Here is a 72089-nt window from a genome sequence, read left to right on the forward strand (position 1 = left end):
AGTGGCATCGATATTTGATTACATGTAAGACCACGTCTAGGATGTTGGCAATGGACGAGTTTTTTGAGTTATCCGCATATCCTATTTGATTCCACACAGTTCAACAGGCATTCCAAGAAACAAATGACTATGTGAATGAGTATCCAATTCAGGTACGTTTGAAATGTATATCATGTTTGAGAATGAAAGGTAAATATATGTACATTTGTGGACATATGTTATATGTGAATGAATTATGATCAAATGAACTATAGAATAAATATGGATATATGATTATATTTTTCCATGAGCTACATGAATGAATTGGTTTAGAATTGTGTTATGTGATAAGTTTATTTGTATATGGCTTACTAAGCTTTTGAAAGCTTACTTTGCATGTTTTTCAATTGTTTTATAGATTATTGAAGCTATCAGAAGCTCGGGGATCATCGAGGATCATCACCACACTATCGAACTCTATTTTGGTACCTTTTGAAAATGTGTATATTGATGTATGGCATGTATAGCTAGAAGTTTTTGAATATGATTTGTGAAGTGTATATCATGCCATGTGATATGGCTAGATTAAAGTTGCAATTTGGTTTGGTTTTTGGTATATAAGTTGTGTTAAGAAATGGTATGTTTTGAAGTGCATAATTGGCCTAGTGGGAAATGGTCAATTTGGTAAGTTAGTTATTTGAATTAGTTATGGAAATGGTATGATTTTGATATGAAAAATGAATGTGAAAAATTGGGATAATGACATGTATGAATGATTGAATTTGGTATGTGATTTTGGTATGTTTTGGTTTGGATGATAAGGATAATATTGGTTGGTGATTATATGACATGAAGGATGTATGTTTTGTGATTGAAATTGTTTGAAATTATGGTGCAATTGTGCTTTGATTTTGGACTTGTAGGGATGACCATTAAGGGTGGAAAATTGGCTTTGGAAATAGCCTATTTTTTTCCACACGGGTAGAGACACGGGCATGTGTCTCAGCCGTGTGCTACACACGGTCATGTTACATGGCCGTGTGTCCCCTAGGGTAGTCCTACAATTAAAAGTCAGTCTTGAGCACGGCCTAGACACACGAGCGTGTCTACTGGCTGTGTGAGTGGCACATGGGCTGGCACATGGGCTTGTTGTTGGTCGTGTGGCCAAGTCAGTAGCCTCCCTAATTTTCACACCGCCTAGCACACGGGCGTGTGTTGTGGCCGTGTGGATAAGTCAGTATGTGTGCCCTGTTTTGCCATGGTCTAGACATACGGGCATGTCTAATGCCGTGTGAGGCACACGGTCTGTTCACGGGCGTGTGACCGCTGTAACTTTGAAAAATTTGTTAAGTTTTGGAAAAATTTTGTATGTGCTCAGTTCAGTGCTGACCCCTCTTAAAGCATGTTTAAGGTCTTCTTGACCTAAGAAAGGGACTTTATGATGATGTTTGACTATGATGCTATGATGTGTGGATAATATATGTGAAGTGATCATAAAATGTTTCGATACATTCGGTAATACCTCTTAACCCTAATTCGGTGACAAATACTGGTTAGGGGTGTTAGAATATCTCCTCACTATCTTAGTTTGGCAAGCATTCCATGGAAAACACCGCATGTTTAACAACTCTTCGATCTTATCTTTTGTGGATGCTTCCATAAATTTTAAATTACTTCATGGCTCTAACTCTGTCCATCCTGTGAATCGTATTGGTGAACCTCAATTACCAGTTTATTAGTGACTTTTATCCCTTCCGCTTCGCACTCTAATCCATAATCCTTTCTCCAAGCTTCTATATTTGGCGGATGCTCCAAGATAAGAACCACTTAACTTAACAATCATTTTATTCCTGGAGAAATGCCTGGAGATCTCTAAGCTCATTCGCATGCTAACCTTACTCACCAGATGGGTCAATTATTTCTCATCACAAGGCAACTAAGCTCGCCTATGACTCGCCTTTTATTATGATCTCAACAAAGTGTCAGAACGACTACTCTGACTTCAAAATCCAACGAGATTCTAATCGGCTGAGCTTTCCAATAATCTACAAAGACAGAGGAAACGATTACGTAAGCATTTAATGCTCAGTAAATTCTTGTAACCAAAACTTAAACTTACCAAACATATTAAATCGAACAACCAAACCTACTCCTATCATGTCATATGACAAACTTCCTTCCCTATACACATCACCTCTTAAGGTTAGTAAATATATCATTACATATAAATCTCAAGTAACTCATGGCATGTACATGATAAACATTTAGGCTTTATCCATAATCCATTACCCATACATATATCCTTTACACATACTTTCCATTGAAATCATATGCTTAATAGATAGTAAGTAAACAATACTATAACACCCCAAACCTGGCCTAGACATTATGGCTGAATCTGTAATGTCACATTGGAGTGTTTTCCAAAACAATTATTGATGAAAGATCCGTTCTTGATAAACACTTCTTTAGATTTGTAAAAGAAAGGTTAGGAGGCCTAGCTCATTTGAAAACTCAAGTTGTTTAGGTAAAATGTTATATAAACCAGTTTATTACTAACTTTAAAACAGTGTTTGTTAAGGAAGCTTTTAAAACGTGTTGCGTAAGCGTGATGTTTTCAAAGAAACATTGGTTTATATTTTCACAGAAATCAACGTCCTATTACTAACAGGTGTAATTAAATCTCCCAAATTAAGTAAAAGTTAAAGCGGCCTTATTACAAATAAAACCCAATATAAAATCTCAATTATAGGAAAAGAAATAACTAGGTCGAGTGACCACCTTTGAGTCCTTCGTCCCCTTGGTCCATCTAAGCTTGGGGATTTTCTGCACAGATGACAAATGGGTGAGTTTGCAAAAAATCAGTGTGCGAAAACCCAAAATAAGAAAAAATCAGAGTAATGCAAACTGAGCCTAAGCCCTTTTAATTTCAGTTAGAAGCATTAACCCCCTTTTCGGTAACAGTAGTAGTCTGGGCCTTAGCCCATTTCAGTGATAGAAGCAGTCTGGGCCATAGCCCATATCAGTACAGTATGCAGACAAGGAATCCTACCCAATCCATCCGCAACACACCAACTCCGTACTAGCCCTACACACCATATGGGGACAAAGTCGACCAACCCAAATTTCTATACACCAAAACGCATCAGTATTCTAGATTAAGCAAGATTTTGCAGAGCTACAGTAATAGGCTTATAGCCTTTCAGTACACTTATTCTAAAACATATATCCCACCCCATGTAATGCAACATAATTACATACGTGTATACAGAAGTATCATGCTCAAACAGTCATATATAATATAGGGGTATTTCAGTCAATTTACCTCATAAGGGTATAATGGTCAATTCATCAGTTTGAGGTCTAAGTGTACTTACCGCCCCTACAGTAGGTCCACAGTTGTCTTGAGCCACCCGTGCAACTTTTATTAGTCAATTAGTGCTAATGGGCCTTTAGCCCATATTACGGGCCCACACTCTCGTATGGCCCATATAGCCCAAAAATGGCCACATTCGTGCAGTTCACACCACCTGGCCCAAAATTTACCATATTTTACGAAATTTCACCACGTGGGCCTACGGGCCCATTGGGCCCCACATGGCCCAATTCGTCCGAGAATGGCCCAATCTCGCTTTGGGCCATAAAAATGCTCATGGCTATTCCGTCGACATTGCAGCCTCGTTTTACTACTAGGCCTGCCACATGGGCGGCCATACGCTCGAGTGGTGCCGACAGCCCACTTTTCGGCTTTAGCTATTATGCATCTAATGATAGTGTTCACACACACCTGTTACGAAGTTGTAGCTGAAATGCCTCCGAGATACAGAACCTATGGTCAACCACAACCTCTCATTAGTTTCAAACCCTTGATAATCCAATACCATAAAATTGAAACTGCCTTAACCAAGTTTTGCACTTACCAATCAATAATCTCAACCTTCCCTTGTTCTAACTCCACATACTCCTTTCAATGCTTTACCTTCACAAGTACAGTTAACCAACTCATAAACATTTATAATTCTATACAAATATAACTAAAACTTGAACCCTTACCAATAAAGAAATGATCACTTGTAAAGTAGAAGTAATCAGCCCAACCTTTAATTATTGAAATCGAGGCTCTAGCAACATTCGGTAAAATCACTATGTTACAAGTCAATCCTTTAGGTGAAAAAGAGAATGAATGAGAAGAGTACATTAGGCCCACAGAGGAAGAAGTCATCATTTCCTGAGAAGAAAACTTAGTCATCATTTCCTGAGAAGAAAACTTACCAGAACTTATCCAAGACCTTCAAGCCTAGAAGTCGTCTGAATAGTAAAGGGATATTCGGCCAAGAACACATAAGCCAAGAGCAGAAAGAAGATATTCGGCTTTGAAGAAAAAAGATCCTTAGATTCGACTAACACAGAACAAAGGAAAAAAAGGTCGAAGGAAAGAGGAGAAAACAAGCGGTCAAGAAAACATGAACTAAACCCGAAAGTTGAGAAGGAAAGGTAAAGAAAACGGTTGATCAAAAACACTTGTTTGAAGAGAAAAAATGAAAATAGGCAAGTGCCTGAATGGTCAAAACAAGAAGTACCCTCAAGACCCTTAGCAGAAAACAGCTATTCAAAAAAAAGGGAAAAACTCCAAAACGCAAAATGAAAAACGAGAGTGCTAAACTGACCAAATGAGGTGTATGACCCCTAGGCTGAATTTAAGAGTGCCTAGGGTCCCCCATTCGGTCAACTTCCCAGAACTTCAAATCCCTTGATTCGCTCCTAAAAATTCTCCTCCTATCTCTTCTCAACTTCCTCCTGCCAACCCTTCATGACCGATTCAAACTCCCCTCCCCTTATTACTGTTTCAGTCAACCATTACTACCTCCCCAAAGCAAGCAGTAAAAATAATCTCCCTTATACACGAGCAGGGATTCGAACCTCAGACTCCTTGCACACTCCACACGCCACCTACCACTAGGCTAGCATGCTCACTTTGTCATAACCTACTCATGTTAATTTAAAAGTCTACTAGCAACCGACAAGGGTTTGTTCACATAAAACCAAAATTTTGCTCATAACAGGACTTGAACCCATAACTTCTTAGACACTCCCAGAGCATTAAATCACTAAGCCAGACATACCTTCACGTTGCAACCACACAAAGTAATTATAACAAGGTTTTCGGGATTTAGGGCGTTACAAATACATCTATAAAACATAACATATATTAAGAAATGGATTCCATGCATATTCTATCCAACACTCGATAAATTATCATCCATTTTCATTTTGCATATGCATATTCATCTTTCCATATCACATGAACATTAGTAACATTGAGGTATTATACATGTCTTTCCATTAACCTTTACTTACCTGTTGAACCGTATAGAATAACATTGGACACTCAAGAATGGTAATATGCCTTTTCATGTAATCGTAACCTTTCCTTTCCATTAGTGCTCACACGAGCTGTGAAATGGGTTTGTTCACACGAGCTGTGGGTCAGAATGTTAGCTCTACGATGCTCACACGAGCTGTGGAGTATCCGCAACAAATGTAGGACCTCAACCATCGGTAGGACATTCAAGACCAGCACCTGAAATTGCATAACCCTGATGACATGTCATTCGTATTCTAAGTATTTACAAGTTTCAAACTGGACTTTTACATCTCAAATCCTTTATTTCAATCACATTATAACATTTCTGTATACCATTATGAATTTTACATTTATAAATTACAGCTTTAAGTTAACTAACCTTCCAACAATATCCATAATATCAATTATCAAATTAAGATTATAATTCACATAATGATACATAGTAACTCATCCAAAACATCAAATGAAAATTTTAATCTCTATACAAACTTACCTGCACCAAAACGATGCCTTAACGTGATCTAACAACTAATCCGTTATTTTGGTTTTCCCACGATTAGTGTCCGTTTGATCCATTTCTTGATCTAGATAAACATTTTTATTCAATTTATCTCATTCTAGAATTTAAAATAATTAATTTAACATATAACCCTTCATAATGAAAACTTACAAAATTGCCCTCAAATTTTACCTTTTATGCAATTTAGTCCCTAAACCCAAAACTTGCAATTTCACCATTGTTAACCATAAATTATGCTAGTTGATTTTTACCCAATCTTATAACAGCCCATATTTATAAAAAATTTACAATATTTTCGTTAAATTTTACTATTTTCATAAATAAGTCTCTAAACCTTTAAATCATCAAAATTACTTAACAAAATATGTCCATTTAACAACCAAGCTTAAAAATCTATCATTAAACTTCAAAAACATATTAAATTTGTAACACCTCTAACCCATATCCGTCGCCAGAGCAGGGTTACAAAGCATTACCGAAGTTTACAGAACAAATACAGTTAATTTATGTTATTTACTATCCATATTCAAAACAATCATATTCAATCATATTGTCTCTTAATTGGATCCTCGAGGCCCAATTTATACATTAGAAACAAGTCAGGACTATATCGGGAATTCAGAAAATTTTTTGCGAAATTTTAAAAATTTCCTTATATGTAGGGGACACACGTCCGTGTCTTAGGCCATGTGGGCATTCAATGTGAGACACATAGCCATGTCCCAGCTTGCGCCCATACCCATGTAACTCTCTGAATTGAGTCATACGGCTAGCCATAAGCCCGTGTGCTAGACCGTGTGGACAATTAAATTTTAAAAAATTAGGTGCAGGATTTACATGGCTAAGACGCACGCCCGTGTACTAGACCGTGTGTCACACATGGCAGAGAGACGCACTCATGTGGCTAATTCTGAGCATTTTGTTTCTAAATTTTAAAGATACAGAGGACACACGGCCAAACCACACGCTCGTGCACATGGCCGTGTGTCACACACAGTTGGGACACATGCCCGTATGTCTACCCGTGTGGACAGAATATGGCTATTTCCAAGCCTTATTTCTCACCCAAATTTTGCCTTGTACCTACATTAACATTTTAATACATTTCCAAACCAATTCAAGTTATTTAAATCAAGCCAAATACAAGTATTATGTATAACATATTATCACATATGTTCAAGTGACTAAACTTAAAAATTTGCACTTATGTTTATATGAAAATTTTATCAATTATACTAAATCATATCCATTCATTATATGGTTTATATACCTTTCACCATAAAACCATTGTCAACACACATCAAACATAATAAGGCCTTATATAATTACATCAAAGCATGCTTAACACTAGCCATTCCAATGGCTATTTATAACCAAAATATTTTATCATTTAATCTATTTAACCTATACATGCCATTATATCAAAAGTTAGCTTGTTTCATATACCGAGAGGTCCAAAGGATAGTGTGATGTGACTCTGACCAAGTTCCAACCTTCACAAGCCTCTGAATACTTTAAAACAAAGGAAAATAAAACAAAGTAAGCATTTAATGCTTAGTAAGTTCACATAACAGAAATTTAACTTACCAAACATTTACATTTAAGGTATTTAACAGCTCAGTTTTAGCTAAACCAGAATAGTGGTTTCGAAACCATAAATTCAAGGTTGTAAAATTATTTTAATATTATTTTTTGTATTTACTGCATGTGATTATATATGTGTGAAAGTTTTGTGAGCTAATTTTATCGTTTAATAGCTTAATTTGAGAAAAAAGACTTAATCACATAAAATGCAAAAGTTGCATTCTACTTGTTGAAAGTGCTTAATTGCCATGGCTCATTAAATGAAAGGTCCTTATGTTGACATTAGACCATGGATAGTGGAATTTGACAAAAAAGGGCATTAAATGGATGTTTTAAATGGTTTTTATTTAAGGTTAAATATGTAATTTAGTAATTAAACATAAAATAAATAAAACAAAAGCCATTTTTCTCTTATTATCATCATCTAGCCGAATCTGAAGAAGAAAAAGGAAGGTTTCATGTTAACTTAGGGTTCGACACTTGTGAGCTTCAATTTGTAAGTGTTTTGAGCTCGGTTTTTGATGATTTCTACGTTTTTGTGATCGTTGCTCTAAGACTAACAAGCTGAGGGACTAATTTGCAAAACTGATTAATTTTTTGAAATTTTCAATTGATGAGTTCATGTGTTTTTTAATGTTTGATGATGAATTATGAAAGCTTGATGATAGATTTTAAAGTTTTATAAAGTGATTTTTGACAAAAATGTCAAAAAAAGATTAAATTGTGAAATATTCAAATTGAGTGGTTACAAGTGTGAATAAATTAAATTTTTGGGCTGATATAGGTCCCTATGAAATTTGATCAAGCTTGGGTTAAATTAAATTTCTTGAATTTTGTATTTTTATGAAATAAGGACTAAATTGGAAAAATGCAAAATTATAAGGGTTAATGTGTAAAATTCCCCAAATTGTGTGTTTTGGATGAAATTGAATGAATATGAATAAAAGAGTTAATTTTGAATTCATATAGATCCTGAAACAAAGAAATTAGATTTAGATCGAGGGAAATAAAAAATTGTCGAATAGTCGATCCAGTTCGTTTATTTCGACTACGAGGTAAGTTCATATGAAAATAAATGTCTTTAAATTGAATTATACATGTTTAATTGTCATTGAATTTCCATGAATGTTGAATGAACAAATACGAGTAAAAATCAACAGAGTTACGACATCTGAAAGTCTCGTACGAACCTTAGGAATAGTATAGAATACAAATGTCATGACATTAGGTTACCGAGATGTGATTACATGTAAGACCATGTCTAGCACATTGGCATTGTATTGTGATTACGTGTAAGACCATGTCTGGAACATTGGCATCGTTATTCGATTTCGTGTAAGACCCTTCCTAGACAGTGGTATCGATATGTGATAGCATGTAAGACCATATCTGGGATATGGTATTGTACGAGCTTTGTGTAATTTCTGAGTATCCTTAACGATTCCGAATGGTTCAACAGGAAAATTCAAGTCAAGAAAGAATATGTGAATGAGTTAAATGGCTCAAGTACGTACGAGATTCATACAAGTACTGAAAGGGAAGTATTTGATGAATTTAATTATGATATTGAATATGTGTACAATGAGAAAGGTTTGTGATCTTATAAATGTTTATCATGGTTGCTTATTGATGGACATGATATTGATTCATGTGATGACTTTATTCGTATATGGCTTACTAAGCTTTTAAAGCTTACTTTGTGTGTTCTTTCCTTGTTTTATAGATAATTGAAGCTAGCTCAAACTCGGGGATTATCGGGAATCGTCATCACACTATCGATCAACTTGTTTGTATTTTTAGATGCTTTGTAAATATGGTATATGGCATGTATAGGCTAGTGAGTTGATGATATGTTTTGAGATATGATATAGGCATGAGATTTGGCTTGTTTTTTATTTTAATGTTGGTGTGTATTTTGATTTGAGTTGGCTAGAGTATGAACTTGGTAAGTGATATGTGATGTATATATTGCCTTGTGTTTTGGAAAATTTGGTATGGTTGTTGTGATGGTTATATGGTTGCTCAATTAGCAAATTGTCAATTGGTGTACTATTGTTTGGAAAATGGAATGTTGTGAATTGGCTTGATTTTGAGATGATGAAATGGTATGTTTTGAAGCATGAAATAGATGATAAGATGATGAGGAAATGCATTTAGAAGTTATGTAAGTTTGATGATTTTGGCATATTGATTTGGTATGTTTGACTGTGAATTTGAGTAGTTAAGAGGATGGTTTAAAAATGGCATAGATTGTATATGAATTGGTATGTTTTGGCTACCTATAAATGTTTTGAAATGGTGCCATTTTGGTTGCCAGGTGTGCATGAGAAAAGGGTGGCAAATTGGCTTTGCAAATAGCCTATTTTTATCCACACAGGCAGAGACACGGGGGTGTGTCTTAGCCGTGTATGACACGCGGTTATGTTACACGGCTGTGTGTCCCCTGGGGTAGCCCTTCGAATTGAAGTCAGTATACCCTATAGGTTTCACACGGTTTAAATACACGGACATGTCTATTTACTGTGTGTGAGACATGGGCTAGCACATGGGCGTGTGGTCGCCCGTGTGACCCAAGTCAGTAACCCCTCCAGATTTCCTACGGATATGGCACATGAGCGTGTCCTCGGCCATGTGGTGCAAGTTAGTATGTATGCCCTATTTTCACATGGTCTGTGACACGGGTGTGTCTAGTGGCCGTGTGAGGCACTCGGCCTGTTCACACGGGAGTGTGACCCTTGGATGATTGAAAATTTTATGTGTTTCCTAAAGTTTACAAATGTTATTGGTTTAGTCCCGAACCTCGTTTAGGCATGTTTCAAGGTATCGTAGAGCCTTATAAGGGACAATATGATTATATCATATTAATATTTATGTGTAATTGAATCATGTATGAGAAATGTATTTTATATGCTGTGCTTTGATCGGTAATGCCTCATAACCCTATTCGGGCGACGGATACGGGTTAGGGGTGTTACAAGGTAAGTATATAAAAATGCATCCAAGCAATTTGGCTAATAGTCTAAAACACACAACTTCGTCAAACCTGTTAGTCATTATTCCATATAAATTTCAAGAATCAAAGGTGAACTCATCATATAGTAACTTTCATATACATATGCTTTCCATATCATACTTCCATATTACATGTACAATTTCATGACAAATCATTTCAAGTTCAATTTAGCCATGTCAGAACTTTACCCGTTGAATTTATTTGAAATATCGATGGATACACTCATGTAGTACACTTAAAGTGTACAAAACTGAAAATCTGTCAATTGATATCCAGGGGTACCCATTAGGGCACATAATCAGGAAGCACTCTCTCGAGCCATATAACAGGATGCTCATGTGATCCATGTAACAGGAAGCTTATCCAGGCTAAATCAAGAAACTTATAAGAGTTTAAAACAAGAAGCTCATTGCTTAATAGGTGACATCAAAGAGTTATTATCAAGGAGCTTTAGATAACCATATAACAGGAAGTTCAAGCGAGCCATATCAGGAAGCTCAAAAAGAGCCTATATCAGGACGCTTATAAAGAGCTGTGTTTGTGTCCGCAATATATGCAGGATCACAACTGATCACATAACAAGATACTGACAAAGAGCTTCGGTAATACGCAACATATGCAGGATCACTATTGGTCAAGATGCTCGCAGGAACCATATAATGGGAAACTCAAGATGGCTTATAACTGGATGCTCGTAAGAGCTATGGTATGTCCGTAACATATGCAGGACCATAACCAATACGGGAAAATCCTGTATCCATCGAATTTCTTTTATTCAAACGGGACTTAACACTTGTAAGACATTATCGGATATGTGATTTATGTTTATACATGGCAATCATACATTTCACAATCACAACATTTAATTCAAGCATATAAATATACACAATTTAGTTACACGAACTTACCTCGATACTTGTTCTTTTTAAGAATCTTCTTTCCGACACTTTTTGTTTTCCTCGATCCAACTCAGTACTAGGTCTTTCCAAATCTAATTATGCTTACTTGAAGTTCTGTCTTTTAGCTAGGGTTTCCATAAAAGTAATTTGGGGAAGATGATAAAGTAAGATGATATTAAGTTATTATCATCTTTATTTATTTCATATTCCAATTTAGTTCTTTTCTTTTTCTAATTTTCCATGAATGATTAATTATAAATATCTACTAACTCTATTTAATGGTCTAATTACCATATAAGGACCTCAAGTTTTGAATTCCATAGCTATTTGATACTTATAACTACTAGAACTCAACTTTTGTATTTTATGAAATTTGGTCCTTTCTATAATTAAACATGAAATCAGAAAAATTTTCTTATCGAAATTTTCATACGTCTTTCCTATTATGATGCAGACCATGTAATAATCTTAAAATAATTTTTCTTTCTGACTCGGATTTGTGGTCCCGAAACCACTATTTTGATTTCACTGAAATTGGGCTGTTACAATATTCATCAATAGAAACTTTATAAATTTTTAACAGTTTTGAAAACAGAGGTACGGGTTAACTAGATTAAGCTGCAACGATCTTAAAAACCTAAATATTATGAGAAAAAAAATTCAAATGGACTTACATACAAAAATTGAAGTTCGGTCGAACCTTTAAACTCAACATTGGAGTTTTCATGGCTTGGTTTCGGCTTGAAATAAAATTGAAGATGGCTTTTGTTTATTTATTTTATTTATCAAATTACCTTTTTACCCAAATTTGGGATGTGACAAGACAGGTGTTCTTTATTAGGGCGGCGAACTCAACCCAATCTATCGAGCTACTAAGTCACTATGAGTCCTTCCTTTAGTTGGACTCACCACTTGACCGTATCTCCGGTACTTCACCATACCAGTGAACTTATCCTACATTCATTCCACTTCCTATTTCTTAGGGTTTTTGTTGACCTTTATTTGACCTGGTCAATTATTGACTTCCCTTTATGAACCCCTTTTTGTATCTTTTTTTATTATTCGCCCGAGGATTCTTAGGACATACCTTCTTTGGTGGACTTGTTCGTACCAATCATTGGCAGACTCTTTCCATCCAAACCTTTGTCTCGAATGACTTGTTGACACTTCCATGTTGCTTTGACCTTTATCAGGCCTTGCTACTATGGCAAACACATTCTCATTTCATCCCTTACTTGGGAGCCCGTCTGTCTCGTACGTGGAGGTCGATCTATCTCATTGGACCAACAAGTTATCGCCCATATAACTATGCGATCTTGTCATCTCACCTACTCATTTACTCCCTTTGAAGCTATCATTTTTGTGGTTTACCTGCAATAGACTTTCCTCAATAAAGCATAGTCTTGACAGGCATACTGTCCAAGGCAATATCCTTATCTTGGGAGTGATCCTATCCCTTCCATGAGAGTTGTTTCTGGTTATAACTTTATTGAGCTCTCTTTGGTGGCTCTTCATTTTGGATCCTCACTTGCAATCCTTGGATATTTCCTTTCTTCATTTCCACGAACAGTTCAGCTCTCGCCTGTTCTATCTTTCTTTAATTCTCGTTGGGTCTTTGCCAATGCCTTATTGACTTTCATCACTTTTTCCAGATTCCTCAAGTTCCACTTACCTTGCGCTTTCCTTTAACTCTTTTTTCACCTACATCGATTCTCATACTTGGTGTACTGGTAACATGCCTTACCCTTAATGTCCCTACGGACCATCGGTATCCATGTCCCGATGGACTTTGTTGGCTGTCATAGCCGAGATATGATCTTATGTTCTTTTCATCCCATTTCCCTTGTCCTCACGGACTTACCTTATTTTTACTGTCCCAACAAACTTACCCTTGTTTACTGTCTCAGTGGATTGTCTGATCTATGTTTACTGTCCTAGCGGACTACTCTGTTCCGTGCTTACTGTCCCGGTGGACTTACTCTGCGGATTGTCTTCCACTTATCTGCCATATTGGTGTACTATCAGTTGATGCAATAGAGTTGTTAATCCATGGTCTTACTCATAATATATAGCTTCTATAGCATCTTTCATCTATAGTCTTATACCGATTACCTTATAATTTACCGCCATGGCATATTTCATCCATGGTCTTATGTCATATACCTTTACCATACTATAATAGTCTCTTTCATCTATGATCTTACGTCATATACCTTATACTAGACTGGTATAGCCTCTTTCATCTATAGTCTTATGCCATATACCTTATACCAGACTGGCATAGCCTCTTTCATCTATGGTCTTACACCATATACCGTTGTCATGGTGTCGCCTGAAGGACCAGACGATACCACCATTGTGGTAAATACCATTCCATAATTTCATTTCCTAAATCCTTCTCCCCTTACCTCATTTACACCACCTAACATTGATGCTCAAACACCGCAGTGTTCCCACAGCAAGTTTCAGAGCTTCGCTCAATGCAGTAACTAATGGGTTCTCTCCCCATTTCCCTTCTTAAACTTCATCTATCCCCTTGAGGTTTCCGATAGACATGCAATGCATGTTCATATCATCATATTTCATTCTTATGCAACCGTGTCATGCTTAAATGACATTAAATATAATAGTAGGTTTGGAGTTTTAGGAACTCACCTAAATCATTATCTTTTCCATAGCTTATTCCTTCTCTCGAGCACTAGAGCTTCCATTCTCCAAGTAGTAGCTTACAACTAAAAATCCACTGGTTAAACTTATGCTACACCTTAAAAGCTTAAGTTTTTCATAAGCATACAGAACTCTTAAAATGGTTCTGATATCCATAACTTTATTCTACGTACACAGGAAGGTTAAAAATGTAATGACCCAAATTTTGGGTCATTGGAAAAGTAAATTTTTGGGTCTTCGATTCTGAAAAATTAGATTCGTAAATATTTATTAGAAATATTTACGAAGTTAAGTTAGAGGTTAATTAGATTTTAATTAAGTAAATTTAGCTTAATTAAGGTTAATTTAGTGTAAGGATTAAATTGAATAAAGTGTGAAAGTTTAATTAGAAATTATAGAAACGTCAAAGGACTAAATTAGAAATAATACCATAAGGTGACAAGTGTGTGGAAAAATTAATTACATGTGTATAAAGTATAATACATACATGTGTAGTATAAATATATGTTTACTTATATTATAAGTAAATAATAGTAATAATTACTAAAATATAATAATAATATAATATTATAACATAATAAAAGAATAAAGAAATAAAATAGAAAAAGAAAGAAAGAACAGACAAAGTGGAACGAAATAGGAAAGAAAAAGAAATGAGAAAAGATAAAGGGAAAAATTGGGGTTTTGGAGTTTCAAGCTTGATTGGTAAGTCAATTTGACCCATTTTCTTGTAATTTTAGTGTCTATGAAATCCTAAGAAGGAATACTATTTGAGTTATGTTGAAATTTAGAAAGTTATTAAATTTTTAGATATTGATTAAGTTGAATAAATGGAAGAATTAAGTGTAAAGAAATTTAAGTTAGAAGTGGGAGAAGGATTGAATTGTAAAGATAGATATAAGTTTTGTTATAGTAGGGATTAAATTGTTTAAATTGTATAATTGAAGTTTAATATTGAATATTAAGAGTTGAAACTTGTTTAAAGTAGGTATAAAATGAAAACTATAAGGTTATTTGAAGAAAAAGAATGGTTATGGTGGAAGGACTAAATTGGAATTTATGTAAAAGTTATATGGAAAATTAAAGAGTGTGTTATTAAATAATATATATTGATAATTTTAAATGTTAAATTTTATGTAGCCAACGTAGCACCAGAAACGTCATCGAAAAAGGAAAAGGAGAAAGTGAACGAGGATATCGAATAAATCCGAGAATTTCAGTTTGTATTTCTATAAACTATGCTACCCGTGGCCTGCCCGTGGGTTACCTACCGGGTTTACACTTGGGGTTGTAGATTCAGATTCATTTACACACTATAAAATAGAATCAATTTTGGTAAATAAATCTGAATCTGCAACCCCAAGTGTAAACTCGGTAGGTAACCAACCACCGAATATTAGAAGGGATAATACAAAAATATTTAGAATGATTGCTGAAGCTCTTCAAAGAGCAGTAAGAAGTATGCCTGCTACTATTTCTACCCCCTCTACCCAAAGAGCCCCTATTAAGGAATTGTGAAAGTATGGAGCTACAGAATTTATGGGATCAAAGGGAACTGATTCAACAACAGCTGAAAATTGGTTAGAGACTACCAAGAGAATTTTGAAGCAATTAGAATGCACCCCACAGGAAAGTTTAATATGTATTGTTTCTCTGTTACAATAGGAGGCTTACATATGGTGGGAATCAGTGATTCAAAATATATCAGAAGAATAGGGAAACTGAGAATTCTTTTAACAGGAATTTCAGAAGAAGTATTTGGGAGAGACATATATGGAAGACCGGAAACAGGAGTTTTTGATGCTGAAACAGAGAGATATGTTCGTAGTGGATTATGAACGGGAATTTCTGAGACTGAGCAGATATGCAACTGAATTTGTACCGACTGAAGCTGACAGATGCAAGCGATTTCTAAGAGGACTGCGAGATGAATTCCAACTGCAATTGATGCCTCTACGGATTACAAAGTTTGCAAATTTAGTAGAAAGAGCTAAAATGATTAACAAGTACTGGGAAAGAGTAAAAAGTCTGAAACTGTCCGTTCAGCTAGAAAACGTCTTAAAACTGCTAGTTCAAGTCTGCAATTCAAACGATCGAGTGAATCTTTTGGTAGTGGAAGATTTAGTTCAAGATCAGAAAGAGGAGACAGAAGTCGAAAGAGACAAACTACTGTATCTACTCGCAGTATCAGAATCCCAGCTTAGAACACTGAAATCTCATAATGTGAGTATTGTGGAAACAGACATAGAGAAGAATGTAGAAAGTTAACTTGGGTTTGTTTCTAATGTGGATCCACTGATCATTTTGTTAATGCTTGTCCGAAGATTGGTAAGTCAGCACCAATGGTATCACAAAGATCTGAATCTGCTTCTAGAGGTCGAGGATCAGGCCGAAGTAGTCCAGTTGCTAGAGGAGGTACTAGAAGAACTAGTGAAAATGCTACCCAATAATCTGAAGTAAGAGCTCCGGCCCGAGCATATGTTGTAAGAACTCGAGACGAGGGGGATGCTCATGATGTAGTGACAGGTATTTTTTTATTACATTCAGAACCTGTATATGCTTTAATAGATCCAGGATTGTCACATTCCTATGTTAATACAAAATTAGTTGAGACAAGAAACTTAAAACCTAAACTGTCTAGAGTAACGATAGAAGTGTCTAGTCTATTGGGGCAAACTGTGTTAGTAAATCAAGTATGTCGAAGATGTCCGTTAATGATTCAGGATAGAATCTTTTCTGTTAATTTGTTGATTATGCCATTCGATGATTTTGACATTATACTGGGTATGGACTGGTTGTCCGAACATGGAGTAATTTGGACTGTTATAAAAAGAAATTTACTGTCCAAAATGAATATGGTAAATGGATTGAAGTTAATGGTATAAAGACTAGTGGTTCAACGTGAATCATTTTTACAGTTAAAGCTAGTAAACTTCTTTACCAAGGATGTGTTGCTTTCTTAGCATATGTTATTAACTCCGCTCCAATTGAGAGTCAGTGCAGTAAAATTCTAACTGTATGTGAATTTCCTGATGTGTTTCCTAAAGAATTTCCTGGATTACCTCCTGATCGGGAAGTTGAATTTGTGATTGAAGTATACCCGGGTACAGATCCAGTGTCAATACCTCAATATCGAATGTCACCTACTGAGTCGAAGGAGCTGAAGGTACAACTGCAAGACTTATTGGACCGAGGGCTTATACGACCTAGTACATCACCGTGGGGAGCCCTAGTGTTATTCGTTAAAAAGAAAGATGGTTCGATACGGTTGTGTATTGATTATCGACAGTTGAATAAGGTAATTGTCAAGAATAAATACCCGTTACCTCGCATTGATGATTTATTTGATCAACTAAAGGGAGCTTTTGTATTTTCAAAAATTGATTTGAGATCGAGATATTATCAGCTAAAGGTAAAGGAGAGTGATGTACCGAAGATAGCATTCCGTACACGGTATGGACATTATGAATTCTTGGTGATTCCATTTGGGTTAACAAATGCTCTAACTGTTTTTATGGATCTTATGAATCGAATTTTCCAATCGTACTTGGATCAATTCGTAGTGGTTTTTATTGATGATATTTTAGTATATTCGAAGTTTGAAACTAAACATGAACAGAATCGTCGAATTGTTTTGTAAATATTGCGAGAGAAGCAATTATATGGAAATTTGATAAGTGCGAGTTTTGGTTATCGGAAGTTGTATTTCTTGGTCATGTAGTATCAGCAGTTGGGATAAGAGTAGATCCAAAGAAGATTGAAGCCATACTTCAGTGGAAAGTTCCTAGAAATGTGTCAAAGGTACATAGTTTCCTTGGTTTGGCTGGATATTATCGAAGATTTGTGAATGAATTTTCAAAAATAGCTTTACCGATAACAAAGTTGCTGCAAAAGAATGTCCCGTTTGTTTGGAATGAGCAATGTCAGAATAGTTTTAAAATGTTGAAGCAAATGTTAACAGAAGCACCAGTATTGACTTTACCGGAGTCGGGAAAAGATTTTGTTGTGTACAGCGATGCTTCCTTAAATGATCTTAGTGTGTACTGATGCAAAGTGGAAAAGTAATTGCTTATGCTTCTCGACAATTGAAACCCCATGAACCTAATTATCCGACTCATGATCTGGAATTAGCAGCGGTGATTTTTGCTCTAAAGATTTGGAGACATTATCTGTATGGTGAGAAATGCTATATCTACACTGATCATAAAAGTCTCAAGTATCTTATGTCATAGAAAGAATTGAATTTGAGACAGCGTCGGTGGATAGAACTTTTAAAAGATTATGATTCTGTTATTGACTATCATCCGGGTAAAGCTAATGTGGTAGCCGACACATTAAGTAGAAAAGCTACAACTGAATTGAGAGTAATGTTTGCATGACTTAGCATTATTGATGATGGAAGTCTTTTAGCTGAATTGAGAGTAAAACCAGTAATGTTTGATCAAATTAGAACAGCACAGTTGAAGATGACAAAATAATGAAGAAAAGAGAGATGGTACAAAATGGTATAGCAGGGAAGTTTAGTATTGACGAAAATAATTGTTTAAAATTTCGGAATCGACTCTGTATTCCAACTACTTCAGAGTTGAAAGAGTTAATACTTCGAGAAGCACATGACAGTTATTTTACATTACATCCCGGAGGAACGAAGATGTACCGTGATTTACGGGAACTGTATTGGTGGCCAGGTATGAAAAGAGATATAGTAGAATATGTGGCTAAATATTTAACATGTCAGCGAGTTAAAGCTGAACATCAGTTTCCAACAGGGTTGCTTCAGCCTATTAGTATTCCTGAATAGAAATGGGATCGAATAACAATGGATTTTGTAACTGGGTTGCCACTGTCTATGAGTAAAAAGAATGCTATCTGGGTAATCGTTGATCGACTTACGAAATCAGCTCATTTTATAGCCGTCAGAACTGACTGGTTACTACAGAAACTTGCGGAGGTGTATATTCGAGAAATTGTAAGATTACATGGTATTCTTGTATCAATAATTTCTGATCGGGATCCACGGTTTACATCAAGGTTTTGTAAACAGTTACATGAGTCTCTCGGTACTCGACTTCATTTTAGTACAGCTTTTCATCCACAGACTGATGGACAGACCGAACGAGTTATTCAGATTTTAGAAGACATGCTTCGAGCTTGTATCATTGATTTTGAATTAGGTTAGGAATGTTATTTACCATTAGCTGAGTTTGTATATAATAATAGTTTCCAATCACGTATTCAAATGGCACCGTATGAAGCTTTGTATGGTCAGAGATATCGATCACTAGTGTGTTGGACGAAACTGAATGAAAGAAAAGTGGTTGGTCCAGAGTTAATTCAAGAAATGTAAAACACTGTTAAAAAGATTCGAGAACGATTGAAAACAGGTTTCGATAGGCAGAAATCGTACGCAGATCTAAAACAACGGGACATTGAGTACTCAGTTGGAGGCAAAGTATTTCTTAAAGTTTCTCCTTGGAAGAAAATTTTAAGATTCGGTTGGAAGGGTAAATTGAGTCCACGATACATTGGACCGTATGAGATTATAAAAAGAATTGGACCAGTGGCATATTGTTTAGCTCTGCCTCCTGAATTACAGAAGATTCATGATGTTTTCCATGTTTCTATGTTAAGAAGATAACGATCAGATCCATCTCATGTGATTTCAACTGAAGATATAGAGTCTCAATCAAATTTGTCATATGAAGAAGAACCGGTTAAGATACTGGCACGAGAAGTAAAGGAATTACGTAATAAACGAGTTCCCTTAGTAAAAGTGTTATGGAGAAGTCATAATATGGAAGAAGCGATGTGGGAACCGGAAGATACAATGAGATCACAATACCCCCATCTTTTCTCAGGTAAATTTCGAGGACGAAATTTATTAAAGGGGAGAGAAATGAAATGACCCAAATTTTGGGTCATCGGAAAATTAATTTTTTGGGTCTTCGATTCTGAAAAATTAGATTCGTAAATATTTATTAGAAATATTTACGAAGTTAAGTGAGAGGTTAATTAGATTTTAATTAAGTAAATTTAGCTTAATTAACGTTAATTTAGTGTAAGGATTAAATTGAATAAAGTGTGAAAGTTTAATTAGAAACTATAGAAACGTCAAGGGACTAAATTAGAAATAATACCATAAGGTGACAAGTGTGTGATAAAAATTAATTACATGTGTATAAAGTATAATACATACATGTGTAGTATAAATATATGTTTACTTATATTATAAGTAAATTATAATAATAATTAATAAAATATAATAATAATATAATATAATAAAAGAATAAAAGAATAAAGAAATAAAATAGAAAAAGAAAGAAAGAACAGACAAAGTGGAACGAAATAGGAAAGAAAAAGAAAGGAGAAAAGAAAAAGGGAAAAATCAGGGTTTTAGAGTTTCAAGCTTGATTGGTAAGTCAATTTGACTCATTTTCTTGTAATTTTAGTGTCTATGAAATGCTAAGAAGAAATACTATTTGAGTGATGTTGAAATTTAGAAAGTTATTGAGTTTTTAGATATTGATTAAGTTGAATAAATGGAAGAATTAAGTGTAATTTGATGAAAATTTAAGTTAGAAGTGGGAGAAGGATTGAATTGTAAAGTTAGATATAAGTTTTGTTATAGTAGGGATTAAATTATTTAAATTGTAGAATTGATGTTTTATATTGAATATTAAGAGTTGAAACTTGTTTAAAGTAGGTATAAAATGAAAACTATAAGGTTATTTGAAGAAAAAGAATAGTTATAGTGGAAGGACTGAATTGGAATTTATGGAAAAGTTATATGGAAAATTAAAGAGTGTGTTATTAAATAATATTTATTGATAATTTTAAATGTTAAATTTTATGTAGCCAACGTAGCACCGAAAACGTCATCGAAAAAGGAAAAGGAGAAAGTGAACGAGAATATCGAATAAACCCGAGAATTTCGGTTTGTATTTCTATAAACTATGCTTAATAATTTAATAATTGTAATTGTTATTTTTATATGGTTAGTATGTATGATAAATGATGTGATAGAAATTGTTACCATTTTTGTTCCAAAATGAAATGATCCAAATACCCTATTAACAGTGTCGGGCTAGTCGGATATAATTGGCATGCCATAGGATTGGAAGTGTTTAGGGATATTCCGACTGTGCGTCGATGAGACACTATATGTGCCGACTACTGTGACTGTTCTGGATTCGTTCCGAAGAGGTACTTTGTACCTGACTATGACTGTTACTATTATTGTTACTGTTACCCTACGGTGTATTCCGGTTTCGACCGATGAAACACTGTATATTATCCTCGGTGTGTGGGTTGGATCCGTGTATCCGTTTAGGTCCGAGTTATGTTAATAGGGTTTATGAAAGTAATCAAGACCGATCGCTATTGATTATGTGATTGTGGATCATATACAATTGTTGAAAGATATTGAATGATATGAAATGTATATAAAGAATTGTTTAATTACATTTAAGAGCTATAAGTTAAAGGTAAGTCATGAAGTTATTAAGATTATGAAAGTAAAAAGTTTAAGTTACAATGTATATACATAGCTTATTATTGTTTAAGTATTAGTTTATAGAAATACCACTGAGTGCATACTCAGCGTACGGTTTGTTTCCGTGCGCAGGACTAGATACGAAAGGAACTAAGGACTCAGCATCCAAGCCAATCCCGAGCTCAAAGTGGTGAAGTACCTTTCTTTTGGTAAAATGGCATGTACCTAGGCTGATAAGATTTTATTTTGTAAATGATAAGAATGAGCATGAAAGATGTTGAAACATTTAGTGTGAAATATGCATATTTTGGAAGTTAAACTTACATGAGTTTGATTAGGATGATAATGTAGTATAATTTTGATGAATTGTGGTGTATAATCCTTAAGAGGTGATGAAGTGAATGAATGAATATTTGCTAAGCTTGAATGACATAACAAATGATATTTGATTTAAGAACTATTAGTAAGTGTTTGGGTATGAATTAGATGTGTTTAGCATGTGAAAATAGCTTTAAAATGGTCAAAAATCATGTTTTCACACGGCCAAGTCACATGGGCGTGTGCTCAGGCCGTGTGGCTTTCTGTTTATGTCACACGGGTTGTTCCCACATTCGTGCGTACAAGTCAGATCTGCCCACGGCCTAGCCCCACGGCCATGGGAGCCACACGGGCGTGTGCCCCTATTTTCAAGGAAGAGTTTCCAAAGTTCCCGGTTTAGTCCCAAATCATTTCCTAAGCATATTTTGGGCCTCGTAGGTCCATATTAGGGACTTAAAGATGATATTTGAGACATTTTAAATTGAAATATAGATTTATGACTCGGTTTTGTTCGTTTATTAGTGTGTAATTTTGGTAATACCTCGTAACCCTGTTCCGGCGACAGGTTGGGGTTAAGGGGTGTTACAAAAAACCTTACTTGCTTGCTAGTTTCCATACTTTTCCAGCTCATTCCTTTTGAAATCTGCTCCATACAGAACCTTTTATGGCTACTTCTTCTTCAAGCTATCAAAGAAAATGATGAACAAGAGAAAACGAAGCAAAGTCGGAAAGAAAATCATCACTGGGAGCAATCTCCCAACTATATATAACCCTTATCGCGCTTCTTCCAACCTTAGAAGATTCGTCTATTGCTAATTATTATGTCTTCCACTAAGGAACGGACAGATTCCATCCTAATTGAACCAGAATTAGATCTTAACCATGTCCAATTTTGTTTCCAGCTTTCTCATTTCTTCTAATATAGATTGTCAACTTGTGGTTTCTTTCAATTTAGTCCTCCAATTATTTAAAATTTTCAAGTTATTGGAAATTCAGGTGTTAGAAGCAATCCGCTAGGAAAAAGAGAGGATTAGGATTTGAAACCTAAGAAGCCAATGTCAGTTAGCCAATGAACGACATGGGATCCCCCATCCAAGTTGGTGATGGGGGGGAAAAAAGAAACTTGGATAAGGTGTGTTCAGGTCTATATTCCTTGTGAACCTCTACCTCAGTGAAAATTTGTGTATGCTACAAATTAAAGAGTCAGTTAGCGATGGGCTTCAAGAAAAAGGGGAAGACAAAGGCTCTTTAATACAATCTATTAATGACGAAGGGTGACCAGAGAGTGGAAAAATATTTTTTTAGTGTTTTATTCTTTAAGTTTAAATTTCTTTATATAGCTATCATACAAAAACTCACTAAGTTCTATCAAACTTACCAACAGTCTACTTTATTGCATGAATAAGCTTTCACTTGGAAATTGCGCGGAGGACTAAGCCAGGCTTCGTCAACTTGAAGGAAAAGGGAGTGATAGTCATAACATGCATATAAAGGGGCGCTCCTAAAGGTTATGCCTCAGAGCTTTAGTCAAGTCATAAAATTTTCGAGTTTTAAAGTCAAAGTATTAAATGAAGATGTAAAGCAACGATTTAAAAAATAAAAGAGATGTATATGCTAGTATAGACTATTGTGTATCGTTAATTAGTCGATGATGCGGTCGTTGAGAGCACCAAAAATATCCTATTCCCTATAAAATAATGAAAAAGAATAGTAAAGGGGAAGTAGGGTCGAATCCTCAGGGATCGAATTATACAAATGCTTGTTTCTCGAAATCCTAGGCAGAATCGTGCCCAAGAAAACCTGCGTGATAGGAAAAAAATAAAAAATAACAGAATTAAAGATTTGATTTGGAAAAAATAAAAAACAGAATCTAAAGTTGACTGAAATTGTGATTACGAAAATAATAAAAATAATAAAGAGAGTTAAAGGAAAAGAAATTCTTATTAGTAGATTCCAGCCTCCAGTTGTCTCATTCTGCCTTGGGTTCAATCCTCGGCTTTTAAATGACCCTTCTCAACTCAAGTAAGCCAGTTATAGTGGAAGAGGACGCCTACGACCACCAGCTCCAAAGATTAGACTTACGATTCTTGGGGAACCTGACTCTAGCCAATAATCTATGCTAGATCAACGCTTCTCAATGGCGAATCCCACGCCATTTCGTCTCTTTGGCTCGCCAACCTCTGACGCAATAAGTTAACGAACCGGCTATACAATCCTTCCAAAACATACAAAGTGGCCGCCTTTGCATATGCTGAAAAGCTTACTTCTTAAGGCCCATAGACGGAAGCGTCAGCCTGTAGTGCAGAGAAACGATGAATGCTTGGAGAGAAGGCTAAGTACGGATTCTAGGCCTCAAGAACCCTTTTTGGGGAATATTGACAACCTTCGGCTAGATAGGTTTTAGTGGCTCATGATAATGGTGGAAAAGAAAATAAATATAAAGATGGAAAAGGGAATTTTATTGAAAGAAAATATGAAGAAACAAAAGCCTAGACTTTCAGGGGGAGAGTGTTTACAGAAAAAGATGAACTCCGAATAGAGTCACTTCACCCCCTATTTATAGTGCTAGGGAGATAGTTTAATTGAACTTAAATTCTAAAAAGATAAATACAATTAATTAAAGATAAATAAAGATAATTAAAATAAAATCCTAAAATTTAAATAATCCTAATAATTATCCTAATATTAATTATCCTAATATAAATAAAATGGAGTCTTATAAAATAAAATCTCTTCTTTTTGTGTTTTTAGTCCTTGTGTCTTCCATGCTCACACTTTTGGCACAATCTTTTTCCTGTGTCGCATATCAGCCCATTCTGTCTCCAAATTCGCACTTTTGTCCCTTAATTTTACTTTTGCCTCCAAATTAGTCCCTAAAAGATAAAAAAGACATAAATAGCTCAAATTAGTAGGATCAAGCTCAGAATAAACACATGATTAATACATAAAAATACGTTATTCTAGAGCATTATCAGTCGAGTACAAAATTCAAAGGTGTTAGCCAATTATTCAAGATTTGTATCATCCGGAACCCGAAATCGGAGAACAGTTTGGGTATGCGTGTTACAATATACTTACCTCAATGATCAATCAATCAATTATCATATATATACAAGAAATTAAATCTATCCTAAACCATAAAAGTACAAACTGAGGTTTTCACGTATCACTCGTCGAGTTTTTCTTTTCCTTTTCCTTTCGACGGTTTGGTAACGTCGTTAGCTATGAATAATCACAAAACATATTATAAAATCAATTTCCAGCCAATTCATAATCAAATACCAAATTACATAGATTTTACAATTTATTCAATTTAGTCCCTAAAACCGAGACGAACACAACTTTCAATTTAGGGCTTCAAATTAAAATTTGATTTCACCATAAATGATTAGGGAACTTCTATTTTCTATCCCTACTAACATTTAATAGTTTTATATTTTATTCAATTTGATCCCTAATGTAAAAAACTAATAATTAAGCTTTACAATTTAGTCATTTTCATAAACTAAGCTTAATTTCTATCACATTGACAAAAATTTATCCATTTCTCAACAATGATAGCTTTTAAAATTTAACATTTTTATAAATTGATACATGGGCTAACTAAATCAAGCTCCCACAATAAAAAATTTATAAAAATTAAAGAAAATTGGTTATGAACTTAGTTGCAATTGAAGAGACAAATGTGAAATACAAAAGCCAAGCTTTCTCTTTTCTTTCTAATGGTTTCGGTGGCTTAAGGGAAGAAGATGACAACCTCCGACTAAGCTTTGGTTTATATATTTAAAGCTATTTAGTGGGATCTACATTTTGATCAAAATATTTATGTATAACAATAATAAATAAGGATTTGGTAGAGTAGTAAAATATAAATGTTAAAATTTATAGTGGCGTGGGTTAAAATTAATTATGTTTACATTTTTTTCTATTTTTCATTTAAAAGATATAAAATTTAAAAGTTCTAACAAAAAAATTGTTATTTACTTTGTAAAATAGGGGTATTTTCAACATTACACAATTGAGTTGGTGTGATTGACTCGTGACATTAACTCAGTCAAATGCTAAATATAGAGTGTGTATATGTGTATATAAATGTAACATTAGTTTTATCCAAAAGAAGTTGTTGGGGCGTTTGAATCAAATAATTTCACATTGCCGGATGGAATATAAAATTCTTCATCAAATTATTATAGTAAACAGTAATGGTGTATAGGGTTGAGTTTGATTCAGTTAGGTTTTTTGGATTTTCCGAACTATTTGTAATAATTTGATTCATTTTAATTTTTTATTTTTCTATAATAATTTTGGATTTTGAGATTTCACTTTGATCAAATGACTTTAGGTTAAAAAAAAACTCATAAATATTTTTAGAACAGATTATCTTTTCAAGTAAATAAAATATCATTAACTATTATATAGTATTATTAAAAATACTATTTTTTAGAATTTTTATATTATTTTATAATTTTAAATATAAATATTTTTTTACTTCATAAAAATTTGTGATAATGATTAAACAAAAAGCGTCTAATACCATACTCTATTTTCTATTTTCTCAACCTTAAACAAATGAGGTTTAATAAACCATGGGGCCAAAAGGGGAAAAAAATTTAAATTAAATTAGAATAAACTACATCCAAGGTCATTATTAGTAAGATTACAAAATGGTCACTTAACTTCAAAAAGTTACAAAATGGTCACTAAATTATTCGAAAATTTTTATTTAAGTCACTAGGCTGTTAAATTCATAAAACAACTTTGAACATTATGAATCTGCGAACCAAAATCCAAAGAGCTTTCTTCTCCAATCTCTGACACTAACTATCAAGTCGACTTGGATCTAATATATGTTATTCTACTCACCGATAGGTATTAATCCACCATACTGATCATCAATTTGTCGCTTGAAACTCGCTAACTAAACTTAAAAAAAAAAAAAAACCTTAACTACCTAGTAACTTAAATTAAATGAAAACTTTCAAATAATTCAATAACTTAATGAAAACCTCGTACGATTTAGTGACCATTTTATAACTTTTTGAAATTAAAAATGACCATGACCATTTTATAACTTTTTGAAATTAAAAATGACCAAGACATAAACGTACTAATAAATTAGTGAACTTTAATGTAATTTACCCTGGCTTTTGGGTCCATATTTAATAAAGCATTATTATTTAACCACATGGTTACAGCTGCCATGATACATCATATGTACATAAGCAAGAACCACTTTACAGGTTGGATAGATGAAATTAATGGAAGATTTTCGCTAATCCATTAATGGAGTAGCGTAATTATTTAACCACATGGTTGCAGATTTGTATATGATTAACTCGATTCTTCCAAACTAATCTTCAATTACCGACTATATATGAGATCTACACCAAACTTGAGCCTGTCATATAAGCCACTGACCTACAAAGATCATGCAAGGAAAGCCTAAAGCCATAAGAATACGCGAAATAACACAATATTAAGAATGAAGATGTTCATTTAACATTCGGCTGGCGTGCTTATACATTAACTCTCCATTCTAAAAAGCTCTATAACATAAGCGTTATGTTGATTAAAAAAAATGAACTCGGGGAACTGTATAAACTTAAAATACTCTAGTAGCACAGTCAAAAGACGTTCTCTTCAGCCCTCTTGGTCCAAGCCCTCTGGCTGTGATTTTACTCTATAGCTGCGACCACCTTTTGGTATAACTGGAGTACCATTCGCGGCGCTTACTTCTGGTATATCATCTTCTGTTGCATCATCTTCATCGGATTTGGCTGCGCCAGCAGCAATGCCCACAGGGAGTCTTGTTGGGTTCAATGACTTCTTACATTCATTTTCCTTCTCCTGAACCTCACTTACATCGCATACTAGTTGAAGGATGCCTGGTTTTCTCTTTGGGATGAAAGTCACCGGCTTTGGAAGATCACAAGGTGCATCCTCCTGCTCTGACAATGATTCTGTACATTTAGTATTTGGAACAAGCTTAAGGACGTCCTTCCAAGCTTGAGCATTAGATTCTTCACCAATTTTGCTTGATGAATCAAAACTGTAGCGTGTATACCTAGAAGGATTCTGTAAATAATCTGGAACGGCTCTATCATTTTCAGCAGGTTCTTCAGAATTCATTAGCAAAATGCCTGTTGGATGATCCTCAGATTTTTCAAATTGCTCTTCCCAACCATCTTTGCAAGCAGAGTCAAACCGCACACACTTTCGTGGCTTGAAACCTGTACCACTGTCTTTCCTTTTTAATATAGACCTCAAATGACAACCATTATCAGATGCCTTCATATCTGATGATTCCCTAATTTCTGAAATTGACCCATCACAATAATTGAGCTTCTGAGCTTCTTCATCATCTTCTTTCAGCCTGATTCTCGCTGCCATATGATTTGCACTGTGGTCCTTGTTACTAGTGGTATGGTTCAATGCTCTTTGAAGGATATTATGAGAATTCAAAAAGGACCCATGATCAGCAATATCACTCATGTAAAGGCGTTCACCAGCATTTTCTCTGCCAGAAGCCACTTTGTCATATTCATCTTCCTCTTCCTGTGACATTTAGTAAACAAACTTCAACTCAACTGTAAATAGATTGAAGGAGAAAAGGAAGAGGTGGGGAGTGATCTAAAGACAAAAGAAACAAAAACACAGGTACTCTGTACACAAAATATTCATCAAATTGTTTGACAACTATATTAAACAACTAAGAAACAATTTCTCTCCCATACTCAATATGTAAAAAAAAGCTTTTTATTGGTATTTTAAGCTAGAGACCAAAAAAAAAAAAAATCATGCAAGAATCATTGAAGTCAGCCTCAATCACACTGTATTATAGGTAATTCAACACAGTAAATGCATGATACTAAGAAGTTTGAACCATGTTCGAAAACTATTCCAGATGTACCTGATGCTTTCATTCCATCCATAAAAAATGGAAAAGGCCTACGGGTTTCTAATCAGCTCAAAATAAAGGGTTCTTTTCTCAATTATTGATTCACATATAATTTCATCCTAATGTCAAAAGAGTAACAATCGTTCACATAATCCCATATCCAGGCCGAAACGCTTCTAAGTATCGGTTTAAAAGTTCACTTAGCAGCCACTGATGATCAAAATTCCTTAACCTAAATACCCAGATAATTTTCGTACAAGAAAGAATCAATAAGCAAACGGATGTAAACGATTACAAACAAAATTAATTAACAAAGAATTTTATTTAAAAAATAACATATGTATACAAACACAGAGTCTAGAAAACGAAAGAGGTTGTAATATACCTCATTGTCGAGAGTGGAATCCATTCCAAGACAAGATCTGATTTCCCACTCGTCTCCATACTCGTCGATTTTTCTACTATGTAACTGACTCGTACCTCCGTCGTTGTCGTCGTCGTCATCATCATCATCGTTATCAAGATCATCCTCCGTTTCTTTGCGCCTCCCACTCCTATACTTCCTTTCCTCCTTCAAGAACTCGTCAAACGACGAGGAACACAACGTATCCTCTCGATCGGCTGCGGATTCTCTCCTCCATTCTCTCCTCTCGACCTCGTCGTCAGAGAGGGACCAGAGAGGCGGCCGCTGCTGCTGGGATGAAGACTGCGATGATTGGAGAGATCCGAAGATTTTTTCTACTCGAAGTTTAAAGCTATCGTCCATGGAATGGTTGAAGTCGGCTTTGGGGACTTTTCGTTGAGGGCTTTCCGGATTTTAATGTTTCGAAGGAACACCGCCTTTGCTGAGAGTTTCTTTTTTTTTTTTGGTAAATTTAATTTGAATAATTTAAGGATGAGATTGAACCTTTCGTATGGAATGGAACCCAATCCGAGTTGCTGCTGCTAATTGGGAAATTCCTTCCTAATCCAAAGATTATAAACTTGTTCGTGTTGGGCTTCAAACTGAGTCCGGCCCAACCATTTTTTCCTCTCAATCATGTCAAAGTTTTGGAGAATTGGATTTGGTTCGGTTTGGTTAGATTTATTATATAATTTGATTTGATTTGATTTAATTTAAAGATGGTAAAATTTGAATTGTCTAATGGGTATGGATTCTAATCGATTCACTTCGAATAGATCAATTTTTTTTGTTTGAAAAGTAGATGTGCAAGACATGGTGGATTTTTTTTTATCTTGAATAGTGAGTATAAAGCGATTATGATAATTGCATGCCCCGACTTGAGTCACTCCACTATATAAATTATTATTTTATCCTCGTATACATAAACTATTAGAAAGAGTAAAATGTAATAACATAGAAAAAAAATCATATGTCTTATATTTAAATATCTATTTTTGAAGAATTATGTTAGATTGAAAAAATTAAAGATAAGAAGCTAAAATTAAATTGAAGTGGAGCTAGGTGGGGTAGGGTGGGGGGTATGGCGGAATGAATACATCCAACATCCGTGGAGGTGGTGGTGGTTTTTAAGATTATATATTTATAGTAGAGCAGGGTGGGTAGTGGAGTAGAGCGCGCCAATTGTGGAGCGGTAGTAGACTTAGCAATATTGCCCCTACCCCTGCTCCATTGTCATCCCTAATTCAATTTGGTCTTTAGTTTTTCATGTTATTTTTAAGTTTTAGATTTTCTGACTTATTTTGACAAAATGAACTCTGGTTTATGGTTTTTACATGTTATTTGGTAAAGTTTTAAAGCCTTTCTTATAAATATTTCTAAAAGAATGATTTTTTAAACAAATAAAGATATGATTAATGACTCTTATATAATATTTTTGAAACAAATATATATATATAACTTTTAAATTATTTTTACTATTTTTTTTAGTTCCAAAAACAATATTTGCAAGTAGAAACTAAGCAGTGCTAGAAATAGTACTACGAGCAATACCAACTACTTCAAGCACTGGTGAAGAATAAAGCAGGAAAATAATGAACACTCAATGTGTTTATGCAATTCAGTTTCTTTACGTCTAGGTAGCCTTGCCCAAATTATACTCCTCATTTTGTACCTATTATCTAAACAACTTTCCTTTAAGTTCCCCTCTAAAAACCTAAGGTATTAACCAAGTAACACACTTAATTTTACACTTAACGAGTTTAAAAGAAACATTCCTTAATGAAGAATAAGTGTTCTCAGTTTAGTACATCAGATGTACAAGTCTCCTCGATTTAAAAGGAATCAAGACTTACTAACATTCTATATCAATTGCAATCGATCTTCTCTTGAAACCAGCAAGATAATAAGTATAAAGACTATCTTCGATCAACTAAGGATAAGTCTTAAATCTCTATGATAGACTTCCAAGTTTCACCCAATTCGATCTGATCCACAAACTTGGGAAGTTAATAGCTTTGATCCAAATCCAAACCTATCTCCAAGATTTGTTGCTATGTGTAGTTTAGATATTAAAGATGGATTGACAATCATCCAAAGTAAACATGATAAGCTTTTTGAGTGAGAGTAATGCCACAACCAGTTGGCATTATTCTAGACACTACTAAAAAACTATCTCAACAATTTCCTCATTTGAAAATTTTTTTAACAAAATCATAATAAGAGAACAATTTACATGCCAGATACAAATGTTCCCCTAAGTAACTCCTCCTTAATCCATCATGCTCAACTAATAACATAACCAAGAAAATCAATCATTAATGTAAAATAAATAAGGATCACATTAATAATCAAACTACTGGAAACTATATTATAGTAGGCAAATAGAAAAAAAGGTTCATAACATTATAACCAAAGTATAACTGTTTTGATGTCTAAATAATTACAAACCCCAAAATTTGTAAAGACATAAACTGAAAAGTAATTAAAAAATGATTTAAAAAACAACAACATTAGTGCATCAATTCCAACTCCAAGTAGCACTACTCCCCATTTTTGTTCAAGAATTTTGCCAAGGTCCTACTTGAGTAGTTTGGCTTGGAGACCATTTCTTTATGCTTTGACTTGACAAACATTGGCCTGAAGTTGTTGAATAACCTTTTCCTAAGAGGCAATATCAACATCAAGGTGTTGAAGGATCTTCTGTTCAAAGGCTAAGTGTGACACCCCACACCTGACCCATTTGTCGGATCTGAATGTGTGGCGACACATTATGTTGCCAGAGTAACTTAGAGTTGTTCGAAATCATTTCACTAAATAACATGGCATTCAATCAAATAATCGTATATAATTTCAATTAATCACATAAATAGGTTCAATGAATATCTTAGTGTCATTTAAAATATTTAAGGGCTGTACGAGGTCAAAACAGAGTTGGGATTCCAATCCAAACTCTAAGTACAAAAATCCAACAATGAGTCTCAAGACAGGCCTCCCCTGTTTTGGTATTTTTACTTCAATGTAAATATGTCTCAAGATTAGACCATTCATGTCTCGAAACAGGTCTCGAAATGTTTTTCCCCTATTTTCTTTATTTAGCTTTGATGTTTGGATGTCTCGAGATAAGGGGTTTTTGTCTCGAGACCTAGAATAACTAAAATCTATTTTATCTTCGGTATGCCTTTATCTCGAGACACAACTCACTGTGTTATGACTTAAGCTTTGTTGTCTTGAGAGTTGCTTGTTCAATTTCGAGGATATAAGCAATGAGGTGCACCAAATGTTGGATTTGGTGCCCTAAGTGTAGTATTTCCGTCTATGTACACTTGTAATTTTTTTGAATATATTGGTTGATAAAACAAACTCATGAAGTACATTAATATACTGTGTATTATTTTTCCCATATGGTTTTTGCATGCAAAGCAAAATAGAAGCAAATGTTGCTCACTAGTTGTCTAATGTTTAAACTAATACTAAGCGGTATTACGTCGTTGGATCATAATACGGAAAGACAGCTTATATTAGTAAACAAATTCAAACATGTCATTAGTCTAATTGAAAATGAGCAAATCGTTTGAAAGACTAATATGTCGTCTATCAAGTCCAATTGGGGAATTTTTTTCTCTTGGGCATCGAAGCAGATGACTCTTAAAAGATAAATACATAGATATAATTGAATGAAATGGTAGTACACCGAACATGACCCAAGAAGAATAAATCCTGAATTCTTTTATGGATTTATTAACTTTTGATGTTCATAGTGTGGCATACCTAAATCTTAAGTGGATGAAAGACTATGTATGCGTGACTCGTATACTTTTATATAAATAAAAGCCTGAGTTCAAATACATAAGAAACCAAAAGTTGGTGTATTGGGTATGTGACTTCTACAGTATGTAGTGTCATTCACAACATTAGAATTCATATATTGAGACATGGGTAAATGATATCCTCTCATTGGCATCATATTGTTGATGAAAAGTAAACGTGGTCATAGGTCGTTTGTCTTTATCATGAATGACTTGATTACTATTTGATAGTAATTGACTTTTAATGAAGGAAGATGTAATGGTTACCATGAGATAAGGATAAGATAAGATCATATTGAGATAATGGATATTATCCAAAGAGATTAAGGATATCCTATGAGGATAACACATTTATGATGATGTTATTGTTCGAGCACTAATCAAGTTGCTTTCGTAATGATATGTCGTTGGGGAGAGCTCAGTCACGAAATGATAATGGAATGACTTCATGACTAAATAAGTTTATAACTAATAGGCGGAAAGTTGGAACTTAACTATAAATTATTTAAGCCTCAATCACATATATCCAATCGGTCCCTCAGCTAGCTTGTTGAAGCTAGAAATGAATGGCATGTTTAATCAAATGAATAGAAATAGTGAAAATGGAGAAATGACAAACATTTGGAAATGATTATGGTTTTCTCCGAAATGAAAATGAAAATGAAGAAATGGAATAATTTGGAAATGAATGTGGTTTGCTCCAAAAAGAAAAAGAAAAATGAAAATGACTTGGAAATGAATTTATGTTTTTTGAATTGAATAAAGTTTGAAAATAGAAATAAATCATTTGGTCATAGTGAACTGTTAAATGTCCAAATATTAAATATATTTTTTCATAGAATTTTTTTATGGCAAAGTTGTCATGATTTTAACGAAATTAGAATTGGGTTGAGAACATTATTTAATAGGAAATTTATTGAGAAATTTATTTTAGGAAATAGAAAAACAAATATCGAGTTGGATTGAATTATAAAGTATTGGGTTAAAAGCCCAAGAAGTACTTGTAACTAGACTCGATATGAAAAAGGCTCAAAAGCCCCTCATAATAAAGAGTGGGACGACAAACCCTAGTATTATTAACTAGGGTTGTCACCCCCTATACTCCTAGATAGACTAGGAGTTCATTTTTCTAGTTGAAATAAACTTCTACAATTCATTTCACCTCCTCTCTCTATAAATAGATAGCATCAATAGAGCTATTAAATCTACAAAATCTATTATTACTCTGCCCAAAAATAAACAGAATTTATTCTCAACTATTAAATCTATTTTTTATATTAACAATTCTGCCAATTTCTATTTGAGAAGTTATTTTTCATTTGAATCATTCGAGCCCACACTCGAAGCAGTTCGTGCTACAAGAATGGAGGAGGAGATCATTTGGTTGAAAGTTGGAAACGACATGGATTCGTTTATCCGAAAACAAATCTATGAATTTAGTTTAGGACTTATTGCTATAAATATCATAAATCGGCTCGGTTTTCAAAATTTTAGTTTTCTGTTGTGCAAGAAAATTATTTTTGAACCAGAGTTTTATCCAACACCAAGCAATCAATTTTGGTTATAAAGTCTCGAGACATGTTCTTGATGTCTCGAGACACTAACATAGAAAAGTCCAAAACAAGGATTTTAATGCATGCAATTTGCATCCAATTTCATACCTTACTTATGTCAACTTATTACCAAATACATATACATCAATTTAACATACTTAAAGATGATCACACACTTCCCAAACATGACATTCGGTGTATCATAACCTAATAAAGTTAATTAGATGAACTAACACTTATAAACATGCATATTAATCTATTAATCAAGCATTGAAATTTATCAATTAAGACATTATAGGTCCATACTACCAAAACATGCCAAAAGAATCCAAATAAGCATTAGATCACAAAACCTAACCTAGGTACATGTCATGAAAACAAAATATATATATATACACATATAAACATTAAGACACAAGCTTGATCCGAGTTGAGCTACTAAGTCTTGGATGCTTTATGACTTCAATCAACTAGGAATTTGTCCAAGACCTACGTGTAGAAACAAACATAACTATTCGTTGAGTTTGAATACTCATTGGTGCTAACATAATTTGAAATCAAATTAAGTAGCATAATTGGAAATCATTACATCACATGTTAAATAATTTCATATTAGCATCACAAGTCACGTAAGGTTCCATATTATTCATTTATTAGATCACTCTCAGGGTATTTGTTTTTACACAATTAGTTATTAAAAATGTCAATGCACCCTTAGGGTATTAGCGTCTCATTTCATATAACATAAATCGATCTTTATATCAATATTTTTTAACATAATCAATTAAAAATTATAATTCACATTCATTTTATTATTATTATGATAGTTATTGATTGACTCAAATTTGAGGACAGGTACATAGACCAATCTACCATACTCCAGTATACACACTGAAGTGCTAATCGATCTGCATAAATGCACCAATCCCTCTAACACTAGAATATGCTCGTACCCCCAGGGCATTTAAGCTAGTGATACGTTCTCAACCCCCAGGGTATTAGAGAACTATGACAATAAAATATGCGCTTAGCGCTAGATCTCCCACTTATAATAACAAACCCCATGGCATGCCAACTATACTCGTAATTCTATCTAACACTATTAATAGGGAATTATTCATTATCAATAATTCATCGATACGCACTGAGAATTGGTTTGAGAAGCCTTACTTAATTCCAACTCCAACAAGCACAACTTCAACAATGTAAGTTGTAGCATCAAGAACAACTTTAGGAATTGCAATCAAGTATTTCCTTTTGAGTTACTTATATGAAAATTTTAATCTCACAAGCTTCCTTCAATATTTTTTAGTGGCCAGAAAAATTTTAGGATTTTGCTTATTAAGAATCTAAAAAAGAAAAGAAAAGAAAGGAAAACATAGTATGGGGTAAACACAACTGGCATGTTTGATGATTTTTTAAAATATAAGTCCTCTATATCAAACTCAATCAAATAACAAATTTTCCTTAGCAATGTGACCATCTTCTTGGTAATTGTATTCCTTCAACTATTAAGAATCCAATTTCTAGTAGCAATCCCAAATAAATCAACATAAGTAGGTTCCAAGGTGGAAGCTTGAAGCTTGGTTGCCTATGGCCAAGTGAGGTGCACTCTATTGGCGAGTGTATTGGCTATAGTGTGTTGGATATGGCACCCTAAGTGTAGTATATTCGTTTTGTATACTTGTATTTTTCGAACAAATTGGTTTAATGATAACATCCATTAATTAAATTAATAGCCTTCATATATTGTCCTTAATGTTTTTGCACGCAAGGAAAAAATGGAAGTAAATATTGGTTCACTAGTTATCTAATGTTTAACTAATACCAAGAAATATTACGTGGTCGGATCGTAATACAAAAAGACAACTTGTATTAGTAAATGAACCTAAACATTTTCTTAGTCTAATTAGAAATGAAAAAATCGATTGAAAGACTAATATGTCGACTATCAAGTCCAATTGGGGAGATGGTTTGTCTTAAGCATTAGAGTGGATGACTCCTAGAAGATAGAGACATATATGTGATTGACTGATCTGGAAGTACATCAGATATGACCCAAGTAGAATAGACCCTAAATCCCTTTATGGATTTATTCACTTGTGACGTTCATTGTGTGGCATACCTTAATCTTGAGTGGATGATGGACTATGTAAGCATGACTCGTATACTTTGATATAAGCAAAAGCCTGAGTTCAAATAAATAAGGAACTGAAAGTTGGTGCGTTAAATATACGACTTCTGCAATATGTAGCATCAGTCACTATTGGAATTCATAACCCAACTAATGGGTAAATGATATCTTCTCATCGGCATTAAATGATAAATGAAAAGAAAATGTGGCCACAGATCGTTTGCCTTTGTGATAAATGACTTAACTACTAATTGATAGTAATTGACTGTTCATGAAGGAAGATGTAATGGTTACCATGAAATAAAATAAAAGCATATTAGGAGACCAAATTTATTCCAAAGAGATTAAAGATATCTTATGAGGGTAATACACTTATGACAAGGTCATTGGACTAGCACTTATTGAGTAGCTTTTGTAATTGTATGTAATTAGGGAGAGCTCAGTCATGATACTATAGTTGAATGGCTTCGTGACTAAATAAGTTTATAATTAATAAGCCAAAAGTTGGACTTAAATTATAAATTATTTGAGTCCTAATTATATATATCTAATCAGTCCATTTGCTAGCTTATTAAACCTAGAAACGAATTGCATGTAAAACCAAATGAATGGAACTGATGATGTTGGAGAAATGAGTCTCATTCACAAAAGAATGTGTTTTTACACTAAACATAAAAATGACTTGAGAATTAATTTAAGGTTTCAATTATTATTTAATTAATCAAGTTTAAAAATAAAATAAAATTAATTAGTTATTATGAATCCATTGAATATGGAAATCAAATATATTTCGTCATATATTCTTTTACGTAAAATCGTTATGACTTTTACAAAATTAGAATTGAGTTAAGAAAATTATTTAATTAGGAAATTAGTTTAATTAATTTAATTAACTGAATTAATTAAATAAATAATATTTATTTTGGAAATATAAAATAAATATCGAGTTGGATTAAATTATAAAGTTTTGGGTTAAAATTCTAGGAAGCATATATAATTAGACCCAATACGTGAGAGGCCCACTTACCCTCATTTTACATGTGAACGTTGGTGACCCTACTGTTTTTATCTAGGGTGTGTCACCCCACTCCCCTATAGGCATGTTCTTAACATTCTTGGGGCCCTAGGAGAAACAATAAATTGGAACCCCTTTTAAAAAAATTATAAAATGTAATACAATACAATAAAAACATATACTAGTAATAAAATTAAAAAAAATTGGGTCCCTTTCCTTTTTTTTTCTTGCCTACAATGAAGCGTCGATAAAAAAAACTTAAAAAACTGAAGATTTTTTTCCACGTTAAAAGCTGAATATTTTATTTTTCGGCCCCTTCCAACCCTGGACCCTGGGCGGCCCTACACCCAAACTACCCCCAAGGTCAGGCTTGTTCTTCTAATTAGATTAGAAGATTATTTACGTTATACTTATTCAACCAGGATTCCCCTATTTCTCCCTATAAATAGATTGAACTAGTAAAGCCATTAAAAATATAAGTTTCATATATTTTTATTCTGCCAAAAAGTAGAAGAAATTTATTTTCTTAGAATAAATTCTATTTTCTGAGAATAATAATTTCTACTAATTCTTATTGATAGAACTGCTTTCTTTCTAAAAGTAATAAATCGTTTTTGGTTGTGTTTGGTTTTGTTGTTCAAGCCCACGCTCGACACAATTTGAGTTACGATGATAGCAGAGAAGGTTGTTTGGTTGAAAGTCGAGAACATTTCAAATCTGTCTCACACAAAACACAAGTACTTTTCGGTAGAATGCTTATTGCTATAAATATCACAAACCAAATTGATTTTGAAAATTTTTTAAACTTCCGATATAATAGTAAATCGTTTTCATAATCAAAATTTTTCAATTATTGGTATCAGAGTCAAATTGTACTATGTTTATAGTATAAACCGATACCAAAATTTCTCTTTTCTTTATGTTTGGCTAATTTTGATAAGATGTGGTATTCTTGTAATTATCTGCATGTTTTGGGTTATGCATGTAAATGAATATATTTTAATTTATTTTATATATGATAAAGAAATTTTGCCAAATTTTTTATTCTTAGAAATAAGGCTGTGATGATCATTTTATAATACACTAAACTAGACTACGATCACGAAAAAGGCAAACGTACCTATCGAATGGTAGTATAGCTATGGTGAGTCCAGAATATCGTATCCACAAGAACTAAAAGTACTAGTATTAACTATCTTTCTATTATTTAGCCTAAAATAAAAAAAGATTTTTTTAATCTAAAATTAAACTAATTAATTATGAGCGCGACAGAGAGCGAATTTGGAAAAATACTTGAAGAAAACTTATAAGGAGGACAATACCTAGGAAAGAATCCACCTAGACTTCACTTATTATTCTGACTCTGAATCAAATGATTTATTCACTTGTCTTGATCCATAAAAATCCCTAAATTATGTTAATATCTCTTTCGAGACTAAGAACAACTGACTCTAGGTTGATTGATTGAAATCTCTTTCTAATTAAAACCCCTATCGTCGCATTAACTTGATCTATGGATTCCCCTATTAGATTTGCTCTAATTCGGCAGATTTATGTCATACTATTTCTAGGATTACATGCAACTCCGCTTAATTATGCTAGATCTACTCTTAAACAGGGACTTTTGCTCCACTGAATAAGCAAATCAAACTTGGATTAATATCTTGAAAATATTAAGGCAAGAACTAAGAACACATAATTAAGAACAAGAACAAGTATTTATCGTGTAATTCAGATAATTAAATAATAAGATTCATTGTAGGTTTCATCCTCCTTAGGTATTTAGGGAGTTCAGTTTATAATGTAATTGGAAAACATCTCAAAAATAGGAAAACAACAAAACATAAAGAAACCCAAAAACTTCGAGAGAAATTGGAGGGAGATCTTTAGTCTTGAAGGAGATCTGTTTCTGAGCTGAATCCGTTGGCGTTCTTCGAGTCTGCGTGTGCCCTTAGGTCTTTTTCTAGTGTGTTTATATAGACTTTAGACTGCTCAGAAACCCTAAAAATTGGCTTTTTCTGCGTGTTTGGGAAACAGGGAGCGATATCGACATGGGCTGCCACATGGGCGTGTGGCTAGCCCGTGTGGAAATGGTCTTGGCCATGTGGATCCTTAAATCATCCCATTTTGTCTATTTTTGGCCCGTTTTCTGCTCCTTTTGTTCCCCTATGCTCTCTAAAGTATAAAACATGAAATTCAAGGATTAAGAGCATCAAATTCACTAAATTAGATAATAAATCATCCAAAAACATGCTAAGCATGGGATTAAAACATATTATATTTATAGTTTATCAAATATCTCCACACTTAAGCGTTTGTTTGTCCTCAAGCAAAATCCTCAACTCACAATTAAAATTAAACTTCCTCAATTCATAATTCTCATCAATAGTGTTTTATCATAATTCATAAATAATCACACATTGGTAATTCAACTAAAAGAGTACTAAAGATTCAAACAATCCAAGTCTCACATTTTTAAAGCATGAAAACATAGGTATTTCCCTTTATCTAAATAGTTACCTTTAATTTAGAACCGACAAGATTTGACATCCTCCCTAACAATTAACTGAAATCACTCAAAGTGTTGAAGGTTAAAAAATTAAGCACTCAAAGGTCAAACATGAAAAATTATTACCATAAGCTTGCATGAAAATCAAATCTCCACCACTGTAAATAAGACGATACACAAATCAAAAGGTCTTTAAAGGGTTGTAACGGGGCTTGAGTTAAAGGTGTGGATAAAGACTGAAAAAGAAAGTTAGAATCGAGATCGAATTGATAAATTACCTAACTAGAAAAATAAACTAAAACAAAATAATTACATCAATCGAAATTATTAAAGAATAACATGAGCTTTTCTCAGAATATGAAATTAACTACTTAAGCTTAAAACAAATGAGTAATAATAATCAACATATATGTATATATCTTTCTTTCTTTTCTTTTCTTTTCTTTTCTTTTCTTTTTTTTTTGAATAATAAAATAAAATTAAACAACTGAAAAGCATAGTTAGGTAACTAAACAAATCAATCTCGACAAAAAGGGAGTCAATAAAATAGGGAAAATTCTCAATGAATCAAAAATGAGTTATAGGTTAATATCAACGGGTAAATTAAGAAACGATTTGTTAAGCATCAAAGGGTTCACTAAGAGTTAATTATGAAGGTAGGCTTTTTATGGAATAAGTGGGTTAGAACCTGGGTGTCTTTATCATCTCAGTATATCAAATCAAAGGTGTGGTCTCGACATGTATAATTGAAGAAAGTTCTAGAATAACCAATCAATATTGACACACTCATAACCAATAATAAAGTAAGCAAGAGGAAATGTATGCTCTAAAGGCTTAAAATCTCACAAAAATTATGACTTTTGATGTCAATCTTGCAAATTTCAAACTTCAAGGTAATACCTCAATTTAGGGAAAAAACCTAAAAAATTTTAATTCTGAAAATAGACTTATCATGCTTGATTCTCTATTGTCTTTAAGTTTAAACCATCAATGCACAAATACCTATGAATTTAATCTAAAACATATCAATAAGAATCATAAATTGAGGAAAAGTTCACTCTAATAATGATATGAGAAAATTACTTAAAAACACAAGGCATAATTCAGAAATTTTCAAATAATCATATTAATAACCTCCCCACACTTAAGATGTACATTGTCCTCAATGTACAAACAAATATAATCATAATATAAACAGAATATCATAAGAGAGGGAGAGAATTGAAACTGCCCTGACTATTGGATGAAATTCCCAAAATAGTGAAAATCGGCATTGTAATAAATGTAGAGGTAGTGCAAAATTCTGAGCAACTGATAAAAAGATAAACACAATACTAAAGAAGATTAAAAAGGGTTACTCGATTAGAAACAACCATAATAATTAAAATAGAGTTCAAAATATAAAGACAAAATAAACATAAAAATAAAAATAAAGATAAAGATAAAAATGAAAATAAAAATAAAAATAAATATAAACATAAAGATAAATAGACTCAATGGTCCTTATCATCAGAGAAGTCAGCATTGTGAGCCGTCAGTGCTGAAGATGAAATATGGAGGCACTGACATATCTGTTCAGAGTGGCATCGATGTTGTCAAACCTCTGAAAGCATTGCTGCTCAAATCGAGTAAACCGCTCTGAGAGATCCACAAGGGTAACAGCAGAATGAGTAGTGTGGTGACTCGAAGGTGGTGGTGGAGGTGGATCCTATTGGTAGGGAGGAACATCATTAGTGAAGTCCTTTGGGTCATGCTGAACATCAGACTGAAATAGACTGTACTGAGAAGGGTCTACTCCACATCGCCGCTCTATCATCCTCATGTGGATCATACTCGAAATGCCATGAGGGGACATTTGGCCAATGAGAGTTAGTGTCGAGGACTGCTCCGGTGTGTCGAGTAAATTGAAGTGTCGAGCGAGGCGAGTCACGTAAGGGCCAAGATAGATGGGCCTCTTCTTGTGGTGTTCGGTCTGATAGCGAAAGGCGAGAGCAATAAAGTATGCCAGATCAAAAACATGCCCAGTAGCCATGCTCCATAGAAAGTAGGCATCATAGGTACTAACAACTCCTATGCTCTTTCTCTGTCCTATCAAAGTATGAGCTAGGAGGGCGTGATGGTACCATAGGGTTGGTGGGAGAGACGTCACCTTCGAGCAACTCGTATCATAAAGTATCTGACTCCCTGTAAGCTCGGTCCAACATTGTGATGGTGAATAGTGGATGTGCCAATGGAGTCTAAGAAAGTTCTCGGCACTCATAAATTCTTCAGGGTAAAGCCCTATAGCCGCGCCGAACTCTAGAATACTCATGTGACGTATCAACCCACCAAGTCGAAAACTAATGGTACCAGGCTTGTCGTGAACCGTCATAACTTGCTAAACCATAAACGTTGAATAGAATTCTAATGTCAGCTCCACGTAGGTGGGCTCGATGATAGCAAAGAATCTACCCCATGGAGCTGTAGTGATCAAGGCGCGAACCTTGTTAGCTAGCCGGACCTGATCAAGTGCGCTTACTCAATGTAGCATCCTAAGCAGAGTGGTCATGCTCGTAGTAACTGAAATAGATCCTCCTAAGGGCCCGCCGGGAAACGTAGGTAAGGGTGGTGGACCTCGGCGGATGCGCTCGAGAAGAAGGTCCCATTTGGACCTTTTCGCTTTTTCGATGTGGGAACAGCTACCTTAGACTTGCCACAAGTGTTTGTCATGGTGTACCTGAAAAAGAAACATTCCAATATCAATAAAACAGGAACAAAAATATCACCAATCACATATCAAAAAGCTTAGGAGGAAATATGTGAATAAGACAAAAAAATGACTTGACGTACTCTAATGTGATAAAGTGGAAAAAATGTAAAGCCTGTTTCTATATTCATTAATACCTAAACATGAGAAGAATAACATACGATTCTAAACTAAAGCATACTAAATTAATAGGGAAAACCTAATGTACCTAAATAATGAAAATAAGTAAATACAAAAGAAGAAACTGACAATATTAATGATTAATCAAATTCACAAAAGTATCAAAGAAATCTATAATTAGATTAGTGAGGGGAATGAATGAAAACCAAGAACCAATATAGCAAGATTCCAAATAGCAATTGTTTTCTACTAATACAAATGAATAGTGGTAATAAAAAAGCTAACAAAAGAATAACAAGAATCAAAAGAATTAAAAATAGACTAAAATAATAATAAAATAAAATAAATAGATAAAGAAAATATAAAATAATTATAAAGAAAATGAAAAATCAACTATTATGGGGAGGTGGTCGGAGTTATGAACGGCGGTGCTGCAGGAGGTAGACTGAATGGGTAATGAGAAGGAGGGGAAAATTTCAGTCGGATGGGGTTTGGGGCCGAATGAGTTAGAGGAGAAGGGAAGAGTGGGTCGGATGATGGGGGTTGATGGCCGAACGGAGGGTGGTTGGGTTTGAGAGGAGTCGAGGCCGATTGGTTTGGAATAAGAAGAAAGGGGAAGAATAAGAGGGTAAAGGGAGGGGGTAGGTGCAGCCTTAGGACGGAAAGGAAAGGTAGGAGGGGTTGGTGGCCGAAATTTGCAGTGGAATTAGGACAGTTGACGGCTAGGGGTTAAAGAAGATGAGGGGAAAAAGACAAAAGTGAAAAAGAATGAAAAGGGAATTTAGGGTTTAAATGGGGACACAGTCGTGTGAGACCCATGTTAGGCTACACAGATGTGTGACATGCCCGTGTGGCCTCTGTATAACTCGTGTGTGATTAAATTTCTAAGCCCAGTCTTCACACGGCATTGGACACGCCCATGTATCCAGGCCGTATGGTTTACACAGCTGTATCGCACAACCATGTGCAATGTTGTTCGCTTCTCCCACGCCCATGTGGCATCTCACACGCCTGTGTGTCCGAACACACAGCCGTTTGCCTCGCCCGTGTAGCTCTCTGACTTGTTTTAAATTCAAAACATTAAACTCTAATTTTCACACAGCCTAAGACACCCCTGTCTGTCCAGGCCATGTGGTCCACACAGGCGTGCGACTATTTTGACCCGGGTCTCTTTTGATTTTTGAGGATTTAAGCTTCAGGGCTCACACGACCTAGGACAGGCCTGTGTCGCTTGGCCGTGCAACTCTCTATCGATTTCCTATAAAAATAAAACTAAGTCTCAAGAGCCACACGGCCGATGACACGCCCATGTGTCCAAGCCATGTGGGGTACATAGCCATATTGCACGGCTATGTAACTTGTTATCGCGCCCATGTTAAGTCACACGGCCTAGGACACGCCAGTGTATCGAGACGTGTGGGTCAAAAACCTACATTTTAATGTTTCATTAATTTTAAAGAAAAAATATGAAGTAAAAATGAGGAAATTAGTAATGTTAGTACTCGGGTTACCTCTCCAAAAGCACTTTTTTAAAGTCTTAAGCTAGGCTTACCTTGTGCTCTCAATTACAAAGGTTCACAGAGCTGAAGCTTCTCTCTATCATCTCTAAAATTCTCACTAGGGGTGAGCAAAATTCGATTCGATTCGAAAAAATCGAAAAAAATTTGAATTTTGAATTATTCGAATCGAGTTAATCGAGTTAACCGAATTAATCGAATCAACTCGAATTTTTTTTTCAAATTTCGAGTTCGAGTCAAGTTGAATTCTCAAATTCGAATAACTCGAATAATTCGAATAAACCGAATATAAACTATATTTTTAAATTTTTTTAGATTTTAAGCTTTTAGTAATTATAAACCTAAGCCCAAATATTTTATTAATTTATTTTATCCCATTTTTTCCCCACCCCAACCCAAGCCCGTTTTCCCCAAAATATTATTTTCCCAAAACCCATTCCTCCCCCAAATCCAAATCAATTCAAACCCCCCATACCCCAGCTGTAGCCAATTCCAATTTCCAATTATTTTTCTTATTCTTTGATTCTTCCCGCCCCCAACTCTGTTTTGTATGAAATGAAACCCTAAAATTAAACTCTTTATTCAAACCCCCATTTCCATGAAACCTTAAACTTTATTTTTCTAAAAAAAAACCCTAAAATAAAATCCTTCTTCTTCTTTTAATTCATTACAACCTTCAAATTAAAATCTTTACTCCAAATCGAGTAAGTCTTTGTCTTTGTTGAACAGTTATGTAATACGCCCATGTATGGGTAATTTAATTTTTATGTTTCCTTTGCATGCATGATTTCTTTAGGAATTTTGATGCATTCTTCTTGCTGTAAATTTTCATCAAAATGGTGTAAATTGTTGGCATGTATGATAAACTTCTGTAGAAGCATATACTTGCAAAGAAAGACAATTTTTTTTTCTTTTTCCAAGCCAAGGCTGATTTGGTTCCCCAAAGCTTTTGAGTCAATAAAATGCTTTCAAGCATTGTTTTTCAAACATAAGGCTTATTTATTACTCAACCTTGATATAAACATGCGCATACATGGACCTGGATAATGAGATAGAAGTGTTGCTGTGATTGAACTGATTTGAGCTTATGTTTAGTTTGCAAGAATTTAGTTTGCTTTCTAGCCTGCAAAAATGCTGCAGGTTTTGCTCATAATGTATCGTTTTAGGATAAATGGTCATTTTGAGATGTAATGTTTGTTTTATGAGGGATGCTGTGTGATGTCTGGTTCCCTTTCACCATAGATTTCAATTTGTATGCCCCTTTTCTTTGCAGCAAGTTTTTGAATTTTCCAGGAGTAAAACATAACAAATGGCCTTTCTATTTCCTTTGCTAGATGCACTACACACTCTTTTTTTCTTTTAATTCCTTTTCTTTTTATTGCAATAATATCCCCACAATTTGTATCAACTTCATAAATGTCAAACCTTAATTCTTACCTTCAACTACTTTTGTGCAGGAAAAAGTTGATTGCAGATGCAAATGCCAGTTTTATTCGACAAATACCTGAACCACTAAAGGAAGAACTAATCAAACGTGGTGAGTTGGAATATTGACAAAAGTTTTGATCTGTTGAGGCCTTGTAGAAGTTGTTTTCTTATTTCTTCAATATAATTTTGTTTTGATTGAAAAGTGAGGAAATCTTAATTCATTTTGTATGAAGAACATTTTGGAAGAAATCAATTAGTATTAAAATATTAGCCCCTCGAGTCAAAGTGCGAGATAATTTATAACCGATTCTTCCAACCTTATTGGTCTCATGGATTCGGTTATTGTGCGTCTATAAATTTTTATATTTCTTTTCATTTATATATAATTTCTTATAACCACAGTAATTTAAATTTATTTAAATTTTAAGTGATATAATCGTATCGTATGTTTTAAATTCTAATCTTAATTCATTTATTTTTCTTTTCAAGTCCAAAGCTATATGGTAACACTAAATTTCAAAGCAGTCTTTCATTGGCAAACTGTAGTCATAATACTGTTATATAAAATTGTCTAATAATTACTTCAAATTTGAGCAAGTTTGAATAAAAGTTTATACTAAAAATATGAATTTAAACCAAAAAAAAATGTATCGCTTCAGTTTCCCTTCAAGTGAGATCTATTTTCTAATAATATTATGTAATTTATTTACAATGATTGAAGAAGAAAAAACCTACAGCAGTGGGCGATGATGGGGGTTCAGGGAATTTTAGCTTTATCCACTATTCCACTTGATGTACAATAACCCTTAACAAATATGAATTAGTATCCTTATAATGTGTTATTAAGTGCTATCTATTTTTAATTTATGCTATTGTACTATTATATTAATTAATTTATGCTATTATACTATTATATTAATTAATTTTTAATTTAAGCGATTTATTAAGTTTGATTTTAAATCAATTATTGGTCATGGTTAGTGATTGCAACAAATGTTTACTTATAGATGAGTGATCCAAAGCGAGATAGTTCAACTCAAAGTTCACAAAATTCTTCCCAAGTAAAGATGATCAAACAACAACCAATGAAAATGTTCGAAAAAATTACTCCAAGATCACTTGTTGGAACCATTTCACCAAATTTGTGACTAAAGAGGGGAGAAGAGAGCAAGGTGCAATACTGTGATGTTACTTACACCATGGAATCAACCGGGTTCTACAACAAATTTGAATAACCATTTGAAAACATGCCTAAAAAGACCTCGAGGTAATATTTCTAATCCAAAGCAATCAGAATTAGCATTTGTGAAGGTTAGCCAAGAAACAACGGATTTATCAACTTGGGTGTTTGATAAAGATGCTGTTAGAAGAGCATTAGTTCGTATGATAATTATGGATGAACTACCTTTTAAAATTGTAGAGGGAGAGGGTTTCAAATACTTTCTTTCTATAGCATGCCCACGGTTTAGTCTTCCATCTCGTTGGACAATTAGAAGGGATTGTCTTGATTTATTTAACTCCATGAAGAGTGTGATGAAGAACTGTTTTGAAAAAGATATAAGTAGAGTTTGTTTAACTACAGACACTTGGACTTCATTGCAGAGGATATCTTATATGGTTTTAACAGCACATTGGGTGGATGATGAGTGGAGGTTGCAAAAAAGGATTATAAATTTTTGCCCAATATCAGCTCATAAAGGTGAAAGCATAGGTCAACCCATTGAAAAATGTCTTCGAGATTGGGGGATTGAAAGGGTCTTCACTATTACGGTTGATAATGCATCCGCCAATAGTGTTGCCATTGAATATTTGAGAAAGAAATTCAATCATCGAAATGCTTCTATTGCAAATGGAAAATTTATTCATATGAGATGTGTTGCATACATTCTTAATCTCATTGTGCAATACGGTATTAAGGATGCTTCTGTGTCTGTGGATCGAGTTAGAGGTGCTGTGAGGTATATAAGAGCATCACCATCGAGGTTGACAAAATTCAACCAACGAGTAAAAGAAGAAATGATAGATAGTAAGGCTCAATTGTGTTTAGATGTGCCTACTAGATGGAACTCAACATATATGATGTTAAAGGTGGCTGAAAAATACGAGCGTGCATTTGAATCATATGTACGTGATTACCATAATTTTTTTCTTGATCTTACTGCTGGAGATGGAGTTCCTACATTTGATGATTGGGAAATTGTTCGAAGAGTTATAAAAGTATTGAAGCCTTTTTATCATCTTATATTGAAGGTGTCCGAATCTTTGCATGTTACCTCTCATTCACTTTTTGAAGTATTGACAGATGTACATTGTCTTTTTGATGGGTGGCAAGATTGTGGAGATCTAGACATAATTTCTTTGACTTCCAAAATGAGAGAGAAATATAATAAGTATTGGGGTGAAGGAAACAAGATCAACATGCTAGTTTACTTGGCGGTCATCTTTGATCTGCGATGTAAAATGAGTTTTTTGGACTTTGGGGTCAACTTGCTTTTTCCTAATGTTGCTAATGAAATTATGAAAATGATTGATAAAGAATTGCATTGCTTGTTCAATGAATATTCTTCTAACGCAGGGAGAATTGAATTGTTTGAAGGTAGATCTAGTTCTTCAACAAATCTTTGCAGTTCAATGGAAATAGATCAGTCAGAAATGAAAACGGGCTTGGCCAAACAAAAATACCTTAAGAAGAAGAAACAAGTTGGATTAGAAAGCAAATCTGAGTTGGATAGATATTTGGGTGAGGACGAAGAAGTAAACAATTCAAGTTCATTTGATTTACTATTGTGGTGGAAAATGAACAGTCCTAGATTCCCTATTCTTGCACAAATGGCTCGAGATATTCTTGCTATTCCTATCTCAACAGTTGCCTCAGAAAGTGCATTTAGCACGGGTGGACGTGTTCTCGATAGTTTTAGAAGTTCTCTAACTCCTCTCATGGTCGAGGCTTTGGTTTGCATACAAGATTGGCTTCGGAAATCTAATGATGCCATCAATCTTAAAGATTATGTTGATGAACTTCAAACCATGGAAGATGGTAATATATAAATTTTAATTTATAAAATAAGCTTTTGTATTATTTATATTAGTAAGCATTCCCATAATTTAACTAACATTTTTGTTTTTAAATTTGCTAGATTTATTCAAAATACCCGAAGATCAAGAAGGTAACATACTTAACATTAGTTTATAAAGTTAAATGCTTATTTAATTTATTTTTGCAAACATTTTTTATCATTTCACTAACTCAATCAATACTTTTACTAGATGTTTCAAGATTATCAACTGTGATTGAAGCACAAGAAGAAAGTTAAACTATTCTATAATGGTTTTTTGAACTGATGTGTTATTGTTATTAGTTTGGTTTGGTTTGGTTTGTTATTGTTGTTGGATAATTGAGCTTTTGTTGTGTTCTTTTTTTTTTTTTGGACTGGTGTAGGTTTCTATTGTATTTTGGATTTTTGCTTATGTTTTTTTTAATTACAATGTTGTTGTATTATTTTTGTTGTTTATTTGGACTCATGAAGAAACTTAAACTATTCTATAATGGTTTTTGAGCTTATGTGTTATTGTTATTAGTTTGGTTTGGTTTGTTACTGTCGTTGGTTAATTGAACTCTTGTTGTGTTTTTTTTTTGTTTGGAGTGGTGTAAGTTTCTATTGTATTTTGGACTTTTTCTTATGTTTTTTTATTATAATGTCGTTGTTTACTTCGACTCGTGTTGTTTACTTGGACTTTTACTTATGTTTTTTTATTATAATCTTGTTGTATTTTTTTTGTTGTTTTTTGTTGTTTATTTGGGTTGATGTTGTGTTACTTGTATTTATTCACTTATTTACTTTAATTTTTTGTTGTATGATCATGTTTAAAAACTTTAAAGAAAATTATTTTTTTGAAAAATTACATAAAAATAAATAACGCTAGTCATTTTTTTTAAAACTTAACTCGAACAAATATATTCGATTCGATTCGATTCGATTCGAATTCCATCTCACTCGACTCGATTCGAGAAAATTTCAAATAAAGTTAGGATGATGAAAAAAGATTCGAAAACTCGATTAACTCGAAAATTTTCAATTCGATTCGATTCGATTCGATCGAATGCTCACCCCTAATTCTCACTATTATAAAGTTTAAGTCAACGACCGTTTACCTTGAATGTGCTGTATGTTGGGTGAGTTACCTCTATTGTGCTGTAGGGAAAGACAGTTTGGACTACAAATGGACCTGACCATCTTGACTTCAGCTTCCCAGCGAACAATTTGAGCTTTGACTTATATAGCAAAACAAGATCTCCGTCTGCAAATTGTTTGGGGTGCTTCAAACGAGCATCATGGCATCACTTTGTTGCTTCTTTATATAGTTGTGAGTTTTCATAAGCATTCATTCGCCATTCATCTAACTTGTTCAACTGCATCAATCTCTTCTCACCTGCAAGTTTGAAATCATAATTTAGGAATTTTATAGCCCAAAATGCTTTGTGCTCTAATTCAAATGGTAAATGAAAACTTTTCCTGTAGACAAGTCTGTAAGGAGATGTTCCTATGGGGGTTTTAAAAGCGGTTCTATAGGCTCATAAAGCGTCGTCTACTTTTACCGCCCAATCTTTCCTATTCGATTCTACGGTTTTCTCTAGGATACGTTTGAGCTCTCAGTTTTCCATGTAACACCCCTCACCCGTATCCGACACCGGGATAGGGCTCGAGGCATTACCGGGATTTCACGTTCATAAATATATTAAATCAAGTCACTAAGTTGCGCTCTAATTTAAAACTTTTCAAACATGTATATCCTTTCTCTTAAACAGGCTTTTGATACCTAAAACATGTCTAGAGGCGGCGGGGGAAAAAATCGAGAACGTTTGATAAACTTTAGGCATCTTGGAAAATTTTCCTTATCTTAAAGTGTTACACACCCGTGTAGATGGGCCGTGTGGACTCACACACCCGTGTGACTTAGGACATGCTCATGCCCTTCAACCGTGTGCAACACTAACTTATCAACACGGCCGTGGCACACGCCCGTGCTGCCTGCCCGTGGGCAACACTATCTTTTACACACGGCAAGGACACACGCCCGTGTAGACTACTCATGTGCGTTTTTTATTTAAAATTTTAAGTGTAGGGGACACATGGCCATAGCCCACACCTATAGGATGGAACCGTGTGTCATACACGGCCTAGATACACGCCCTTGTGTCTGACCATGTGGACCCTAATAGGCTATTTTCCAAGCCTTAAGTCACCATTTTCTACTTCTTATACCTAGTAGTTACCAAGTTCGAAGGAAAACATGATTATACACTTGTAAATAATCTTGATAAAACTAATCGTATGGAAACCTCATATCTTTGGTTTCATACATAAAATGTTATTTCCCATTTAGTGTTTATGGGTTTCTATGTCACTTTAATTCGTCCGAAATTGGCTCGTTCATGTAACTCATTGCCAATTGGTAACAACCCATCACTTGTAAATAAAACCACACAAAAATTCGTAGGTCATAGCCTACTTCAATTAAGCCAAATTTTCATGGCCATATACAAAAAGATAAACATATTTTTACATGCCTTCATTTGGCAAATCAAATGACACATATAACAAAATACTCAAAAATCCTATACATGCCATTGAACAAAATAAAAATGTCTTTATACCAAAGCTTGACTAGTTGATAGTGTGTCGACTCTCCAACCATCTTCCAGTCCTTATGAGTCCTCGAGCTCTGTGAAATAGGGAAAAAGAGAGGGGCAAGCATTTACATGCTTAGTAAGCTCGAATAACCAGAAAGTAAACTTACTTATTAATTATCATACATCCATATTTAAATCATGAAATCATCAATCATGAAATGATTCCCTATCACAAGCACTCAATCAATGAGTTAGTCACATAACAAAGCATCATGTAATTTATGTAGGTGAGCTCATTATTCATCATCTTATTGACATAGATCATAATAATCCCGTTGAGTTTCTAGGAAATCTCGATGGAATACCCATTATCCGTCCATTCTTACGAATGATCATTTCACATATATGCACTCCCGCGAACCTCACATTCTATGACGGAATTACCAGTCCAGGCTAAATCCTCCATATCATGAACTCATAAGGTGATGTCGGGATTACTAGTCCAGGCTAAATCCCTTATAACGAAAAACACCCTTAATGAGCTCGGATCTAAATTACCGGTCCAGGCTAAATTTAGACCCCATATCGGATTACTTGTCTGAGCTAAATCCGTAATGCACACATATTCTTCGGGAGGCTCGATCATTCAAGGAACACCCGTCCGGGCTAGGTCCTTTCCATACTTGAGATCACGAATTACCCATCTGGGCTAAATCCTTAGTGCAACACATGCAGGATCTCAAATCACATGTAATTACGGGTTACCATCGAATTTCCTTTGTCAACCTCAACCGAGACATTTTTCACATGTTACCATCAAATATGCATTTCTATGATATTTCATGCCAATAATAAATGCAATCATTATGCATTCATAAATCATACAATTATGCTTATTAGGGGTTTACTTTAAGTTATCCGAACTTACCTGGTAATTGTTTCGGAGTTGTGTTTCAGTTATTTCGAAACCTTGCGTTTACCTTGATCGACCTCCGAAATTTGTTCCTCGAGTTCTATAACAACAAAATTATATCATTAATACCCGACATTATACATCACAAGTCTAATTCTCACCCACGGTCCAAATGACCGTTTTGCCCCTAACCTTTGATATTTTTACGATTTAGTCCCTAGGCTCGTATAATGAAACACATACAATTTCTACCTTACTCAAGCCTAGCCGAACACTTTTCCCTCTTATGGTAGCCCACATTTTCCATTATTTTCACATTTCTACCATACATTTTACAACTTTTTCAAAAAGGTCCCTTTAGGGGTTTTTCATGAAAATCACCTAGGAAAAGTTGTTTAACACTCTTCAAACTTTCATATTCCTCCAAAAAACATCAAAATACAAGTAATTCATGCATGGGTAAATTTTTAAACATGAACCCTAGCATGAAATATGGGTAGAAATGGAGAGACTAAGCTACTGAGACTTCAAAATTACGAAGAACATTAAAAACATGGCTTAGGAGCACTTACTAATGAGCTTGGAAAGCTTGAAAACCCTAGCTATGGAAACCCTAGAAATTTCGACAGTATGGAGAAGAAGAATGACTGATTTTTGGTTCATTTTTCCCATTTTATTTCACTTAAATGCCAAATGACCAAAATGCCCTTAGGCCCTTTCTTTGAAATTTCATCCATGCAAGCCTATTTTTGTCTAAAAATTTAAAAATTGGGAAAATTACTCTCCAAAACCTTCTAATTCATAACACAAAGCAATTTCATACAAATTGCTTCTAGAATCCAAGTTTTGCAATTTATTCAATTTAGTCCTAAATTTTCCAATTGGGCGCTTACTTAAAGAATTCCTTCATGAAACTTTAACACATGCATATTTTCATATTCTAAGCCTCGTAATAATCATAAAATAACTATTTTGATGTCAAATTTATGGTCTCGAAACCACTATTCTGACTAGGCCCTATTTTGGGATGTTACATTTCTCCCCCTCTTAGGGACTTTCATCCTTGAAAGTCTTACCAGTGAACAGATTCCGATATTGGCTTCTCATTGTTTCTTCTGGTTCTCATGTAGCCTCTTCTACACCATGCCGATGCCATAAAACTTTTACTAAGGCCACATTTTTATTCCTCAGGTGTTTAATCTCTCGAGCCAATATCTTAACTGGTTCCTCTCCATAGGTCATGTCCGGTCGAATTTCAATATCAGTCGGTGAAATCACGCGAGAAGGATCTGATTAGTATCGTCTTAACATAGATACATGAAACACATCATGAATCCTTTCCAGTTCAGGTGGCAATGCCAAGCGATAGGCTAACAGTCTAACTTTTTCAATGATCTCGTACGGTCCGATAAATCACCGACTCAGTTTGCCTTTCTGGCTAAATCTCAACACCTTTTTCCATGGAGACACTTTCAAGAATACTCTATCTCCAACTTCAAACTCAATTTCCTTTCTTTTCAGATCAGCATATCACTTTTGCATATCCGATGCCACTTTTAAACAGTCTCGTAGCACTTTAACTTTCTCTTCAGTTTCTTTAATCAAATCAACTCTGTGAATCTGATTTTCCTTAAGTTCTGTCCAATACAATGGAGTTCGGCACTTCCTGCCATACAAGGCCTCATAAGGTGCCATCTTCAAACTCGTTTGAAAACTATTGTCGTAGGCGAATTCCACTAGCGGCAAATATTTTTCCCAGCTACCCTGAAATTCAAGGATGCAACATCGCAACATATCCTCAAGAATCTGAATCATCCACTCAAATTGACCATTTTTCTAAGGGTGAAAAGTTGTACTAAAGCTTAACTTCGTACCAAGGCTTATTGTAATTTCTTCCAGAATCTCGAAGTAAACCTCGGGTCTCTGTCAGAAATAATCGACAGTGGTACCCCATGCAATCTTACAATCTCAGAAATGTATAAGTCGGCCAATCTATTAAGGGAGTAATCTATCCTCATCGGAATAAAATGAGCCGACTTCGTCAACTTATCTACCACGACCCATACAACATCTTTCTTCTTCGGAGCCAATGGCAATCCTATCACGAAATTCATAGTAACATGTCCCACTTCCATTCGGGGACCATCACAGTCAATAGCAAACCTGAAGGTACTTGATGTTCAACTTTAACTTGCTGACATACTAGGCATTTCGACACAAATTCAGAAATATCTCTTTTCATGCTGTTCCACCAGTACATTTTCTTCATATCGTTGTACATCTTGGTACTTCCCGGATGAATTGAAAGATGGTTATTATGTGCTTCTTGCAAAATTTTCTGAATAAGTTCATTGTTTTTGGGTACACAAACCCTATCTCTGAACATCAAACATCCATCAAAACCAATCCGAAAATCTGATTCAATACCTGACTCACATTAAGTTCTTTTAGCTTGCAAGTTATCATCATTAGTTTGAGTATCATAGATTTCCTGAAAGAATATCGGCCTAGCCTCTAGCTCAGCTAAGACTGAACCATCATCAAGCAATGCCAAACGGGCATCCATGGCCCTTAATGCAAACAAGGATTTTCTGCTCAACGCGTCAGCGACCACATTCACCTTTTCCGGGTGATAGTCAATGATCAGTTCGTAATCCTTGATTAACTCTAGCCACCTCCACTGCCTCAAATTTAATTCTTTTTCAGTCATCAAATACTTCAAACTCTTGTGGTCAGTGAATATACGTCAAGTCTCACCATATAAATAATGCCTCTAAATTTGTAAAGCAAAAACGATGGCGGCAAGTTCTAGGTCGTGGTTCGGATAATTTTTCTCGTGAGGCTTTAATTGCCGTGAAGGATAGGCTATCACCTGGCCATCTTACATAAGCACACAACCCAATCCATTTAAGGATGCATTACTGTAGACCACAAACTCTTTTCCCGGTTCAGGTAGCACTAAAATAAGAGCTTCGGTTAGCAGTGTCTTTAACTTCTCAAAACTTTGTTGACACTTTTCTGTCCATTCAAACTTAACATTTTTCTATAACAATCTCGTCATTGGAGTTGCTATCATAGAGAACCTTTCACAAATCTTCGATAGTAACCGGCTAAGGCCAAAAAGCTTCTAACCTCAGTTACATTCTTAGGTGGTTTTCATTCGACGATAGTAGAAATCTTACTTTGATCAACTCGGATGCCTTCATTCGAAACAATATGACCTAAAAATCTAATTTTCTGAAGCCAAAACTCACTCTTGCTAAACTTAGCATACAGTTGCTTTTCCTGCAAAGTCTGCAACACAATTCTCAAGTGCTTTGCATGTTCTGACTCATGTTTGGAATAAATCAAGATGTCATTAATAAACACAATGACAAACTTATCCAAATATGGCCAGAAGATCCTATTCATTAGATCCATGAATACGGCCGGTGCATTCGTTAACCCAAACGGCATGACAAGAAATTCATAATAACCGTACCTCGTTCTGAATGCTATCTTAGGTACATCCGATTCTTTAACTCACAGCTGATATTAGCCAGACCTCAAGTATATCTTAGAGAACATAGTGGCTCTTCTCAACTGGTCAAACAAGTCATCTATCCTTGGTAAATGATACTTATTCTTGATAGTTACCTTGTTCAGTTGCCAATAATCGATACATAACCTCATCAATCCATCTTTCTTCTTTACAAACAATATGGGGGCACCTCAAGGTGAAAAGCTTGGCCTTACAAAACCTTTCTCGAACTATGAAGTGACATTTTTCTCAATTAAGTATAAGGTTCGTTTCCTCACATCTCATTAGAACTCGTATTAAATTTTTAAGACAAAGATGGAAAGAATTACCGAATACTGATAAGTCGTCCATAAATACCTTCATAATGTCTTCTATGAGTTCATCAAAAATCGCCAACATGCATCGCTGAAAAGTAGCAAGAGCATTACATAATCCAAAAGGCATTCATCAATAAGCAAATGTACCGTATGGACATGTAAATGTCATTTTTTCTTGATCCTCGGGGGTTATTGGGATTTGAAAGTAGCCAGAGAGTCCATCTAGGAAGCAATAATACATATGATAGATAATCTTTCCAACATTTGATTTATGAATGGTAAAGGAAAGTGATATTTTCTCGTGGCATCGTTCAACTTCCTACAGTCAATGCAGACTCTCTATCCCGTGACTGTTCTTGTTGGGATCAACTTATTCTTCTCATTTGCTACAACGGTCATGCTTTCTTTCTTAGGAACAACCTGCATAGGACTCACACAAGAGATGTCAGAAATAGGATAAATGACTCCAGCATCTAGTATTTTAATTACCTCAGCCTTAACGACTTCTTTCATGTTAGGATTCAATCATCTTTGGGCTTGCAAACATGGTTTGTATTCATCATCCATTAAAATTTTATGGGTGCAAAAAGAAGGACTAATCCCTTTAATGTCAAAAATCTTCCAGGCTATGGCTCTTTTAGGTTCATTCGATACTTGAAGTAACTCATTTTTCTCGTTTGGCTATAAATCTGATGTAATAATCATTGGCAATGTAGAATTATTTCCAAGAAACACATACTCTAAGTGATTAGGTAATTGCTTCAGTTCTAATTTAGGAGGTTCTTCGATAGAGGGTTTTAATTTTAATTCATCATTTACCTCAATGCCCTCATACTTCTTTTGTCTCAGTGAAGACTAATTAGAATTTAACTTTACTTTTGTCTTACCTATCGCAGCATTATCATCATCTACCTCCTCTCCTTGAATAAGACACAATTTTAACGTGTCCTTATGAATAATTTCTTGTAAAGAATCTTGAATAACATGGTCAATCGAATCAATACAATAACAGGAATCATCTTGTTCTCTAGAGAGCCTCATGTCACATAGTTTTAAAAATAATTTCTTCATCACCTACCCTAAGCACAAGTTTACCATCACCTACATCAATAACAGCTCTAACAGTGGCTAAAAATGGGCGACATAAAATTAAAGGTACTTCAACATCCTCATCCATGTCAAAAACCACAAAATCAATAGGGAATATGAACTTATCTACTTTAACTAGCACATCTTCAATAATACCCGTAGGATATTTAACTAATCTATCGGCTAATTGAATACTCATCTTACTGGGTTTTGGTTCCCTGAGACCAAGCTGCTTGAACATTTTATAAGGCATCAAATTAATGCTAGCACCTAAATCAGCTAATGTCTTTTCAATATTTAAACTACTAATTAAACAAAGAATAGTAAAACTTCCTGGATCTTTTAGTTTAGTCGGCAATTTATTTTGAAGGATAGCTGAACATTCCTCGTTAAGTTCCACTGTAGACAGCTCTTCAAACTTCCTTTTATTTGTTAAAAGCTCCTTCACAAATTTTGCATACGTAGGCATCTGTGAAATAGCTTTAACAAAAGGTAAGTTAATATGTAACTATTTAAAAAGTTCAAGAAATTTACTAAACTGTGCATCCATGTGGTATTTCTTAAACTTTGCCAGATATGGGATGGGCGGTTTATATTCCTTGAGTACCGGTGTTACGCTCACTTCGGGTGTTACCTCCTCGACCTTTTTCTTATCAGATTCTTGCGGTAACTTCTTTTCAGGTTTAGTTAACACTTTTTCACTTCTCAATGTAACTGCTTTTACATGCTCTCTTGGGTTGTTTTCAGTGTTACTAGGCAAACTACCTTGTTGCCTTTCCGAAACTAACTTAGCAAGCTGCCCAATTTGATTTTTGAGCCCTTGAATCGATGCTTGTTTATTTTTCAAAGCTGTCTTGGTATTTTGGAAATGAGTCTCTGACATCGAAATAAAATTTTGAAACTTCTCTTCAAAGTTCGATTTCTTTTCTTGCCGATAAGGTGGCTGCTGAAAACCCAGAGGGGGTTGTGGTGGTCTTTGATTTCCTTGACCTCCCCATGAGAAATTTGGGTTGTTCCTCCAACCTGCATTGTAAGTATTACTGTAAGGATTATTTTGAGGTCTAGGATTATTACCCATATAATTTATTTTCTCATTTTCTATGATAGGATCGTAGGATAGATTTTTTGAATTGCTAATTCCACCTCCACTCGTGTCACACTGCATTACCGGATGTACTTGCGTAGAACCACATAAACCATCAATCTTTCTATTTAAGTGTTCTACTTGATTTGACAACATGGCAACTGCATCAATGTTAAAAACACCAACTGCTTTTGTCGACTTTGTCCTCATGACTTGTCACTAATAATTATTCAGTGACATCTCCTCTATGAACTCATAAGCCTCTTCATGTGTTTTATTATTTATGGTACCACCGGTGGTTACATTGATCATCTGCCTAGTTGAAGGGTTCAAACCATTACGAAAAGTCTGAACCTATAACCATAGAGGTAACCCATGGTGAGGGCACCTTCTCAATAAGTCCTTATACCTCTCCCATGCATCATATAAAGTCTCTAAATCCATTTTCACGAAAGACGAGATATCGTTCCTCAACTTAGCTGTCTTAGCTGATGGGAAATATTTCAATAAAAACTTCTAGGTCATTTGATCCCAAGTAGTGATGGACCCTTGTGGTAAGGAGTTCAACCACTGCTTAGCCTTATTTCTCAATGAGAAGGGGAACAATCGTAGGCGAATGGCATCGTCAGAAATGCCATTTATCTTGAAAGTATCACAGAACTCTAAGAATTGGTCAAATGAGTATTTGTGTCTTCATCCTGCAAACCATAAAACTAAATAAACTATTGAATCATCTGTATAGTGTTAGGTTTCAGTTCAAAATTATTTGCAGCAATGGCAGGTCTAACAATACTCGATTTAGCCCCAGTGAGAGTGGGCTTAGCATAATCATACATAGTACGAGGAGCAGAATTGGGAGGATCCACATGAAGTAGTTGATTATTCTGATTGTTAGCCATCTCCTCAGTAGCGTCCTCTTGATCTTCCTCTATACTTTGTCAGCTTTGTCTCGCCTCTCTATGGTTTCTGCGAGTTGTACTTTCAATTTCACTATCAAAAAGCAATGGTCCCGACAGATTTCTTCTAGTCATAAACTAAAGAAACCTACCAAAAGCAAATAAAATAAAAATAAAATGCAATAAAATAAAAATGACAAAATTAACAAAAATCAAGCGCTCCTAATATCTTAGTCCCTGGCAACGACGCCAAAAACTTGATGATCATTTTATGGTTCACTAAACTAGACTACGATCACGACAAAGGCAAGCGCACCTATCGAATGGTAGTATAGCAATGGTGAGTCCAGAATATAGTATCAACAAGGACTAAAAATACTAGTGTTAACTATATTTCTATTATTTAGCCTAAAATAAAAAAAAGATTTGTTTTAATCTAAAATTAAACTAATTAATTATGAACGAGACAGAGAGCGAATTGGGAAAAATACTTGAAGAAAACTTATAAGGAGGACAAAACCCGGGAAAGAATCCACCTAGACTTCACTTATTATTCTAACTCTGAATCAAACGATTTATTCACTTGTCTTGATCCATAGAAATCCCTAAATTATGTTAATATCTTTTTCAAGACTAAGAACAACTGACTCTAGGTTGATTAATTGAAATCTCTTTCTAATTAAAACCCATATTGTCACATTAACTCGATCTATGGATTCCTCTATTAGATTTTACTCTAATCCGGTAGATTTATATCGTCCTATCTCTAGGATTGCATGCAACTCTGCTTAATTATGCTAGATCTACTCTTAAATAGGGACATTTTGCTCCACTGAATGAGCACATCAAACTTGGATTAATATCTTGAAAATATTAAGGCAAGAATTAAGAACACATAATTAAGAACAAGAACAAGTATTTATCGTGTAATTTAGATAATTAAATAATAAGATTCATTGTAGGTTTCATCCTCCCTAGGTATTTAGGAAGTTTAGTTCATAATGTAATAGGAAAACATTTCAAAAATAGGAAAACAACAAAACATAAAGAAACCAAAAAACTTCGAGAGAAATTGGAAGGAGATCTTCAGTCTTAAAGGATATTTGCTTTCGAGCTGAATCCGTTGGCGTTCTTCGAGTAATTTCTGCTTTCTACTCCATGTCTGCCTTTAGGTCTTCTTCTAGTGTGTTTATATAGACTTTAGACTACTCAAAAACCCTAAAAATTGGCTTTTTTCGCGTGTTTGGGAAATAGGGAGCGATATCGACACAGGCTACCACATAGGCGTGTGGCTAGCCCGTGTGGCTCACACGGGCGTGTGCTCAGCCCGTATGGAAATGGTCTTGGCCGAGTGGATCCTTAAATCATGTCGTTTTGTCCGTTTTTGGCTCCTTTTCTGCTCCTTTTGTTCCCCTATGCTCTCCTAAATATAAAACATGAAATTAAAGGATTAAAAGCATCAAATTCACTAAATTATATAATGAATCATCCAAAAACATGCTAAGCATGGGATTAAAACATGTTATATTTATGGTTTATAAGGTTAGGCGTAATTTTAGGTTTATTAAATTTTGAGATATGTATGTAACACCCCTAACCTGTATCCATCGACGGAACAAAGTTACGGAGCATTATCGAAACTTTCAGAACATTTACAGATAAATGACATCAATCACTATTCATTTCTCGAGATTATTCAAAGCGTCCCTTTAATGGACCCTTGAGGCCCAATATGAGCATTAAAATCGAATTGGGACTTAATCAGAAACTCTAAGAATTTTTTGAGACATTTTAAAAAAATTTTGAGGTGCAGGGCTCACACGCCAGTGTGGTCCAAGGGACACGCCTGTGCGTGTAACTCTCTGACTTGTGCACACGGCCATGCCACACGCCCGTGTGCTAGGCTGTGTAACACACACGGCTAAGACACACGCCCGTGTCTCTGCCTGTGTGCTCAATTCTGAGCATTCTGTTTCTCAAATTTATGGTGCAGGGGACACACAGCCTAACGACACACCCATGTACCAAGCCGTGTGTCACACACGGTCTAGACACACTCCCATGTGTCTTCTCGTGTGGACAAAATAAAGCCATTTCTAGCATCATTTCTCACCCAAAATCACACCAATGACCTGCACTTAAACTCACATCCAAATACCAACCATTTCAAGCATTCAAATTAAGCAAACTCTATCATTCAACATGGCATATCATTACATGCATACATGTTTATAATCTTACCTTGGTATATTCTATATGATAGGCATAATTTGAACAACCATTTAACATATATATAGCTACCATAGTATGACATTACAAGAACATCAAAAACAACCATTACTAGCCATTCCAATGGCTAGATTACAAACCATATATTTAAGCCATCTATGGCCAAGTTAGCCTATACATTCCATTATACCAAAATGATTTTACTATGTATACCCAAAATAAGCTAGTGGATAGTGTGACGATGCTCTAATGATCTCTAACCTTCGAGAGTTTCCGAGCACTACAAAACAGGGGAAAAATAAAACAGAGTAAACATTACATGCTTAGTAAGTTTGTATAACGAAAACTAAACTTATCAATCCCGTTTATTAAATCTAAGCATACAATATCATGTTTTCCATCAACTTGGTAAAATTGCCTAAACACATGCATTCAATCAAACATGTTAGTCACAAAATTTTTCATATACATCAAGTAAACATAGATGAGCTCATCATGCAATATTCTTTCAAGACATTATCATTTCATCTCATAATTCTCTCATCATGCCAAAAGTTTTTTCCGTTGAATCATTGAAATTTCGATGGATACTCAAGTAGTACACTCAAGGTGTACAATTCAATAACCCTTCAATTCTTATTCAAGAGTACCCATTAGGGCATTTAATCAAAGAACACACTCTCGAGCCACATATCGTATTACAGGATTACCAGTCCAGGCTAAATCCTTTATGTAACGTATGCTCAAAATATCTCAATTAGGATTATCAGTCCAGGCTAAACCCTAATTGTAACATATGCTTCAGAGAGATTATATTAGGACTACCCGTCTGGGCTAAATCCTTTCTATAATGAGATCAATAGGATTACTCGTCCGAGCTAAATCCTGTCAGCAACAAATGCAGGACCTCATTCATTTCGAGAAAGCACATTTATCCATCGAAATTCAATATTCAAACGAGACTTTACCCTTTTTCCAACATTTCCAAATATGTAATCATTTGACACATTTATAACATTCACATAAATATAATTCATATTGCATACAATCATAACATTCAAGTAAACATATTTACATGCTCGATTAAGTTACACGAACTAACCTCAACACTGGTTCGCATATAAAATCTACTAATCCGAAAACTTTTCTTTTCCTCGATCTAACCTCGAATTTGTGTTGTCTAAATCTATATAAATAACTTTAATCATCAATTTCACATATTTCATATTCATTTGGACTCAATTTACGTCCTAGACAAAATTACCATTTTGCCCCCAACTTTTCATAAATCTCAATTTTGTCCCTATGCTCGGAAAATAAAAGTTATGCAATTTACTCCCTTTTCCAAGCCTAACCAAAATTTCAACATAAAATGTACAACACATATTTTCTATAAATTTCAGAATTTTTCATCAATTTTCAAAACTTTACATTTTAGTCCATAAATCATGTTTTCATCAAAAATCACTTTTTAAAAGTTGTTTATCTATCAACAACCTTTCATTTTCTACCATAAGTTTGAAATCTTCAGCATATACATCCATGAATTAATTTTTTCAAATTGATCCTCCTAATAGAAAAATTAAGCTATCCCGGTTTCAAAAATATTAAAATTACTAAAAACGGGACAATGAAACTTACCCAATTAAGCCATGAAAGTTTCTTATCTCTCTCTCCTAGGGTTTCCATGTATTTTTGGGGAAGAAGATGAGAAAAATAAGATGATATCTTTTATCATCTTTTTAATTAATTAAATTATTTCAAATTCTAATTTAATCCTTGCCCTTTTTCTAAATTTCCATGGATGAGTCATCAAAATATCTACATACTTTTCTTTAATGATCTAATTACCATATAAGGACCTAAAGTTTTGAATTCCACAACTATTTAATCCCTCTAGGTACTAGAATTCAACTTTTGAATTTTATGCGATTTAATCCTTTCCCTAATTAAGCACATAATCGATAAAATTTTCTTATCGGGATTTTCACATGACATTTCTAACATATTACGGACCATGTAATAAAATAAAAATAAATTTTATTTTCGGATCGGATTTCTGGTCCCGAAACCACTGTTTCGATTTCACAAAAAAATGACTTGTTACAATGTAATTAGATCGTGGATTATTATCTCCATGTATGTTTTATTTTAATTTTTTTAGAATAATTCATGTGAGTTGGAAACAAATTTAGGATTTTTGTAACCAAATTTTTCAGCAAATCCCAAAATCAAGGTGCATCCAAAACAAATTGAAATGATGCAAACCTGACCCAACCAACTAATAAAAGATCGACAATGAGCCAATCGACGAAATTTGACGACAGGGGTCGTCTATAACACTTCTCGCCCGACCCGATCTTCGAGTTTGAACTACAAAATACTACATTCGTTGCCGAAGCAACTACAATAAATTAGCTAGCATTTTATCATTCACACAAGCAATTAAGTATCAATCACATTCAAATTATGTTATACAATCATTTCTGGGTCTTATACAAGCTTATGAAAGCTCTTTTGTTAACCCAAGCATGAAATACGTCATGACGCAACTTTTGCTAACATAGTAAGTCATGTCGTGACGTCATGACTTCATCATTTCCACGTCGTGACGTTGCTAACACAGTAAGTCATGTCGCAACTTCATGCAACTTGACGTCGTGACGTCACTTACTGTCAACTGACGTTGCGACGAGGGATGTTGGTCATCAAGATGAGTCTTTGTTTTTGGAAAAATGCACATTTTGATATCAATTCAAATACTTTCAAATCAATCTCCAAGTTCTATCATACAATCATTCACAAGCATAAAGCCATTTCACCATGCCAGACTAATGCAATTTAAGTATGAACTCAATTCACCGAATTATTTACTACCATTCAATTCAACCATTCATCACTTAAGCCTACTTAATCTAATTTCCACCTAACTGTGTCAACCATACTCAATCCAACCCAACTTTTGTATACTTGTACATTTCCATTATCCAAAAATCTACACGACCATGCAATAGACCAAAACAACCATACACCAAATGCATATCTCAAGCAAGACCATCAAACATGTTATATATAACTATGCATTACTGAATCACATGCCATGTCTAACATTCAATTTCATCATTTACCATAATCATCACAAAATTTTCAAATCAACAAGACTTATACACGCTAGGGTATACACCAAGACATTTATATGTATACCACAACCCTAGACTCAAAATGATCATATAACTACCGATTCAATGATAGTGTGAGCTTCAAGACGATCCGGCTTGACAAGTTTCGCAAGGTGATGATCTAAAAGGGAAGGAAAACAATAATGGTAAGCCTGTATGATGCTTAGTAAGTTCATAAGTATTGTACAAGACTTACATTACTTTTACCTAAACATTATAAGCTACTATAGCTTGGCACAACTTTAGCTAGATATGGCAATCAAAACACCAACAAGATGAGCATTAATTTATGGTCAAGATCCTTTAATCATACAATCACTTAACACGCCAATTCATGTCATTGTTATGTGACTTATCTGAAAAAAGCACATTCAATCAAAAATTAATAGATATTATAAAGTATACACAATTCAAGTCAATTATCGGTGCTATTATCGATCACAAAATTGAATCATTTACAATTCAATTCATTCAATGACTTTCAATTTGGATATCAAGTTTATTTCATTACATTTCAAATTCTCAATTTCATCTAAACCATTTTGCCCGATGAACCCTAAATGAACTCAGATACACATGTAACTAAACCACACCAGTTGTTTGTCGAGCTGAGTATATACATATCAAGTTATCCATTTGGACTAAACCTTTATAACGACATATCAGATTACTCGTCTGAGTTAAACTTGTGTCACAAAATACTTAAGAATCCGCAACAAATGCTGGACCTCGATAACATCTGTAATACATCTTGTACAAACGCGCACAAGACCTTATTGGCATGCCAATCGTATTTTAACATTTACTAAGATCACATAGGCATCTTTTACACATATAAACGTCACATTTCAATTCAGTCCAATTCTAACCTTTTATACCAATTCACAATTAATCAATCCACAATCAAACATACATATATAAAATCAAAGCATATGACAACCTAAAATAATAAATGCCATATGAACTTACCTGATCAAAACACAAAACAAGCTTATTATTTAGGGACTAATCAACAATTTTAGCTTTTCTTCGGTTAACTCTGCTTTGATTCGATTTTTTATCTAAACAATTATTTTATACAACCAATCAATACAAAAAAATTCATATTATGCCATGATATGAATGAATCCATATGAACACAATTTTCAATACCACTAAAACTTTCTATTTTATTCAATTAAATAGTCATAACTTCTAATTTTGTGTCTCAATTTAAAAACTGATTTCACACATGTTCGTTAAGGATCATGTACTTCATATTCCTGCCAAAATTTCATGATAATTTTACATTTTATTCAATTTGGTCTCTATGTTCGAAACTAATAATTAAGCTGAATTAACTTTACTATATAGTTCATTTTCATAATTTATGCTTAAAATCTATCAATTTCAAGTCTAATTATTCAAAAATCAATAATGGAAACTTTTAAAAACTTTAATTTTTTTTACAAATTGGTACATGGGCTAGCTAAAGCAAGGTTTCATGACCTCAATTTCATAAAAATTACAAGAAAATGACTTAAATTTATTTACTAATTGATGGCTGAATGTAAAAAGCTTCAAAGTGTTTTTCCTTCATTCAAAGTCGACAATGGAGAAGATAAGTGAAAAAGATGACATCTTTTTGCATTATTTAAACTTATATAGCAAGATTAAAGATTAATTAACTTAATTAATTAAACAATCGTGCTTTATTTAACATAAACATTCTTTAAACAAACATAGTGGATTCTTTCATCACCATCTACTAATTTCCTATGATAAATTATTTAATTACCATTTTAGACCTTTGTTTAATTTCTATTTAAGTTCTCAAGCCTTTAGTCAACTAAAAACCTATAGGGATTAGACTTTTACAATTTAGTTTCTTTACCTAAATTAAGTATTAAATTGACAAAATTGATGGACCAAACATCAACACTATTTTATGCTAACATTGTAAATATTCATATTTGATATTTACTGACTCGATTTTTGAAAACAGGGTTTCAAAATTGTATTTTTTATACCACTGAAAATCAGGTTGTTATATTGTCAACGACAGTGATGATGGTAGTGATAAAAATGGTAGTGACGGCGACATTAGCGATAAAGACAACATTGACCCATGGTGGTGACAACAGTTCGACAATAAATCCATTCGGTGACTTTTTTAAAGTTTTGGGCTTTTTGGGTTTAAGAAACCCAAAACCAAGATATTTAATTTTCATATAAAAGACCCAAAATATGTTTTTGGGATAATAAATGTAAATTTATTATTTATTTTATAGAATGGAATAGTAGAAACTTTGGCTGGTTAGATTCAATTTAATTTATGCTTTTATGTTATAGCATGATGAATTTTAAATTGACTGGAATGTGTTTCCATGCATATGCATAATAAGCATGCCAATATAGTTTAGGAAAAAAATGTCACATATACTTGTCATGACATTTTAATCATTCATGATTGAAACTAGAAATAAAAAACTTTCATTTTTTTTAAAAGATTGAGTGGGAGAAGATCCCTAAACAAGACCCACGACCTCCACTTATGGTCTCTTATGATGACATGACAATTTGCCAGCCCAAGGGTAGGTATTGTCATGTGGATTTCAATGAGGAGATTTCCTTAAAACAGATAATTATCCTGTGATAGCATATGATAATTTGTAGACACCCTGAGGTAGGTATTATCATGTGAAATTCATTGAACAAGTTTTCTTTTTTATAGAAGACAACTAGTGTGACACCCTAAACCCGATCGGGACGGACCGCCCGAATTCGAAGCGTTATATTAGCCACCTAAGTGACTCTCTGGCTAACGACCACCCAAGACACACACTAACCTTATAACACCTTAATCTTATTTGAATATTAGTTATTTATTAATGCAGAAGCAAATTATGAGCCAATTTTAAATTTTTCCTAGGTAATTTAACCTAAGGGCAATTTTGTTATTATACCACTTATGGTAAAACTAACCTGATATTGGATCTAAATATTTACCGACCTTCTTTTAGTCAAAATTATGCAAGCCTAAAAATTTCAACTTAAATTGAGTTTGTTTGCTACATCAAATTTAAGTTTTACTATTATAGACTAAATTGTAACAAATACAAACTATCAAGACCTATTTTGAGTTACAAATTAAGTGTGTTTCTATCGAATTTTTCCCATTACGAGACTAACCCTAAAATTTTTCCAAGTTTCCTTATCATCTACGACTCTAATTAGATTAATCAATTTTTATAACTAAATTGTAACTTAAACCAATTAGAATACCAATTTTAAAAGATAAAAATTCAAACCCCCAAAAAACCACACAGTCATGTCCCCCAAACAGTGTGTCATTAAATGACCGTATTCGTCTCACGAAAAACTTTTAGGCAGATCGCACATGCTTGTGTGGAAATCCCACACGTCCATGTGTGATAGTCTAGTTTCCACATGCCCATGTCACTTACCTACATGCTCATGTGCAATCCCTCACACGCCCGTGTGAAAACCACTGTACCTATTTTTGCAAAAAAACTCGTTTTAAAACTCGATTTTGCATATTTAAATGGCCAATTCAACCTGATTTAACTATAATTAACTAACATACATATATACACAACTTTAATTAAATTTATTGACATCAATTAAGCCTTAATTAAATAGAATTAGGTAATTGACTTCATGATCATCAAACAACAAATAAATCAAACAAGTGGCGTACCTTAGTCGCTAGTAAACCACTCTATGGAAGCTTTATTTAAACAATCATTAGTATAAATTTCATGCTTCACACACCGTGTTATCAATCACCATGTTATCAAGCAACAATACACCGTAAATCATTCAATAATTAAACTCAAACATGCATCAAAATTATTATAAAACCATCCAAAATAAATCTCCAAAGTTCAATTACAACCAAAATTAAACTAATTCCCGAGAGTTCCACAATGCCCAATTATAGTCTCTAGAATGTGTAATAAAGTCTCTACCAAGCCTAAATCTTTTGGAACTCTCTTGCTCGGCTCCCCAGCTCCTCAATCCCAATGATTATCTGCACGAATTGTGAAGGCGTGAGCTTTAAAAAGCTCGGTGAATGTTAATAAACACAACTAGTGAATTAACATCCAATTCATGATTAATTCATAACCAATCATTCACCAATTGCCAACCAAAATAATTAAACATGTCAATTTAATTTCCATAAGCATTTTCAATACAAAAAAAAAATATTCATTGATGGGCGTCGAAATCACCAAATATAATTCCTACAAAATAACTCTAATTAGTAGTAAGAGTGGTAGTAGGGTCGAGTCCATAAGGATTGGATGCTATAATCAACTTCTTGTATAGCTTATGATCAGATTGTTTGTCGTATCAAAGGTTGTGGCAATAGTCGTGCCTATGACTCCAATTGTACCTGCAAAAATTAGAAATAAAAGTAAATCGAGGATTTTTGAAATGTTTAGAAACTCGATAATTGGAACAACATAAATAATTAATTAAATAAATTAGAAAATAAATTCAGAATTTTGCAACAGATAAAATAAGCCTTAGCTTTAGACTCGGTAAATTTCGTATCAAGAATCGATCCTCGAAAATTAATCTTCTCCTCCAAACGATAAGCTTGTTATAGCAGTTAAGAACGTCCTAACCACCAATTCCTCATCTTCTAGCTGGTTCTGGAACGACTTGCAAACCAATCCTTGCTGATTATCTAATCGAGATACACGTGTTCCCAATTGAAGATTCCAGTAGCCTTGCAGTCTGAAGAACCCAACTCGAATTAACGGCCTCAACCGCGTGGGTCGTTTAAATCCTATCACTTCTTCCTTGATTTGTTCTTGGAGAATCGAATACAGCACGGCCGACTCGTTTCTCCAACTGTCAGCAAACAAGATTCCAACCCAACATGCACTTTGACTTGAAATCGAATTTAACTTTAAGAGATGATTGGTCTATCTCGATACTTAGGAAAAAATGAATACCGATGGGACGGATTTTTAACACAAATTTGTATCTCACGATTCCCGATCGGAAAGAACACTGGCCTAAAGCTAAAATGAAATTTAGTTAAGCATGAATTAGTTCATGCTTTGTATGTTGTGGAAGGTGATTAGGGATAATGGAAGAATTTGGGGAATTGGAAAGGAAAAGTACCTGGAAGGCAATTAGCCCAATTTTATAAAAGAAAACAAAACCAAATGAAAAATGGCAGAATGCTTCACGACAATTTGAAAGAGAAAAATGAGAGTATTTCAATTCCAAATAGAAGTAGGAATACAAAATAAGGGATGATTTTCAATGAACAAAATACCCCTATTTATATATATGGGGTTTACTAAAAATAGCCTAACTAATTTTAAAAATTAAAATAAAATAAAAATAATATCTTCCTATTTTTGGCTTTTTACAAAGTCAACAAAATCTGATAACTCCTTGGCTTTCTCCATCTTTTTTACTTGGCCCCAATTTAATGATTGTCTTTCAATTTGGCCCTTTTTGGCTTATTTTCCACCGATTGCATCCCTAACAAGATTAGATCATAAAAAGCACTTAATTAGCAGGGTTCAATTCAACAATAATCCAAATTAAACACAAAAAATATGCAAATTAACATGTTTATCAAATCCCCCTACTTAGCTCATGCTTGCCCTCAAACATGTCGTTCTTTCAAACATTAGAATTCATTCTATAATTTATTAAAGATCGAGCCTCTCTTCCACATCCAAAATCAATACAAACAACATGGCAAAAATAAATAAATGCTCAAAATATATAGTTCGATCAACAAGTGTCATAAAACTAAAGTATATAAACCAGATTATTTCATTAAATTGAGTTTGAGTCCAATAATTTACAAGATATTATTAACTTTGCAAAAATATTTTTTTAGACAAGATCAAACCTTTTTATGCAAACTAGGATGACAACCCAAGCACCTTATCCCGATTACTCAGTTCATATAGTCTTTATTCTTTTTTTTTTAGGCTCTGTTAGCAGAATGTTATTAAGTTATCGACTTGTCACTCGAACCTTTTGACGTGAGATAAGATGACAACTCAAGCACCTTACCCCGGTTACTAAATTCGGTCACGTTTTTGAAACTTCACTCATAAATTGAGCCTTAAAATTTTTTTATTTTATTAATTTATTTATGCACAAGCAAATATTTTTCCAAACAATCAATTTATACGAAAAAACTAGCTATATATATCAACCTTAAAACAAATGTCGACTAATCTATACACTTGAACATAAAAAATAAAATTTGCCCAATTGTCCAAATTGACTAAGTATGAGATTAAAGGCTCAATGTCAAATAAACTATCGAATGAATTCAAAATAAGTTTTGAACACATGCAAAAGAAAAACATGCAGCAAAAATCGTGCAAAGAATCATGCATATTTACCATCAATTTCAACCTCCCCTACTTAAACTTTGCTTGTCCTCAAGCAAGTGTTAAATGAAACAAAATAAAACAACAACTCAAATAATAAGTAAAAGAAAAGTTCAGAATACTCCTCATGTGTCTTTTAACGATTTTGTTGATGTTGGGGGTAACGACTTTGTAGGATGTTAAGGATTGTTGAGACTTGGTTTTCCATTGTTCCAAGTTGAGTTTCGATCCGGCTTAAACGTGCCTTCACAGATAGAGGTTGCTCCTCTTGCTCCTAGCATTGATGTATGGACGTTGGTGAAAAACCATATTTCCGCGAGTAGTCCGTATACCTGGAGGAACAAAATAACACGAAGTAGGGGTACCGACAAGCAATCCCATAGAATCCAAACAATATTTATCTAAGCTGTCCATACTATATGCACATGTTAAGGACGAGAAGTCAATTTCAGAGGGAAGAAGTTAAGATGCCAAATTCGTAATATATGACCCAAGTAATAGTGGATGATTACATCGTAAAACGGCATGAAAATTCCGTGCAAACCAATATCCTAAATTAACTGAAAAACCAGAATGCATACACCACAAAAAGACCAGTTCAGACTTAGTCAAAACAGATGACGAATCATTTCTACCTGAAAAACTACAGGCTAAAAATCGATGAATATATCTTAAAGCCGGTTCATGGACCAATAAATCTTTTGTGGTTTTCGAATTATAACGTTGATTAGAATGAACATCTTAAGCATCAAAGTTGCTTGGTGTATCTAACAAAGCAGTATGATATGAATCGGATTGAATATTGTTAGGGTCGACGAAACCCATGGAAATGTTAAAGTCAGAAATGGACATCCGAAAGTCCTTACCAAGCAATCGAAAATAGA

General features: G+C 34.2%; 1 protein-coding gene, 1 long non-coding RNA gene and 1 other non-coding gene across 3 annotated transcripts; 2 read left to right on the plus strand and 1 right to left on the minus strand.

The window, feature by feature from the left end:
* Nucleotides 1-27294: 27294 nt before the first annotated feature.
* Nucleotides 27295-29705, minus strand: LOC108484148 (uncharacterized). Its single transcript, XM_017787833.2, has 2 exons — nucleotides 29121-29705; nucleotides 27295-28392 (listed from the first exon to the last, which is right to left on the minus strand). Exons 1-2 carry the CDS (start codon nucleotides 29499-29501, stop codon nucleotides 27478-27480), a joined length of 1296 nt encoding a protein of 431 aa, XP_017643322.1. The 5' UTR covers nucleotides 29502-29705; the 3' UTR covers nucleotides 27295-27477.
* Nucleotides 29706-48872: 19167 nt separating this feature from the next.
* On the plus strand, nucleotides 48873-49547 carry LOC128290267 (uncharacterized). Its single transcript, XR_008279952.1, has 3 exons — nucleotides 48873-49003; nucleotides 49104-49133; nucleotides 49234-49547. It is a non-coding gene; the product is annotated as an uncharacterized LOC128290267 (long non-coding RNA).
* Nucleotides 49548-58891: 9344 nt separating this feature from the next.
* On the plus strand, nucleotides 58892-58998 carry LOC128291184 (small nucleolar RNA R71). The gene has a single exon (XR_008280960.1). It is a non-coding gene; the product is annotated as a small nucleolar RNA R71 (small nucleolar RNA).
* Nucleotides 58999-72089: the final 13091 nt, after the last annotated feature.

Source organism: Gossypium arboreum, chromosome 3, assembly GCF_025698485.1.
Source record: "Gossypium arboreum isolate Shixiya-1 chromosome 3, ASM2569848v2, whole genome shotgun sequence".
Taxonomy (NCBI): Eukaryota; Viridiplantae; Streptophyta; class Magnoliopsida; order Malvales; family Malvaceae; genus Gossypium; species Gossypium arboreum.

Excerpts from the sequence above, each read along its gene's own strand:
- LOC108484148 (XM_017787833.2), bottom strand. The coding sequence starts at position 29,501 with ATGGACGATAGCTTTAAACTTCGAGTAGAAAAAATCTTCGGATCTCTC. Across the intron at positions 28,393-29,120 it reads ATTCCACTCTCGACAATGAG|GAAGAGGAAGATGAATATGA; the intron begins GTATATTACAAC and ends TAAATGTCACAG.